This window comes from Rana temporaria, chromosome 4 (genome assembly GCF_905171775.1).
Source record: "Rana temporaria chromosome 4, aRanTem1.1, whole genome shotgun sequence".
NCBI classification, from domain to species: domain Eukaryota; kingdom Metazoa; phylum Chordata; class Amphibia; order Anura; family Ranidae; genus Rana; species Rana temporaria.
In genome coordinates, this window is record NC_053492.1 from 212,106,465 (window position 1) to 212,178,553 (window position 72,089).

The window sequence follows — 72,089 nt, forward strand, 5'->3', positions numbered from 1 at the left end:
GAAAGCATTTAGTGTGACAGTCTAAGCTGATATTAACCCCCTCAGCGGTATTCCCGAGTCTGGCTCGGGGTGGAATTTCAGAACCAAAAGCGGTAACCCCGAGGCAGAACGGGATCGCCTCGCAGTGTCCACAGGCAGGGTTTACTTACCTTGTCCCTGGATCCTGTGATGCCTCCCTGCTGTGTGATCGATCGGTGTCTCCTCGCTCGATTCACAGTGCCGAGTGCCGCCAAGCTCTGTTCCCTGTGACGTTACGACGCACAGGGGCGGAGATCGGCGCCAAATTCAAAAAGTAAATAAACACAATACATACAGTATACTGTAATCTTATAGAATACAGTACTGTATGAAAAAAATTACACACCCACTTTGTCCCTAGTGGTCTGTCCAGTGTCCTACATGCACTTTTATATAATAAAAACTGTTCTTTCTGCCTGGAAACTGGAGATTGTCCATAGCAACAAAAAAGTGTTCCTTTATGTCAAAAGTGGTTGACGTAAAAAACTGTGATAATAAATTAGAATCACTTGCAGAATTGAGCGATAGTGATTTGTGGGGAAATTCGTCATCAAACACTGAAAATAATATTTTTTATTATTATTATATTATTTGTTATAATTATTTATATTTATTTATTATATTATAATTTATGATTTTGTGTTTCAAATTTTATTATACCCGGGATGTCTACTAGACTCTTGTTTGGACAGATTTGAGTGAGTTATTCCTAAGAATTGCAGGCCTAAAATATAAAACGCCAAATCTCAATGCAAAATAATGGTACCGCTTTCAGCACCTAAAATCTGAAAGAATCATACCGCCAGGGAGGTTAAGAACCCTAGAACTTACAATTACATTGCATCAATTTCGTCCACAACCTAACCTCTTTTTAAAAGTTTTACAGGTGATAATGCTCTATTCCTGTCTTCAGTTATGCTTCTGTGTTGTTACTTTTTCCCATGGGTTTCTGATGAGGGCTACAAGTGGTTAGTTCATCGCACTTTAACCAAGTATGGTCCACTGTTTCCATTAGGAAACCCACTCTCAGAAATGTCATGCAGACATCTTTGGATTGCAGGCATACAGGCAGGAGGTGGGTGGAAAGAGAGATGAGCAACACTAAGATAAAACAAAAGATGAAAAAATATTTCTTACAAAAATGGTAACTGTTTTTAATGTACAGTGCTTTAGCAAACTAGTCAGTTAGGGTTTGCATCTAATCTCACAGTTCACATTCAAAAAACTCTAAAACTGTCATATTTGGCATAATGTGTCTATCTTTTCTGTAGTATTTCATTTTATGACTCAATGCACTTTTTTGTACTCCAGAGAGAGCTTCGAAAAATTTGAGGACATGAACTTATTGCTCTCCTTTTTTTCCTAGTCCAAGTCCTTTTTTTGCTGCTGTTTTTTTCCAAGTATGTTCCATGTACTGAAAATGTTTGCTGAAACAATTAAAAAAAAATGGTATTTAAAAATATAACTAGAAACAATGCTATAATGGTTTTGGAATGTCTAAATAGAACTCATTATTTTTTTTAATACAAATTAGCACAGAGGCTAAGCACAACTATGACTCCAGTATGAAACAGTTTCAGTCACCGTATCAACTTCCCTCAACTGTTACTTTAATGGAGCACTTGTTAGCGGAGGTTGTTTCCCTGGTTTCCTCTCTTTAGAGATGCTGTTTTCACCCAAAACCTTACTCATACCAGGAATGATGAAGTGTATTATTTTTTCATTTCAAGATAGTTGAGGCGTTTCATTATCGCCTTTGCTGTGATAATTTTCCACAGACAATATGTTATATTCTCATAGATTGATGGCTGGGATTTTTGTTCTTCCTATTTATTACTGTCTTCCCACTTGTCCACAAACAATAAAAAACTATGCTAGGGAGAGTCGCCCAATGTTTTTCAGGCCACCTTGAAAATGCAAGAAGGAAATCAATAAAACCTTTCTGGTGTTATTGCCCTTTAAAAGGTTCTGCACTCGAATCAAAAAGCCTTGCCACCAATTTTGGTAGTTTTAGTAACACATGAGGCAGATTCAGGTAGCTCTTATCAGTGCTACTTTTAAGCCTAAAATTTCAACATGAATTATCTCCAGTTCATATATAATAAAACCAGAGATAATTTAAGTGGAACTTTACTCATAATAGTTTGATAACAATTATTGTTCTTTAACCTCCCTGGCGGTCTGATTCTTTCTGGTTTTAGGTGCTGAAAGCGGTACAATTATTTTGCATGGAAATTTGGCGTTTTATATTGTAGGCCTGCAATTCTTAGGAATAACTCACTTACATCTGTCCAAACCAGAGTCTAGTAGACATCCTGGGTAATTTCCCCACAAATCGCTATCGCTCAATTCTGCAAGTGATTCTAATTTATTATCGCTGTTTTCTAGCTTATCTAAAACCACTGTAGGACACTGGGCAGACCACTAGGGACAAAGTGGATGTGTATTTATTTTACACAGTACTGTAATCTGCAAGATTACAGTATGCTGTATGTGTACTGTGTATTTACTTTTTTGAATTTGGCGCTGACCGCCGCCCCATGCATCGTAACATCACAGGGAACGGAGCTCGGCGGCACTCGGTACTGTGTGAATCGAGTGAGGAGACAGCTTGATCACACAGCGGGGAGGCATCGCAGGATCCAGGGACAAGGTAATTAAACTCTGCCTGAGGATACTGCGATGCAATCCTGAGTCTGGCTTGGGGATACCGCTATTGGTGTATACCGCTCAGGAGGTTAACAAAAGAACATACATTCCACATTATTATTTAGGCTACCAAAATTAGTTTGTACTGTAAATTGCCTCCAGAATTGTTTTTGTTTCTTCTTGCTGAAGGTCACCATTTTGTTGAAGACCAGAGGGTCTGTATGCTGCATGTAGGGCTTGCCCCCCAAATTCATGTACCTGCTTCCAATATATACATGAATCTGTCACCCACGCTGACATTTTTTGTGTGCAGGCGCAATGGATTTCTAAAAAGTGTCTTAAATTCCCTCTATGAATTCCCCTTATAGTATGCACTGAAAGAGTCTCGCCTTACCCTCATAAGTGCCACACAGAGTGCCTACAAAATAGCTGCTACCCCTCTCATATAGAGGTTCAGTTTGGAAAATAGTCATTCAACCCAAATATAGAAAACAGAATTACAAAAACAAAAAAAACAAAAAACAAGGCCATATACTAACATCAGCTACCTAAATAGAATATTATTTAACATTTAAATGGCAGCTACATGTACACTCCTTTACAAGTGAAATAAATGGTGTATATGAATAATAACATAAAAACGTCAATAATCTTCTGGATTTCTTTTATTTCTGTCCTGCAAAAACTGATTGATTTTTCATTATTTTCCTGTGCCTACATGGCTGTGACAATAATTTTTAAGCCAGGCTTGCAAATTGTATAATCTATCACATCAATCTAAGCTATATTTGCCAAAATGAAGAGAAATACAAATATTCACATAATATTATTGTAGATAGATAGATCGATAGGATGGATACTCTAGATAGGTAGATTTGTTTGTTTATTTGTGTCCATTTTAATGTGATTTTATCCAATACATTTTTACCTGGTCAGAAGCATGTTTTTTTTGTCCTAGGGCACTAATAGAAAGGTCACAATTGCGCTTCTGGAAGAATGGTCAAACATTCCCATAGACACAATCCTAAACCTTGTGGACAGTCTTCCCAGAAGAGTTGAAGCTGTTATAGCTGCAAAGGGTGGGCCAACTCAATATTGAACCCTACAGACTAAGACTGGGATGCCATTAAAAATCATGTGTGTGTAAAGGCAGGCATCCCAATGATTTTGGTAATATAGTATGTATATATATATGTGTATATATATATATATATATATATATATATATATATATATATATATATATATATATATATATATATATATATATATATTATAAATACATATTTATCATGAACTTAAAAAAAGTTAACTCCCAATTAAAGTATCAACCAGATTAGTCAAACTCAATAAAACAGGAAGTTCTTACGTTCTAAATGAGTGGTGTTCCAGTACTCCTAAATCAACCCATCTCTGGCAGTCATCTGCAGATGCTGCTTTCTGAGTAAGAGCAGCAGTTTTTTTGCAGCTGTCTAACATCTCCCCCTCCACTGAGTCAGAACTACAGCTCTCCAGTTAGGAAAGCTGAGTTCCTTCCTGATTGGAATCCAAGCATGTGCTGTGCGTTCTCTATTTAGAGCTTGTTATTCATGCTTTGGAGTAGCAACTCCAACTGTTTTTGTTGACATGAAATCATTTCTATTGAAAAATGGATATGACTTTTCATTATCTTATTTTTTTCAAACATTCCGATAAATTTTAGAAAGAAGTATACATTGTTAGATTTTGTATAGATGGATGGATTATTTACTGTATAGATTTTAGTATTTTATTTCTTGCATTACTTTTAGGAAAGGTCCTGAAAAATTATGTACGTTTTGTTCTTCACATGATTATTCTTGAAGTCTGGAGACTCTTGGGAATACTTATATAATTACTCTCTGCAAAGGTGTTAAAAATATTACAGAATAGCAGGCAAATCACCAGAACTATAACATGAGATGTAAACAACCTGGAATCCTGCCAAACAGATGCATAATCTTGCATGACAGCGTAGGCATTTGAATGAGATCCTGAATGGGAGCTTCAAAGAAACTGCAACTGGAATATTTCCAAGTAGTTAAAATGCTTAGACACGTATCAGTAAGGTCTGTAATGGGTATAGGTTCATTGTTTTGCTAAGAATGATAAAGATCTCGCACAGGAAATGAAAACATTGATGCTCTCGGAGATATAAAGTAAATACACTTCCCTTGCCCATTGAGTGGTGGTTTAATTTGATAATGATAGCATAAATGTGTACTTTTTTCTAAGAAAAAGTAAGAAACAAGCTTTCTTACCAGAAAATGTCAGATGTGAAAGTGCATCAATCCATATTAAACAATCACGTGTCAGCCTATTGAAGTCAGACTAGTAGAAGATGAGTTTGGATTAGTTAATATGGGTTACTACACTTTACAATCTATTCTTAGCCTTAATGAATAGGCTTTAAAATGTTTCTAACACATTTTAGGTTACTCAGTTATAGCCTTTAGTTTGACATAGGTACAAGACACATACATGTACTCAGGGCTTTTTTTCTCAGTGAATAGGTGCAGGAACTCTCCTTTTTTGGAGTTATCCGGTCTTCACCACTACCTACCTCCGAGCACTGTTTCTTGGTCCCACCCCCAACCCACTGCCCCTTTTAATTTGTTAATGATAACAAGAAAAGCAGTCAAATAGATCCCCTGCAGCCAACAACAACAGACCCCCAACCACAATAGATCCCCCGGCAACAATAGACCACCCTCAACCAAATAAACCCCCCTAGCAACAACAGACCCCCAGCAGCAACCAAAGATCTTCCCGCAGACAGTATTGATAGACCATCCAGCAGCCAGCTACAATAGAATTCTCCCTCAACAGTAGATCCCTCCAGGCAACAACTGACTCCCCAACAACATAAGACCCACCCCAGCAACAATAGATGCCCCGTCAGCAAAAATATACCTCCCCAGCAACAATAGACCCTTCCCCTGCAAAAATAGATCCCTTCCAGCAACACTAGATCCCCCAGCAGCAATAGACACTGTAGCCCAACCCAGAACCCCTTGACATCGCATACATCAGTGCTAGAGGTGCCGGAACTGCGTTCCCCCCCGCGTTCCCGCTGAAAAAAAGCCCTGCATGTACTTACATAATCAGTTTGGGGATTGCAATAAATATATTTTTACCAAGTAATTTAAAATATTTGAACTGGAAAAAATGTATAGCAAATAAACTAGCTAAATAATCCTTATTGAGGAGTATCTTTTCTATCTTACATAAGTTCCAATCTTAACAATATCAAGTGGACTCCTATTCTATTTAATTTTATTATCTTTTCCCTTAATTAATAGACCTGTGAATCACGAGGAAGGTTAAAAATTATCCATCCAATTGTTTTTGCTCTTATCCTGTCTAAATATATTGGTATACATAAAATACATAAATACATTGTATTACGTTCTCTATATCAGCATTGTTTGCAGGATTTTATTTAGCCTACAGACTAAAGATAAATATATGCATTCACATATTTTTTTTTCTTGCAGTGTACATTGTCTCTTGTTAAAGTGTAGCTCCCAGAGGAAAAAGACAGTTCAAACTCTTGCAGGAAAAATACAGATTTCACACAAAAGTGAAGATTATGTACAAATCTCTAAAAGCTACCTGTATGAAATAGCACAGGATTAGGTGAGCATTGGAAAAGATTTTGCGAGAAATCCATTGAGATATATTGTTTTTTTTTTTTTCATTCTGCTCTTGTTACAAACATCATAAAGTTACAGCTACTTTTTTTTTCAGAAATATAAAATAATATTTGTTTGTGTCCCCTAAAACAAGTTAGAGGTAAATGCAGATGGGACACTTATTATTCCAAAACTAGTTGGGATATGTAGCTGGGATATTGCTAACAATGTCCTGACAATATAGCTGACAGGGATCATGTTCAAGTTTTTCGTCTGCATGCTGGTGAGTGAACAAAGAAACATGTCAGACAAATAGCAGTAGATTTTTTTTGGCAGTGGCCATTTCTTCTTTCCATTTTGCTACGATGCAAGGCTACATTATGGGGTTGATTTACAAAAGGCAAATCCACTTTGCACTACAAGTGCACTTGAAAGTACAGTTGCTGTAGATCCGAGGGGGACATAAAGGAAAATAAAAAACAGCATTTTAGCTTACACATGATTGGATGATAAAATCAGCAGAGCTTCCCCTCATTTCAGATCTACCCCTCAGATTTACAGCGACTGCACTTCCAAGTGCACTTTCAGTGCAATTTCAAGTGCACTTGCAGTGCAAGGTGGATTTCCGTTTTGTAAATGAACCTGTGGCCAATTTAAGGAAATACAATTTGTATATGTTTCTAAAAAACAGATAATTAACTTTTGAAACAAGCCCTCACTGACCTGTGTGTCTGCAGGTGCTGTGGAGCAATTTATCCACAAAGTTTGAAGAAGCATGACCTATACCATTGCAAATTTTTATCAATACCATAAATAACAAAAAATTGAAAATGGTGGGGCAAAAAACAAACAGACACCATAGCATTAGTTGTGTAAAAAATGTATTCAAAAATGACATATACCATAAACCAGTGTTTCCGAACTCCAGTCCTCAAGGCGACCCAACAGGTCATGTTTTCAGGATTTCCCTCAGATGAAATGGCTGTGGTGATTACTAAGGCAGTAAAAATTATCAAATCACCTGTGCAAAATAATGGAAGGCCTGAAAACATGACCTGTTGGGGCGACTGGAGTTGAAAAACCCTGCCATAAACTGATTACAATTTGTGATACAAAACTAAATCCTTTCTGTAAGCAATGCACAATCCCTGTGTAACTGCTAAGAGCATGCTCTTAAATTTAAATTATAGCTTTATGTGGCCATGTTCTTCAGAAATCTGTATTTTCTGTTTTATCAGTATTTGTCCCTTTTGGCTGATTATTGTCAGTATTTGGCTGCTGTTTAACCACTTAACCCCCTTAGCGGTATCCCCGAGCGTGACTCAGGGTTGTTTTTCTATGCTAGGATCGGTATCCCCGAGTCACGCTCGGGGTAGATGTGCAGAGCGTGCAGCGGCGCGGCTTACCTTTCGCAGCATCCACAGACAAGTTACTTACCTTGTCCCTGGATCCTGTGATGCATCCCCGCTGTGTGAGCGAGCGGGACCTTGCTCGATTCACAGTGTCCCCTTGTGCCGCCGATCTCCGTTCCCTAAACAAACACATTACATACAGTATACTGTAATCTTATAGATTACAGTACTGTATGTAAAAAATACACACCCCATTGTCCCTAGTGGTCTTCCCAGTGCCCTACATGTTCTTTTATATAATAAAAACTGTTCTTTATGACTGCAAACTGTAGATTGTCCATAGCAACCAAAAGTGTCCCTTTATGTCAAAAATGGTTTTAGAGCAGCTAGAAAACAGCGATAATAAATTATAATCACTTGCAGAATTGTGCGATAGCGATTTGTGGGGAAATTCGTCATAAAAAATGACAGCGACAATTCTGCAACTGAGCAAATTTCAGTGATTTTGAGTTGATTACATTATTGAATAATTTTTATTATAATTATATTATTATTTGTTATAATTATTTATAATTATTTATTATATTATAATTTATAATTTTGTTTTTAAAAAAAATTCATACCCGGGATGTCTACTAGACTCTTGTTTGGTCAGATTTAAATGAGTTATTCCTAAGAATTGCAGGCCTACAGTATAAAACGCCAAATTTCCTTGCAAAATAATTGTACCGCTTTTGGTACGTAATTCCAGACAGAATCATACCGCCAGGGAGGTTAAGGACCGCTCACTGTATATATTCGTCATTTTTTTAAAGATGGATATCTCGGTAACGGCAGCAGCTGCTGCCACAACCGAGATATCCATTTTTTCAGTGAGCGGTCCTTTCAATGATAACCGTGGTTCAAACCACACAAGTGAGGTATCACCGCGATCATTAGAGTGAGAGCAATAATTCTAGCTGTAGACCTCCTCTGTAGCTCAAAAGATACAACCTATAACATTTTATAAACATCGCCTATGGAGATTTTTACAGGTAAAAGTTTCCACGAGCGGGCGCAATTTTGAAGCATGACATGTTGGGTATCATTTTACTCGGCATAACATTATCTTTCACAATATATAAAAACATTAGGCTAACTTTACTGATGTCTTATTTTAAATTATAAAAAAAGTGCGCTTGTAAGACCGCTGCGCAAATATGGTGTGACAAAAAGTATTGCAATGACCGCCATTTTATTCTCTAGGGTGTTAGAAAAAAAATATATATCATTTTTGGGGGTTTTAAGTAATTTTCTAGCAAAAAAAATGTTCTAATCTTGTAAACGCCAAATCTGAAAAACAGGCTCGGTCCTTAAGTGGTTAATTATGTAGACCTACAATGGAATTGGTATATTAATACTGTAAAATAGGAAGCCTGGAAGCAAGTCTGTTGCATGATTTAAGTTCTTTATCCTTCCTTTTTTTTTTTACACATAGGGCCAGATTCATATAGACTTACGACGGGCGTATCAGTAGATACGCCGTCGTAAGTCTGAATCCGCGCCATCGCAACTTTAGGCGTATGCTCAAACTGAGATACGCTTAAATGTTGCTAAGATACGGCCGGCATAAGTCTCCTACTCCGTCGTATCTTAACTGCCTATTTACGCTGGCCGCTAGGGGCGTGTACGCTGATTTACGCCTAGAATATGTAAATTAGCAACATACGCCTATTCACGAACGTACGCTTGCTCGTCACAGTAAAGATACGCCGTTTACGTAAGGCGTTTTCAGGCGTAAAGATAAACCACCAAAAACATGGCGCAGCCAATGTTAAGTATGGATGTCGGAACCGCGTCAAATTTTTCACGTTTTACGTCATTTGCGTAAGTCGTCCGTGAATGGTGCTGGCCGTGGGTTACGTTCACGTCAAAAGCATTGACTATTTGCGACGTGATTTGGAGCATGCGCACTGGGATACGTTCACGGACGGCGCATGCGCCGTTTGTTAGAAACGTCATTTACGTGGGGTCACACTTAATGTACATAAAACACGTCCACAGCTTTAACATTTGAATTAGACGGGCTTACGCCGTAACTTCGGCTGCAAAATCTTTCTTAATACCATACTCGCCTCTCAAAGTTACGGCGGCGTAGCGTATATGAGATACGCTACGCCCGCATAAAGGTATCTGAATCTAGCCCACACTGTCCAATGAAAGCTGCAGTCTGACTAGTTCTTATTCATAACACAGACACTTTAATTTCAGACACTTTTGATGAACAGAACCAGCAAACGCTGATATAGATTTTATGTGTCCATGGGATAATATGAGAGTAGAAATCTGGGAGGTACAACGGAAGTAAATCTGTCTGTAATTACAATAATTTTGTTTCCATTGCCAAATTGCCTTACAAAGAGGATAAATATGACCTGTACAGATGATTGCCAACTCAAATTCATTTTTCCATCATTTGTTTGTTTTACAAACTGGCAAAACATTAGTCCAGTTTTTTATGGATCGCTAGGACATGAGGCTATGATAAAAAGACAAAAGACAAAAGAAGATAAAAATGAAGTAGGTGTGAAATGCAATATTGCTCCCAAAGGAAATGTAATATCTAATAAAAATACAATGAGATAAACACAAAGCACAGTTCAGCATACAAGTTAATAATAATCAGTGAATAAAAGCTGATGGCTTAGAAATGGTAACAACAATACTCTATAATACAGTTGCAAGACATTCAAAATCAAACAACAAAATGGAAATAATAAATATGATTGAGAACCAAGATTGTTCTGTATTAGTATTAAAGGTATTAGTATATTAGTATTATACATATAACTTTTTTTTTGTATCAGCTGGTAATAACTTCACCTTTTCATGTAGCTTGTATCTACTTTACCTATGTAATGTATACGGCATCATAATGACTGCTCTTCTCCTCCCTCTGCTTTGTAGCATGAGATTCATTACAGCATTGAGGATTTTTACCAATCCTGTCAGAGAGATGACTAGTGGAAGGTTAATACATTTTTCACTATCTGCACTGAAGGTCAGATAGGACAAAGTGGCTACTTTGAGCTAAGCTGGGTTTAAATGTTATTCATTTTTCTGACCGAGCAATACTATAGTACTCACGCTGACACTTACTGTTTTTCCTTTTTTTTTTTTGGACTACTAGCTATGACAATTCCCTTACGGGAAAATTGCACCATACAATGGATTTTTGTTATATAGCCCCTCTTCACTCATGCGACACCAATGATCCTAAACGGGGTGTCACGTCAGGGAAGAGGACCGAACATGTGTTTTATATCCATTGTATTCTTTGCCTTCTGTTTAATAATCTTGCTATATGTTGGTGAACGTAATACGTTGTTGATACATGTTCCACGACGTACAAGTCTTAACTGTACTATGTAATACGTATTGAAAAATGTAATAAAAACCATTGCATTAAAAATGTTATTCATTTTTCTCAACCAACCTTATGGTCTCTTTATATGGACTATCCATATACTTTATATGCAGACAGTTTAAAACCCAGCCATGATAAATGTAAGCCTGAGTTGCCTTATGAGGAGTTTATGAGTAATTTCCATTAGCAACTGGGAATAGTTGTACATATATGTGCGCGTGCGCTCGTGTGTGTGTGTATATATATATATATATATATATATATATATATATATATATATATATATATATATATATATATATATATATATATAATTTAGGATAAGGAATGTGTAGTGTGTATGAAATATTGTTTCTGTAAGGGTTAACTTGGCTGACAGACTGGTCCTGAGAAAATCTAGTTAACAGTTCACTTTTGATATGCATGAATGCGGGGTGACGAGGTGCTGTGGAGCTGTTCTGTCTGGATACCTAACTTAGTATTCAAACAAGCCAAGAAGAGATCACATCTGAACCTGTAGTCTATGCAGGGCTGCCTTCATTGGCTAGATAAAGGCGTTTGTATTGTCCCATGTTAAGGAAACAATATCCATTTAAGGGGTAATTTCCACAGCTAGTTCCATGTATAGCTAAGTGCCCCATTCAAGGGAAGTTAACGACTTTCAGTTTAATTAATTTATCTTCAAATCTAATTATCACTAAACTCAAGTAGGGAGGGGGCTAGTGAGGTAAATTAAGATATTGGCCATATTTGGAAGAGATACGCCCGGAGGGAGGAGAGAGCTAACAGTAACCAATCATGGTGGCGAGTAGTTTCAGAGATGAGATGACCTGGGCCCAGGAGTCCTTATTGTAGGTAATTATCAGACCATCTCCCAGCACTTACAGTATACTTGCGTTGTCATATGTTTTTCTGTTTGATATTTGTAGTGTGATGTACATACTTTGTATTTGAAACTAATATTTACTCTTTTGCTTAAGACTGTAAATGTGTGCGGTGTATTAGATAGACTAATAACAATTCTCTAATAAATGCTTATTATATTGGAGCTTTCACTTCTGGTCAAAAGAACTCTTATTTAACCCATATCATATCTTTGAGATAGTAAATCTTAAATATAGAGATTTTAAATAGCAACACCTGTTTGTGTTTTGTTTTTTTTCACTAGTAGAGAGTAATGTGTTGCTGCATATGCTAAGAGCAATACAACATTGTGACAGTACTCTTCATACCAAAAGTCTGAAAACATTGACATAGTACCCTCAGAGCTACTTTTATCTATTTAAACTCTTCTTTATTGCAGACAATTAGTCACAGAATGCTTGTATGCAGGGCCGTTTGAAGCAAGAAGCGGGGGATGGGGTGTCGCTGAGTTTTAAGTGTAGAGAAGCGGGGGGGGGGGGCAGCTGCTGCCGAGCACAGAGATGTACTTCTTCTGTCGTTGCTTGCAAGCCTAGGGGCGCTGTGCAAGCATTTTTTTATCAATTTGATAAGTGTATTAAACTGGGTAGTACTTCTTCTGATAAGCGGGGGGTGCTGCTAGTGCCGCCGAATGTCGTGTAGTACTTCTTCTGATAAGCATCCCTCCCCCATGTTCTTTTTACCCCCCCTCCCTACCACATACCGCACGCCAGGAGATTCAGTTTGTTGTTCCTGGTCGGACTAAAAGGAAGTAAGCACTTCCTGTCAGTCCGGCCGGGAACAGGACACTGAATCTCCTGTACCGCACGGACTGCAGGAGGAACTAGGAGGAGGAGCTCGGCCACGCTACAGGCTGCATCACTTATAGGAAGTGGCTGTAGGGTGACCACATTTCCAAACTGCCATTAAGGGACACCCCCCCCCCCCCAAAAAAAATGTTTTTTACATCTTTTTTTGCAGATTTTTGGGGCAGGGGCGTATCACGAAGTGTGGTTTTCAGGTGGTTAAATACCTCCTAGCCTGGTCACAACTCATGAGCGGCTGGTGACAAAATACTTTAGAAAAAAATCCTTGTCTGTGATTCTGAACTGTGCATGCAGCAGTCTGAAGCCAGCCGATTAGTGAACTGCTGGGCTCGGTCTCTACTTGTGTGGTGGGGTGTGTGAATTTAAACCACATCCCACTGCCTAATCTGAGGCTGAGCCCAGCAGTTCACTAAACAGCTGGCTTCAGACTGCGCTTGCACAGTTCAGAATCACAGCCAATTTCCCAAAGTGTTTTACTGACGGCCATTTGTGAGTTGTGGTTGGCCAGGCTGGCAAGGGAGCCAGAAGTACTCGCTGCTTGCTTCCCCATAGAAATCGCAGGTGCGGGTAGCAGGGCCAGAATTTGATGACAGGCCAGGCTACTGCTGAGCAAGACAGGTACTCTTAGGCTCGGTTCACACTGCAGTGATGCAGGAACCCTGCGAATCCAGTATGGGTTCCTGCATTGCATACGACTCACAGGCAGTTCACACTGCCCTTTGCGATCTGCTGGAGGTGTCAATACAATGTTAATGACACCTCCAGTAAATTTTGCATATTGCAGTGCGAACTGTGAATTTGGACAGGAATCGAACGGCATAGGTGTGAACACCCATGTGATCCGATTCTGGTGTGGGCCAAAAAATGGGTCCTGTGTGAGTTTGGTCCGAATGCGATTTCAGCCATACAATCTGTATGGCTGAATTTGCATCGCACAAACATCACATGAGATTTGCACAGCAGTGAGGTGCGAATCACATGTGATGTTTGACATTGCAGCAGTGCGAATCAGACCTAAATGTGCCCCTCTTCTACTGTGGTGTTTGAGGGAGATTCACAGCAACCAGACATGCAGAGAAAGCAGGGACAGGAGGTGTGCAGTCTGTGAGGCTGAAAAGGGGCCATTGCAGTGACCTCTGTTATCAAGCCCAAGTAGAGGAGGGGGAGAGCACGGGGGAGTATCAGAGAGGCACCGTGCAGTGGTTGGAAAAACATCAGAGAGAGACAGTAGCTGGCTGGAGCGGACTTCACCTCCATTATCACGCACAGGGAGAGGAAGGGGGAATGCGTAGGAAGGGTCAGAGGCATCTGTTCTGCGGCTGTCAGGGACAGGCTGGATCCCTGTGACATCAAGTGTACTCACTGGCAGTCCGGCACGGCTCTTCTACTTGCTGTTATGCCCAAAAGAGTGCGGGAGGGAGAGAGAAGTTAGCAGCCAGTGTGCAGCTGCCTGGGAAAACTTCAGATCACATGGAGAGTGAAGACCAGTCCCTGCTAAATGCCACTGGGCGCCAAAGGAGGGGCCCCAGAGAGTTGTGCAGCACTAAGCGCGGGCTTCGCTCCTGGCCTGTCTGATAGTGTGTGACATCACTAGTTACTAGACGCCAAGCAGGGCGGCACTAGCAACCAGTCCAGGAAATGCAGTGGCTGCACTGGCTGACAGGCTGTGTCCTCCATTTCATTCCGGGATCCTGTATTGTCCCGCAATGAAACTGTCCGGGACCAGGAACAGACATAGGCACCCTAAGCGGCTGCACAGCGGCACAGTAAGGGCCCATTCTGCTGGGGCCCCTGGCCAGCTCGGGGCCCCAAGCAGTTGCTTTGCCTGTCTTGTTTCGACGGGCCTGCTCGTATGCCAAGTATCAGGCTAGAGGTTTATGAAATCTGATAATTAAATTGCGTACGCTTAAAGATCATAGACCCGTGTTCCTCAATCCTTTCCTCAGGGACCACTAATAGATCATATTTTCCAGACTTCCAGGCACTTGTACCCTTGTGTTAATTAGTTTAAGAGAAGCACTATAATCATTTTTCTTTTGATTAACATGAAGAGATTTGAACAAAAACATGACCCGTTAGAGGTCCCTAGAGATAGGTATGAAAAACAGTGGCTTGGACAGCAGTGGCTGATGTTACTTACCCTATTAGGTGTGAAAAAAAAAATCTTGCAACTACCACTGTATAAGCATAGGGCCAGATTCTTGTAGAATATGCGGCGGCGTAGCGTAAGCCATTTACACTACTCCGCCGCAAATTACTGGAGCAAGTGCCGTATTCTCCAAGCACTTGCTCCGTAATTTGCGTCGGCGTAGTGTAATTGGCCCGGCGTAAGGCCGCGTAATTCAAAGGGGGCGGCTTGTATTTAAATTAAGCGCAACCCCCGCGCCGATCGAACTGCGCATGCGCCGGGCAGAGAAATAGCCCAGTGCGCATGCTCCAGCTCACGACGGAAAACGTCAATGACGCCGACGTGAGCGTCATTGACGTAAAGTCGTATTCGCGAACGACTTACAAAAACGACGTAAACGTTGGAAAAAGCCGACGCTGACCCGACGCCATACTTAACATGGCATACGACGGACCTACGTAAACTTGCCCCTCATTATAGCAGGGGCAAGTTTACACTTACGGAAATGTCGTAAAATCACTGCGTCGTCCGTGCGTACGTTCCAGAATCTTGCGTAACTAGCTAATTTGCATAGACGACAGGGAAAACAACGATGCGACACCTAGCGGCGGGAAAAAATTTGCATTCAAGATCTGACAGCGTAAGAGCCTTACGCCTGTCAGATCTAATGGGTATCTATGCGTAACTGATTCTAAGAATCAGTCGCATAGATACTCTGGGCCAGATTAGGACTTACGATGGCGCAAATGGCGTTGCGCCGTCGTAACGCCTTTGAGAATCTGGCCCATAGACTTTACATCAGTGAGATGTGAAACACAGAAATTTGATTCAGAATCCACATTTATATGAGGAAGTTTATTTACATGAACCATATACAAGTTAAGCCCTGTACACACGGTCGGTCCAAACCGATGAAAACGGACTAAAGGACCTTTTCATCGGTCCAAACCGATCGTGTGTGGGCCCCATCGGTCAGTTATCCTTCGGTCAAAAATTTTAGAACTTAGGTCAAAACCGATGATTAGTATGCAAAAGCATTGGTTAAAAACACGCACATGCTCAGAATAAAGTCGACGCATGCTTGGAAGCATTAAACTTAATTTTTCTCTGCACGTCATTGTGTTTTACGTCACTGCGTTGGACTCGATCGTTTTTTTAACTCATGGTGTGTAGGCATATCAGACCATCAGTCAGCTTCATCGGACCGTTCTCATCGGATGGACCGACCATGTGTACGCGGCCTTAGCCTTTTAAGTTATCATTAAATAGAACATCTAGTGAGAACATCCATAAACATAAACATGTGCAAAGGTTTGATTATTTGTTATTCTTTTTTCCATAGGGCCCTTTCACACGGGTTGTCAGATCAGGTCCACCTGTCAGTTTTTCAAGCGGACCCGATCGGACACTACATTCACGCCTATGGGGCAGCAGATGTCAGCGGTGACATGTTCGCTGACACCCCCTGCCATCTGATCTGATCCTGTCTACTAAATCTCAACGGATGGTGACCCTATTTTACATCGGACAGGTGGTTTAGCCCGCCCCGATCCCTCTGTACTGGCTGTTTCACAGCAGTGGGAGCCAATCGCTCCGGCTGCTGTGTCTAAGCCAATGTGAAAGGTGATAGCCGGAAGAGCAGCCGCACTTGTGCACATTGTTGGATTGAGATTGGGCTCATGTAGGTATTTGAGGCGGGGCATGCATGAGGGTAAAACACCTTCAGCCTTTAAAAATACGTTAAATGCATTTAATTCTTAATATCATGAAACATGTATTTACCAAAACAGCAAAATACAAAAACTGATTCAACAGTGATGTTGCTGATATGCAAACTCAAAAGTTTACAGCTAAGCACTCTTTTCTATTTCTGCTGATATATGTAGAGAAAGATTGCACATGACTAACAGGTAGGGCCAAGGTGGTTTGACATGCGGGATGTGACCTCTTAGAATCACTTCTCTATGCTGTATGAGAAACAAGGTAGCAAAAGCAAGTAGAGGACTAACTTGATCCCAGAGGACAGATTTGAGCAGAATTTTATTTCACTGGTTATGTACTCATAATCTGCTTTAGGGCTGGTTCACACCATGAATCGCACAGGAATGCTCTGTACGTTCCTGTGCGATTCATATGCGATCTGGGTGCAGTGCAGTTTCAACCCCTTCATTTGAATGAGCTGAAACTGCACCAGACCAAACCAAAACTCACAGCTACCAGATCGAATGGTATTACTATACTATGCAAGCCAGTGCAGCAAACGCACTGCTTTTGGAGTGTCTTTAACCACTTCCCGCTCGCCATAAAGAAAAATGATGGCCTGAAAGTGGTTGTATTATCCTGACTGGATGTCATATGACATCCAGTAGGATAAGCCGCTAGTGCGCGCCTACGGGGGCACACAGCGCCTCGATCGGTGGTGTGGTGCATCAGTATGAAACACTGCATCTCCGATCGAGGTAAAGAGCCTCTGAAGTAGGCTCTTTACCTTGTGATCAGCTTTGTCCAATCACAGCTGATCACAGCTGTTACACCAGTTGATTATATGTCTTTTCTTGTTATTGGCCTGACTTTGTGCCAGTTTGTATCTGTATGACTGTGACAGGGACATTATATTGTAATTTATTCATAGGCTAGGGCTTTTATGTATCCTTGTAAAACATTGCAAAACATGACGGCGGTTTACAGATTATGAGGATAAACCTTTACTGTATAAACATAAGATAATATCTTACACTATAGAATTTAGTGTATAATAAAATGGTCAGAATAATAATAATACATTGATGTCAAACTGACAAAAATTTAAGAAAAAGTGGAGATGTTACTCTGGATTCAATGTTTTTTTATTTTTAAAAGCTGAAGCTAGATAAATTTTTATAGGCAAACGTTCTATAGCAAGCTCTAGTTTACATAAATCTGTCCCACTGTGCTTCCAACTTAGTGAAAAAGAAGAACAATGTCAAACAAGTGCTTTTCATGTCTGCAATCTTTTATCTGAAAATTGCAGCTTGCAGCTTTCTGATTAAACTGATGATCACAGCATCTTTTCAGGGTGGAAGTCAATGGGAAATATTTTTTTTTCCTTTTTGGAGGGATAAAAACCTTTTGCCTGACAAAACTGCTACCATGAAAACGTATTGTGTGATCCAAATAAACAAAAAAAAAACAGATTCAATGAATGGGTCTTTGTAACATATGTGTTATTTTATCTTACAATAATTTTCTCATCAAATTCACATAAATAAAAATTGGGTAGCATGTAATGATTATTTTTCTCAACAGTTATTTAACTATTTACAACTTCATAAATCTGCCCAATCACAATATTATGGTGTGTTAACACACGTCACGCCATGTGTTAATCTACAATGTGCTAAGGCAGCGCATTAATATGCTCCCTAATGCACCAAACCGCAACAACAAAGGTGTGTGTACTATTTCTGGCACCATACTGTAATGCACATCCATTAGCAGGGTGCACTAAGGTGCCATTTTAAAATGACTCACACTATATTTCATCAATGCATGCAACATGTGTTGTAGCATGTTGCAATAACGTGAGTTTTACTGCAAACTTATGTAAATGAGCCCTAAAAACTTTTTTTTATTAAAAAAAGGAACGTAGGGCACTGTGAAAAGGGCACTATGAAAGAAAAATAAATGTGTTATGGTTTAGTAAATTGGCCCTAATGTTTGTAAATGGGCAGCATTGGTAAATGTAGACACCTTACAGTGACTGAAAGTACCATTGTTTATCTAGATAAACACAGGTGGTACCTGGATGATATCATTATTACCGTACTTAAATTGGTAATTTGCACCATTTGCTGAACTTGGCAAAATTGGTGTCAACATAAGTTTCAAGTGTTCATGAAAAATCTATTTCATATACTAATATCACCTGTGATTTTCTTTCTTTCTACAACAATTCATCAATGTTGAAAGTCATTCCTTGCATTTTAATGACATGCTTTACCCAGAGCTCATTGATATTGTTCCTCAGTGGAATATTTTATTGAGATATGGGCACTTTAATATATGTTAATGTATGCACAGTAACATGTTTTATATTCAGCCTCCAATATTTGTTTAAACATAAAACATTTTACGCCTTAGAGTTGTGCTAGCATGCAAAATAATAGACACTTTTAAGCTTGCCCAGCATAAACCCATAACTCATAACTCATTCAAATTATATGGATATTTGGTGAAACAACATGTGCATCATTGTATATAGGTTATACAAAATATTTTGACCATGTATTAATTTGTGAATCTTTAAGCAGAAGTAAAGACGTTATTAGAACATATAGGTTTGCAATCTTCAAAATTGTGGTTGAATGCTTGTATTAAAAAACACTGAATATAAATAAGGTACAGATGTACTTTTTAGCTTCCTTTAGGATAAAAAGTTGGGTTTTAACTATTTGAGTGATGGGCAACAGGTTGGCATAGACCATATTATGCCCAGCCAGCTTATTCTCCTGATGCCTCTATCAACCATGTTTCATTCCATAATCTCTGTCAGTTGGCTACAGCTCTTCTCTCTCCTGGCTCTGAGACTTTTTTTTTTTTACTTTTTTCTAATGCTTTCCACTTATTTTCGATAATGTTCTTGCAATTTTGCTGACTGCTCAGCTGAACCTTTCCTTAGCACTTACTTTTGCTTACATTAAAACTGCTACTTTTCCTATTCATGTCACCAGGTGTATGAGACTATATGACCTGCTCCTCTTTCTCCCATGATGTAATGGTCAGCTCCAGAGTAGTTAATTCACCAAGCTACTAAACAGTGTCACGTGGGGACATGAGGCTTAGGCTGGCCATAGATGAACCTTTTTTTTTTTTGATCAACCAGCCAGCAAGTATATCACTAAAAAAAATTGGGCAAACATTAGAGAGATAAAAAGAGAGGTCTCAGAGGCAAGTTGTGCTATTACTGCACATATCACTGCCAACAGAGTGAAATCATACTTGAAAAGTTAATCAGGGTATATACTGTGAGTTTGAGTCAGTTAAATTAAAAAATAAAAAAAACTTACAGATCCATGCATCAACACAAGCAATTTTTATACAGGGATTTCCCCTGCTGTTCTATTTCATTCCAACAGGAGGGACTTCTTTCCACATCAGAATACACAGATCAGTGCTGCAGCTATTGGCTGCAAACTCTGATTGAATGCTGGTTTTCTTTCATGACTGTACAGCAGAAGCCGGTCATTAGAAGCTATCTTTTATTGAACAGACATTAGTATACATGTACTGAAATTTGTCATGTTCCTGCTGCAATGGTTGATTTTAGCTGCATGTATACCCAGATTAAGAGAAAATGGTAGTATCTATGTCAGAATTACCACAGGAAATAATTGTGTGGAGCGTTCTTATCACAGTCTGAAGAGAACTATGATTTAATTGGTATTACTGAATTTTGGCTTCATTCTACACATGACTGGGCTATTAATATTCCAGGGTTTGCTCTCTTTCAGAGACACAGGGTAAACTAAAAAGAAGAAGTGATCTCAAAGCAAGTGTGGAAGAGGATTTTGCTGATGGAGACTGATGGAGAAGCATTATGGATGGAACAGCATATGTGTGTGCAAACTTCAAAGTTAAAGCACAACTCTACTTTTGTCGAGAAAAAAAAACAATCCCCTCTGGGTAATCTATGTATCTTGCAGGGATTATAACAAACTGTGTTGCCGATTCTTACCTTTTGTTATTCTGAAGAAATCCCTGTGTGTTTCTTTGTGCCTCTGTTCTGAGTGGGTCTAATAGGAGTGGTTTTATAATTAACTGTAAGCTGTGCAGATGCAGAGCACTAATAAGGAAATCAGCTATGTCTGCATCCCTTTAGATGTGTTCCTATTGAAATTATCTCTCCAATTTTTGTTGCAGGGGATGCCTGAAATGTGACTTGTATTTTAGGCAGACTTCTGGGAAAATGGAGCCAATCACACAAGCAGGAAAAGATGTTTCTGGGGAGTGGTCAGTACTAGGGATGAGCCGAACACCCCCCGGTTCAGTTCGCAGCAGAACATGCTAACAGGCAAAAAATTAGTTCGAACATGCGAACACCATTAAAGTCTATGGAACACGAACATGAAAAATCAAAAGTGATAATTTTAAAGGTTAATATGCAAGTTATTGTCATAAAAAGTGTTTGGGTACCTGGGTCTTGCCCCAGGGGACATGCATCAATGCAAAAAAAGTTTTTTAAAAACTGCAGTTTTCGGGAGCAGTGATTTTAATAATGCTTAAAATTAAACAATAAAAGTAAAACATTCCTAAATACTGCATGCAGTAACAATTGTGCAAGTGTTCAATTCACTAAGAATTTGTTAAATACTGCATGTGGTATTTGTTAGATTTAGCGGTGATTACTGCATTAATTTTTTTTTTTTTTTAATCCAACAAAGTTTTATTTAGTTTGCAGAGGTACAAAGTATACAAGGTCCCCTTAACATTGCGGGGACAAAATAGCAACATAGATTAAGACATCCCGTACTCGGTAAGTATTTATATGCAGGAGGTAGGGCCCCCTCCCCCCAAACCTTTTCAAACATCACCATCCCGCAAAGTAGCACCGTCCCCATCTCACCCCACATTAATGCCCAAAAGTCTATCCATCACAAGGTCTACCGGGGCTAGACCTGGCACATCCAACCACTTTGCCCATAATTTCTCAAATTTGTGGGTATTACCCCTGTGTTGATACACCACTTTCTCCATCCTCAGCACCAGCCCAATATTATTAATCCATTCAGCCAGAGTCGGAGGAGCCTCAGCCCTCCAGTGAACCATAATGAGTTTCCTTGCTTGGAACAGAACCCTGTGTATCGCCTCTCTGTCGATTACTGCATTAATTAATACAGTAGTTTACCGCATTGAGCTGGTTGCTAAGAAGCGAATAGGGAAGTCAGCTGCTGCATCCTTAAAAAATGCTGGCTCATCAGCTATCAACGGGCTTCCCCACTCACAGCCGATTGCAAATAAAAAGCTGACAGTCCATACCAGGCCCTTTCGGTCCAGTATAGATTTTAAGAGAAATGCCAAAATCCATACCAGACTGTTATATGAGCATGCAGCCTGGCAGGTCAGGATAGGGAGGGGATGAACAAGCTGCTCCCCTCCTGAACCATACCAGGCCAAATGCCCTCAACATGGGGGAGTGGGGTCCCCCTGCCCCAAAGCACCTTGTCCCTATGTTAATGGGGACAAGGGCCTCTTTCCAACACCCTTGGATTGTGGTTGTGTGGCTGTCGGGGTCTGCAGTTGGGGGCTTAACAAGGGGGCCCCAGATCCTGCCCCAACTATGTGAATGGGTATCAGGGTACATATTACCCTACTCATTCACCAAAAAAGTGTACAAAAGTAATAAACAAGAGAGTTTTTGACAAGTCCTTTATTAAAAAATTGTGTCTTCTTCCTCCGGTGCTTCTTCTCCCTATTTTCTCTCTGGTGGTTTCTTCTTCCTCCGGTGTTTATTTTCCCTGTTCTCTCTCAGGTGGTTTCTTCTTCCTCCGGGCAGGGTCTCTGGGTGATGTCACTGGATGTCCACGCCCCATGGCTATATAAGAAATGGCAGACAGCGGGAGCCGATACAATGGAGACAGCTAATACAATGGAGGCAGCCAACATTGGAGGAAGACCTTGTTTTTATTTTTACTGGGCAGTAGTGGATGAAAAAGTCATCACCAGAGAGAGAGAAGAGGCAGCAGATGGACAGCGGAGGAAAAAGAAACCACGGAGAGAGAGAGAAGAGGGAAAAGAAACACCGGAGGAAGAAGGAACCACCAGAAAAAATAGATGGAGAAGAAACACCGGAGGGAGAAGAAACCCAGGAGGAAAAAGACCACATTTTTAATAAAGGACTTGTGAAAAACTGTCTCTTGTGTTTTGAAACCATACACATCTTTTTTTGGTCAATGTACCCCATACTCATTCACATAGGGGGGCTGGGATCTAGGGGACCCCTTGTTATAGTAGGCTTCCAGATTCCAATAAGCCCCCTGCTCGCAGACCCCGGCAACCACAGTCCAACGTTGTTGGGAAGAGGCCCTTGCCCATCAACATGGGGACAAGATGCTTTGGGGTGGGGGCAGAGCCCCATGTCTTAAAACACCCAGCCCTGATGTTAAGGGCATGGGGCCTGGTATGGTTCAGGGGGGATGCTTGCTCGTCCCCTCCCTTTTCTGACCTGCCAGGCTGCATGCACGGATAAGTGTCTGGTATCGATTTTGGGGGGAACCTACATTGTTTTTTTTAGTATGGAGTTCCCCTTAAAACCATAACAGACCTGAAGGCACTGTTGGGGGGGCCCACGCTGTTTTCTTAAATAATTTTAATTGTTGGCTTTTTTTTGCAATCGGCTGTGAGCGGGGAAGTCCATTGACAGCTGATGAGTCATTGGTTGTTAAGGATGCAGCGGCTGGCTTCCCGGCCCACTGCTTAGCAGCCAGATATTTGTCCCATGACCCCCAGGCTGTTTGATAAATACTGCATGTGATACCACCAGCTAAACCCTGGTGGTAATTGCATGCTTTTTATCGCACTGGTCCATTTGTGAATTGGACTTAAGAGCTTTTTATTTGCTCACCGCATGCGATAATGTATGCAAAATAGTGAAATGATACCCTTATCTCATGCGGTAAAGCTTTGTGAATTGACCCCAAAGAGAGGTCAAATTTATACCTTCTTTAGTTCTGTGTATACAAAGGAAAATGGGGGTGCTCAAGTACATAAGGATAGTATTGACATAGCCCCAAATGAACTACAATGACTCAAAAGTTATATAGTACAGAAACATTTAGACAAATAAAGGTGAACAGGCACATGGACCAGATAGCTTACACCCACATGTCCTCAAAGAGTTGATCTCTGGTACTTCCAAGCCACTGTTTCAAATTTTTTAGAGGCACCTTAATGGCTGACTTTGTACCACTGGATTGGTTAATGTGGTGTCTATAGTTAAAAAAGGATCACAGTATTTACCCAGTAACTACAGACTGTTTATTTTAAAGGGGTTGTAAAGGTTAATTTTTTATTTTTTAAATAGGTTCCTTTAAGCTAGTGCATTGTGGGTTCACTTACCTTTTCCTTCGATTTCCCTTCTAAATGTTTTTTTTCTTTGTTTGAATTTCTCACTTCCTGTTTCTCCTCAGTAAGCTTTCCACCATCATCCGAGCGGTGGAAAGTCATTTAGAACAGCTTACTGAACACCTTACTGAGGAGGAACAGGAAGTGAGAAATTCAGACAAAGAAAACAAAGAAAAAAAAACATTTAGAAGGGAAATGGAAGGAGAAGGTAAGTGAACCAACAATGCACTAGCTTAAAGTAACCTATTTAAAAAATAAAAAATTAACCTTTACAACCCCTTTAACTTGTCTAAGTTGGAAGATACTTGAGAGTTTTATAAAAGTGTACACAGAAAAGCTTTAAAAAACAATAAATAAATAAACACACATTATATATTATATATTTTATAAGCAATAGTCAGCATAGGTTTACAAAAAGACTGATGTTGTTGAACAAAACGGATTTATTTTTATAAGGTAGTAAGCAGAAACGTAGAAATAAATTGTCTGTAGATATTATATACTTCGATTTGGCCAGTGACGGAATTATCAGAGTCGCAGCAGTCACACTTGCCACTGGGCCCTGCAGTTCAGCCACTTCAGGGGGGCCCGTCGCCCGCCTGTCTGCCAGTGTGAGGGGCCTGCCATTATGGCTGTGCTATGGTACCGGGAGGCACACGGTCGAAAGCCTCCTCACGGAGGAACGAAGACAGGCTGAGAGACTCTGGACTGCCCCATCCCGCCCCACCTATCCAGAGAGAAAATGTAGGGAGGTGGGGCGGACACTGAAAAATGAAGTCAGCTGACACCAATCGAGTGAAGGGGAGGGGCTCTCCCCATGAGGAAAGGCATCCCTAGAGGCATGGTGACGAAACTAAATGACGAAATGCAGTGCAATCGGTCCATCCCAACCCCCACCACCTCTGCTTCTTACTGATCCCATCCCTACCCCACCATAACTTCTACAACAGAGGTGATGGGGGGGTAGGGATGATATCAGTAAGAGGCAGAGGTGGTAGTGGTGGGAGAGGAGGGCACCACCGCTGCCACCCCCAAATACACTGCTGCCACACCCTCAGTACCACCGCTGCCAGAAAAGCATGATACAAGGCTAAAAGTCTGTAGTAAAAAAATATTGATTAATGATTCATAGTCTGAATAATTTATAAGTATCAGGAAGTATGTTGCAATGAAGATAAAACCAAGGAACGGGGAGGGTGAGCTTATCAGTGTGCTGCTTATTCTGTTACCATTCTGTCACAGGGGGAACCTGTGAAATTTCAGGTCCCCTTTCCTGTAGGGGAAATGTCTTTTGGCAAGTAGATCGCCTCTTATACAAAATCGCCTTGTATATGTATTTTCTCTATGTTTTCAGACATTTACCTGGAGATCAGCTTTAAATCAATTGCTGAAATTAGCCAGGAAGAACACCATTATGCCCTTGGTTTATATAATTTTTCATTCATTGCAAAAAAAAAAAAAAATCATAGTAACAGATATCCCAAATTATGCTCAAGTAGGGAAAAAAAAGCCAAAATGTCTGTAAAACTTTGATGAAACAATGACTTTTAAAACATACAGAATTACAGATTAAAGGCTAAGGTAACTGGCATTATTTGGGATTCAGGAAACAGGATGGTCCATGGCCACATCCAAGCTTATACAGCATATTGTTACAATATTCTCATACAAATGTATTCATTAGCTGTTTGGTTTAATTGTAAGTACATTTACGTATCAGTGTTAAAGATTACTATGCTACTGTCATTCAAAATTTCAGCTACGTTCCTATACAAATAAGGATATTTTCGCATTGTTGTCTATAGACGATCAAAACTGTAACATACATGTAAGCGTGTATTTATTTATTTTTTTATAGCAATTCATTGATTGAAAGTATATGCACATTTGTTCTGGGTAAAGGGGGCAAAAACACATTTTATTAGTCTGATTTCTGTACTGGTGGAATGTATCTGTATTTGGCCACTAGGTGGTAATAAAGCTGAAATTTAGGCATGAATTTTTACATCGGTCTAGCTCAGACCTGGGCAAACTATGGCCCGCGGACCTTTTAATCCGGCCCCCGGGCAGTGTTGCCACTTGTCAACCATCCGTAGAATTACGGACAGTACGTAAATAAAAGGCACTTTTTCCCTGTTCGTAAAAGTCCGTAATAAGGGAAATGTGCCCGTAAAAAGATCTGAATGTGAGCCGCAGCGCAGGCAGCGTCTAGTCCTCCTACATTATGCATAGCCTCGCCCTCTCTGACCGCCCAGCCCACCACCACCCGCCGCGCAGCCAATTATCAAAGCGCATTTTCGCGCTAACAACACTGCTGCCAGCCTATTCAAAAGAGCAGCGCGGGGAAACTGAGGAACATCGTAGAATGTGTGGACTCTGTGGAGAGCGGCACCGGCGGGATAGCACACAGCAGCAGATGTAGTGGACACACTGCAGACGCACCCCCACTGTGACGGAGTGGACTGAGTGAAGGCAGACGGAGACCGACCAGTGCGCCTGCCGGCCTGCTCTGCCCGCCCGACTGACTGACTGTAGCAGTCGGCCAGCCGCCATGCTGGTGCCCGGACCTGGAGTGGACCCTGGTCTCCACTCTCTTCGTTGGAGTAGGACTCCTCGCGACGCCTGCTGCCTGCCCTCAGTCCCACTGCCCTGGCCTTGTCTGCTGAGTCCTCCTCAGTCCAGCAGCAGAGTGTGAAGTGCTATTCTACCTAGACATCATCAGTATGCTGTGTCCTCCTCCTGTGCCCCTTTCACCTCTCCACAGGTCAGATCTGTGGAGAGGTGAAAGGGGCACAGGAGGAAGACACAGCATACTGATGATGTGAAGAAGTGATATGATTTATTTGCAGCCTCTGTGCCATGTCCCCAGCCTCTGTCCCCCTCCTGTGTCATGTCCCCAGCGTCTGTCCCCTTCCTGTGTCATGTCCCCAGCGTCTGTCCCTCTCCTGTGTCATGTCCCCAGCGTCTGTCCCCCTCCTGTGTCATGTCCCCAGCATCTGTCCCCCTCCTGTGTCATGTCCCCAGCCTCTGTCCCCCTCCTGTGTCATGTCCCCAGCCTCTGTCCCCCTCCTGTGTCATGTCCCCAGCCTCTGTCCCCCTCCTGTGTCATGTCCCCAGCCTCTGTCCCCGTCCTGTGTCATGTCCCCAGCCTCTGTCCCCCTCCTGTGTCATGTCCCCAGCCTCTGTCCCCCTCCTGTGTCATGTCCCCAGCCTCTGTCCCCCTCCTGTGCCATGTCCCCAGCCTCTGTCCCCCTCCTGTGCCATGTCTATAACAAGTACTCGTACCAGTTGTCCAACAATGATATTTACTGCTTTTTATAAAGAAATACAATTGATTTTATGCAGTATTGAGTTTAGCCTTTTGGCCCGGCCCTCCAAAATATTTTTTGTTTCTCATGTGGCCCCATCGAAAAAATAATTGCCCACCCCTGCTCTAGCTTTTAAGTATAGATTTGCCAAACCTGTGAGATCTCTGCAGAAGCTACTACTACAGCGGTCACTTCTACCTTCCAGATACTGTGCAAAGTGGGTACCCTGCCACTTAGTGAACATAGGAGATCACTTTCTCAGAACAGCCACCATTTAGAGGCACTTTCCATTGTCTCAGTGAATGCAAAGCTTTCTCTAATTGGAGGAGGTGGAGAGGTGAGACTGTAACATCAACATTCTTTGGACCATTTGCATAAAACAAATGTAAATGCAGTTTCACAATATGAATTGCTATGAGTGTTTTTTTTAAATACAACCCTTAAAGAAAACATGTCAAGTATATCAGCAAATAGTACCTTTCATAATACCTTAGGAAACTTCTGTGGGTTTTGAGATACTTAATACTTTAATACTGGGTATATACTGTACAAATGTCAATGAATTCTGTCTAAATTTTGGAGATGCCCCACTCCCTGGTGGACCTACAAACTATATGTTTTTTTTTTTTTTTTTTTTTTAACAGTTGTGTTTATTGAATATGTACAATGGTACAAACAGAGGTAAAAACATAGTAAAAAAAAAAGTATATATATAAACAATACAGCAAATATGAATGACCCAAATAGTATTACAGTTTGCATTCTAAGAATGCCCTGTGCTTTACCAAAGATAACCTGCACACTGCAAAGCCTTGGTAACAGGGGGGCAAACAATTTCCAGTGACTTCCCGAATGCACAGAAAAGCAATTGAAAACTATAGAAGATGTTTGCAAGTACAATACATAATATGTATTTTTGTGCAACATATTTCATGTGCTGTAGACTTCCTTGAAGTACATAGTACTACACTCCTTATTGTATTTAAACAATCAAAAGGTTTGCTGTCTGATCTGAAACACTTAAATAAGAGTCAGATTTTTATGAAAAATATGACGTCCTACCTGACTTTTAAATTTCCTTGTTGTGGCTGTCCATCGTATACTGATAGAATGTCAAAATCTTCCTCCAGAGCAAAAATGTGAAATGAAAGTTGTATCCTGTTTCTTTCCCCAGTGATTATTATCCATGTACAGTTTGCATAATTTGGATACCCGTGTGGAAATCCTGGACTTTCGATTGTACCATTAGGACCCTGGACTAAACCACCACAGTTTTGCCCTGTAAAAGAAAAGACATATGTAATTACACACAAATTCTTACATTTATATTCAATTGTAGACATTACACATTTAGTTTAAACTAACTGTGACTGTATGTTAGAGCATGATTCAAACAAAATGTTTAATTTTTTTATTTTTTTTATTTAAGGGGGTGGTGATTAAAGTTTAAACTTGGTGAAAACAAAATAAGCACAGACGTTGTCTTAGTTTAAATATGTCATCTGCCCCCCCCCCCCCTGTAGCAGTAATCTTCCAATGCTGTTGGGGTTAAGGTAATTACTGGATCTGTCATAGACACTCGGCAAAAGAGCAGACTATGCCCACCCTTACCGCCCCTCTCCTCCATTTAGAGAAGCTGTACTATATCTTCCATCAGTGAAAATTGATCTATAAATGGAGGTGGCAGACATTTCATTCATCTGCCCGTCATTTATTTATATGGAAGCTATAGAACAGCTATTGAGAAGTTGGGTGTAAAGTTTGGGCATAGTCAACACTCTTGATCAGTGCATAAAACAGGTCAAACGGCTGTATTAACCCCTGCAAATGGGGCGTGTATCATTTAAATTAGGCGCGTTCCCGTGCCGAACGTACTGCGCATGCTCCGTTTTGAAATTTCCCGCCGTGCTTTGCGCGAAATGACGTTGCACCGACGTCATTTTTTGAACGTCGACGTGAGTTACGTCCTTTCCTATTCACAGACGACTTGCGCAAAAAAAATTGAAATTCGATGCGGGAATGACCGCCATACATTAACATGGCAAGTCTAAAGATAGGCCACGAAATACCAGCTTTAACTATACGCCGGGAAAAGCCGACTAGCGACGACGTGAGAGAATGCGACGGCCGTGCATACCTTGTGAATCGCCGTAAACAGCTAATTAGCATACCCGACGCGGAAAACGACGCAAACTCCACCCAGCGGGCGCCAAAGTATTACACCTACGATCCAAAGGCATACGAAGCCGTACGCCTGTCGGATCGAAGACAGAAGCCGTTGTATCTTGGTTTGAGGATTCAAACTAAAGATACGACGCAGCAAATTTGAAAGTACGCCGGAGTATCAGCAGATACTCCGGCGTACTTCTTCTCTGAATCTGGCCCCCAGGCTTTAGGAAAATAGCCTAAAATGTACTATTTGCTCAGCACTCAGCTACAACTTGCTTATGTGAAACAAATGTTGCAAGGGTTTTTTAGCAGAGTTGAGTCAAAGGTTTCCCTGCAGGTTTAGGATGGAAGATTCTCTGCCACTCAAGATAGACAGATAAATCTGAAGGACTTGAGCACATATCTCAAGATATTTGTGGCACTAATCGAGTGAAGGTAATTTTACAGCTTTTAGTCACATAACCTTCTCTACACACATTGTTTGCTAGCTTATAAAGGAAACCTTACCATTTAAAACCATGTAAGCACATTAAATAATTGAATTGTCTCATGCTATCAGAAAGGGGTATTTTTTAGTCTGTAGGGTTTTTTCACTAACTATACTTTTTCTTTGCTGATTTTTCATGTACACTGTGTTCATTCTGTAGTAAGGATTTTTTAATTCTGTTCACCAGTATCATACTTCAACTAACCCTGCCACACTGAACAACCAAATAGGTCATGCTACCAGTTCCTGGGTTGACTGCAGGTGTTTATGTCACCTCTCTGCCTTTGTCCAATAAGTAGGCAGGTAAGCAAAAAAGTTTTAGTATGCGTTGATGTATACTTTTGTTTTACTACATCTATTATGTTTCAGGCTATCCAGAGAGGTGTGAACCAGGAACTTGGGAAAAAAGTCATTTGGCAGGCAAAGTAGTTGAGAAAATGCATCTCAAATGGGTATTTTACTGTTTGCCTGCAATACTGCTTTATCTTTGGGTGAATCAGTAATTCCCACCACACCTATTCATTCTAATATTTGATTTTTCAGTGCAAGTTTTAAACAAGTAACAGAAATTGATTGGAGAGCTGCACTTAAGACAATCGCCCACATACATTCCAACCTCCTCTGCAATCATTACTGTCTCGCTTACTGATAAGTGGGGTTTATCTTAGAGCCAACTATTGACAATCTTTGTTAGACCATGCAATCACCAGATCAAACTTTTACTATATGGAGGATCCATAAAAGTGGAATTTCTCACAAAACCTTGCATGTTGTGGACATCTATTTGTTCTTCTCCATACTGCTGGTGGAATAACTTGAATATACAGTACATAGTCCACTGTATATTGTTACACGGAAATGATACAGTTTATATCAATAGCCCCCTACAAAGACAATTTACTGATCAAAGATCCTTTATATAATATATATATAATATAAGTAATATAAACAATATATCATTCAAAAGTCTGCAGCTCTCTATGGATCAAATTAAAGGCTAAGTTCACTTTAAAAAAAAAAAAATTGCATTTATTTATTGATTGGGAGCTTGTAAAGCGGGGATAAGCAATTAGCGGACCTCCAGCTGTTGCCAAACTACAAGTCCCATCATGCCTCTGCCTCTGGGTGTCATGCTTGATGCTGTCAGAGTCTCGCTATGCCTCATGGGACTTGTAGTTTGGCAACATCTGGAGGTCCGCTAATTGCTTATCCCTGCTGTAAAGTATCTGCTGATCATGGGTGCAATGGTCAGGCTCTTGCAGACTGTCAGTATACTGTCTGCCTTTTCCTCCGATTCAGTTTAACCTGCCTGGCGGTGTTCCCGAGTCTGACTCGGGGTTAGATTTTCATGCTGCGAGCAGTAACCCCGAGTCAGACTCGGGCTTGCCTCGCTAGATCCACAGGCACTGTTTACTCACCTTGTCCCTGGATCCAGCGATGCCACCGCGCTGTGTGAGCGAGCGGGACCTCGCTCGATTCACACAGCGTCCTCCTGTGCCGCCGATCTCCGTTCCCTGCGACGTTACGACGCACGGGGACGGAGAACGGTGCCAAATTCAAAAAAGTAAACAAAGACATTACATACAGTATACTGTAATCTTATAGATTACAGTACTGTATGTAAAAAAAACACACCCCCCTTTTCCCTAGTGGTCTCCCCAGAGTCCTGCATGTTATTTTATATAATAAAAACTTTTCTTTCTCCCTGCAAACTGTAGATTGTCCATAGCCACCAAAAGTGTCCCTTTATGTCAAAAATAGTTTTAGATCAGCTAAAAAACAGCGATAATAAATTATAATCACTTGCAGAATTGTGCGATAGCGATTTGTGGGGAAATTTGTCATAAAAAAATAATAATAATGACAGCGACAATTCTGCAACTGAGCAAATTTCAGTGATTTTGATTTGATTACATTATTGAATAATTTTTATTATAATTATATTATTATTTGTTATAATTATTTATAATTATTTATTATATTATAATTTATAATTTTGTTTTTAAAAAAATGTCATACCCGGGATGCCTATTAGAATCTTGTTTGGTCAGATTTAAGTGAGTTATTTTTAAAAATTACAGGCCTACAGTATAAAACGCCAAATTTCCTTGCAAATAATGGTACCGCTTTCAGCATGTTTTTTCTGAAAGAATCATACCGCCAGGGAGGTTAATGGACTACAAGAACCCTCACATTTAATTAAGAACTACAGTCATTGTGGCTGATGGTAGTTGTAGTTCAAAGTGGAAATTTAAAATTGTTTTAAAGCGGAGTTCCACCCTAAAAAAAAAACTTTTGATCACCAGCTTCCTTTTAAATGAAAGAAAAACCTAAAAAAAAATGTTTTCATGCATGCAAATGGCTGTTACTAGGCAGATTTCCTAATCTGCCTAGTTCCTGGTCCGCAACGGATCTACCTCCTCTCCTAAGTCGCCTAGCCTCCTGGGAAATAAGTGTCATCATTTGCCAAAAGTCTGTGGGCATTACAGTGCCAAAATATTGTGTTTTTTCCGCCCATTGTCATTGCAACAGTACAAACTAACGGCATTCGACTGCACATGCACGAGATCAAGGTGTGGCCGTTTGGTTCCCTCTCAGCTGCCCATTGAGCTCTGCCTTGCCGGTGGCGTTCCGTGTTCATCCCCGAATGGCCATGGCGAATGGCGAACTGCGCGCGGATGAGGCGTCGGCGTGCGCACGTCGCCATGACGTCATGCGTTTTGCGACGGGGATGACGACAGAGGTCGGGGCTCCCAGGCCTTCCGGAACGCCGAGGGAGCCGCACGAGGGCCGTTTGTGTAGCGGCCTCCACGCCACCATCCTTGTGATCGATGGGGAAGCCTGGAGCCTGTGATTGGTCAGTCCCCCTTGGTTGCCACGCCCATAGGCATATAAAAGTTTGGTTGCCTGACAGTCAAGCCATGATTCCAGGCAGCTTAGTACGGAGGCACTCTATTCATTATCTTTTCCCAATACTAGAAGCTTTTATCTTCCCTGCAATCCTGCAGCTCAGATTTAAATACTCAGCAACAAGTTCTACAAGTCTCCAATTTACCTACCTTTAATTACTTAATCACTTATCAGGTAATAGCACCTCATCACTTATATACTTCTATGTTGGTTTAACTCTCACCTCCTTTTTTTATTGTCAGCACTTATTATGATCGCCTTTTTGTCGATTTCTAAATTAATTTGATTTTTTCAATCATCAGCATCACTTTACTACTCTTACACCGTTTGATGGTATAACATTGTAATTGGTTTTACACATCTTCACACAGTAATGTGCACCTCATCACATAATGAATAGCATTTTTTGTTAATGGAGCACTCACACATTAATTTTGCATTAAGTACCATTTAATTTAATTTTAATTTATTTACATCTCATTACTATCCATTATTGATCATTTTCATTGACTAGTTCACCCCAACGGGTCGTCAATGTGTAGTTCAAATGTATTTATTTTTCTTTGGACTACTTCACAAAATTATTACTAGTTCCTCCTTTATATATGCCTATCAACACTTATAGGTATTTTTCTACATTATAGCATTACATTCTATTATTTAAGACATTTAATCCCCCTCAATCTTACATGGCTAACCTTTGGGTGCTCATTACAGGCATCAGCTCCCCTGGTCCTCGGAGGGCGTCTACAGTGCGATTCCTTGTAACCCCCTTTGGGGCGTGGAGTGTGTCCTACCTTCCTCCCCCCTGGTCTGTGGGTGGTGCTCTTGAGGCTACCTTGGGATGTTTTTAACGGCTGTGCTCAGCTCTGGCTATGATAACACCTATTCCAGTTGTTAATGGTAAATTTATTTTCGGGTCATTTGATGTGATTAATATTTATATGTTTTTTTGATCTCAAACTTATGCAATATGTATTTTTGTAGATTCAATTATCCACCTGAAGAGACCACTAATGGGTCAAAACGCATCGGGGCACGCACACCATGCAGCATATTGTAATGTTGCATATAATTGTCTCCAATTTTGTGGAATTTTTATTGTATCACCAGATCCGGAAAGTGTTTTCTTTGAACTGTTATTGTATCATACAATGTATGTTATTGACAACTATTTATTAAATATTTTTTACTCAATTACATCTTTACATTTTACAATTTTTGCTGTTAAAAGCCCCGTAGGGTAAATTTCCTTTTTCTACAATATTCACTCTTGGGGTTCGCAGCATTCTTGTCTCTTCGCATATGTGTCTTTTCATAGCTAATGCACAAGATCAAGAGGTGCATGCTGGTCATCTAGCATGCACCTCTCTCATAACAACCAGGAAGAAAAATCAACTGGGCTACACATGCCCTTAGCTATTATGGAAACGAGCACAAGAACGCTGAGCAGATATTTGGTACGTTTTTGGACTGATTTATTTACAAATCGGGAGATATTGATATGTTTTAGAGGTCGTTTAAAGTAATTAATTTTGGATTGCAAAAAAAAAAAAAAATATTATGCCTGGAACCCCGCTTTAAGTCATAGTAAGTTATCATGATATTTATTATCTAAATTATTTTGCTCTGTAATATATTTGCTCCTTGGCTGGTAGTAATATGAAATTGGTTCAGTGTTGTAGAGCAGGAACATTTTATGTAGAATCTATTTTTACTTTTAAAGATACATATTTGTTTTACAGCTACCGGTAGTTTAAAATGTGCTTCACCTAAACAAATTATTCTAGTATATTGAACTATGCAAGGAACACAAGATCTACTCATGTGGTCTAGATATGAAAAAACTTCCAACTGGATATTTGGCAAAACATCTCTAATATGCCACCCTGCTCCCTCTTCTGTGCAGGCATTCTCATTCTCAGTGTCTGTACAGTGTTGCTTATAGCCAACCTTATGGTTTTATTTACTATAATATGAAATAATAGAAGAAGTATATCATTGGAAGATGAAGCAGCAGTCAGCTCCAATGTGAAACTATTACCTGGAGATCGCTTTATATTACAGAGTAATTAATACAGCAGGGATGGCTTCAGGCAGTGATGTATAGGAATAGAAAAAACACATATACTACACTTATGTATGAAGCTGAAAACCACATGTACGGTTTAAAACCTGCCTTTAATTATTCAATAATGGTTAATCACAATGAGCACTTTTAATAGTACTACTGAGAAAAGGGCAGGTTCTTGTTTATTTATTTTGTTATTTATTCTCTTCACAAATTTTTCTATAGATTGCTCTTGAATTTTTAAGACGAGATAGCTTTATTAATGCAACTTCTATGCCTTTTTGGTTCACTCTAAAAACATCTCCTGTTCTGTATTCACTGAGCTATGAGAAGATTCCCTTGCAAACTGAAAATTCTCTTTGCAAAATGAACAGCGCATATGTCATTAGTAATCAACCCATTCACTATGCTAAGGGAAATTCCCCTTTCAAAGTGAACAAGCTATTTGCTTTTCTTTAATCACGCTCATAGTGTGCTCCTATCTTCCTCTCTGACTTAACATGAATTGCAAAAGAGCATGTCGTCAGCCCTGTCTACTTTGTTTCTGAAGCATCACAAAGAACACCGATGTCGTCTCCTGTCCCTCCACTCAGCCCATTCCCATAACCCCTACCTGTGCACAGACAGGGAACTTGGCTTACATATTTCTGGAAAAATCAGCAGGGATTTTTGTTTTTGCACTTATCAAACAGATGTAACAAAAAATAAATATTTTAATTGTTCATTTAGCAAGCCAAAAGTGGAACACAGAGGAGAAGCCCAGCGATAGGATTTACATCCACTTTAACAAGTTTAATACAGGGCATTTTCACCCCCTTCCTGCCCAGGCCGATTTTCAGCTTTCAGTGCTGTAACAATTTGAATGACAATTGCACGGTCATGCAACACTGTACCCATATAACATTTTAATATTTGTTCCCCCACAAATAGAGCTTTCTTTTGGTGGTATTTGATCAGCTCTGTGGTTTTTATTTTTTGTGCTATAAGCAAAAAAAGAGCGACAATTTTGAAAAAAAACTATATTTTTTACTTGTTGCTATAATAAATATCCCCAAAAAATAAATAAAAAATAAAATTTTCTTCCTCAGTTTAGGCTGATATGTAATCTTCTACATGTTTTTGGTAAAAAAAAAACACAATGGGCCAGATCCACAAAGAAGTTATGGCGGCATATCTATTGATACGCCGCGTAACTTCTAGGCTGCTCCGGCGTATGTTTGTTTTGTATCCACAAAACAAGATACGCCTGAATGGGGGCTAGATCCGACTGACGTACGTCTTATTACGCCATCGGATCTTAGGTGCATATTTACGCTGGCCGCTAGGTGGCGCTTTCGTTGATTTCCGCGTAGAGTATGCAAATTAGCTAGATACGCCAATTCTCAGAACGTACGTCCGGCCGGCGCATTTTTTTACGTCGTTTACGTAAGGCTTTTTTCGGTGTAGCGTTACCCCTGGGTCTATGAGGCGTACGCAATGTTAAGTATGGACGTCGGGACAGCGTCTAATTTTCCGTCGTTTGCGTAAAACGTTCGCGAATAGGGCTTTGCGTAAATTACGTTCACGTCGAAAGCATTGACTATTTGCAACGTGATTTCGAGCATGCGCACTGGGATACCCCCACGGACGGCGCATGCGCCGTTCAAAAAAAACTTCATTTACGTGGGGTCAAGTAGAGTTAACATAAAATACGCCCACATCTTTGTCATTTGAATTCCGCGCCCTTACGCAGACACATTTACGCTATGCTGCCGTAACTTTAGACACAAGTGCTTTGAGAATACAGCACTTGCCTCTCAAAGTAGCTGCGGCATAGCGTAAATACGATATGCTACGCCTGCTTAAAATTATGCCGATCGACGTGGATCTGGCCCAATGAGCGTATATTGGTTGGTTTGTGCAAAAGTTATAGCGCCTACAAACTAGGGGATACATGTATGGCATTTTTTAGGTTATTTTTTTTTTTTTACTAGTAATGGCGGCAATCTGCAATTTTTACCATTCCAATCATGAATTTTTCTGTTCCTTCAAAATAGAGACCAAATTTACTACAAATTATGTTTCTATCAATCACTATCAGCCTTGTAAACTCTAGTTCACTTTACTTCCAATAAACTATTCTCCTTCAGACCTTTTATTACCTAGGGCTTATTATTTTTAGATGCACTGTTATTCTTCTGTCATCAGTAGTATATATTTAAAAGAATTGCTTAAAACAAACAGTAGTCATTGATTATTTGTTTTATCACTACAGTTATTTGCAGACTTGTTTTGCAGATTTTTAAATATTAGGCACAAATTTTTTTTTTCATTTAATGGCAATGTCTCCAGTCTTGTTTATGTTTTACACTAATGGCCATCATTTATGTAACCTTGATACAGATTTAGATGAAGTGTATAAATATAATGCATGAATACCTTTTAAAGTAAAAATCACCTGCAAAAACATATCTCTCCTTTCAAGGTTAGCTAAAGGTTATTTGGGGAATTGAAAAAAAAAATAGTTGATTTAATAAGTTCTGTGAAGCATAGCACTCCGGTAAACATTGATAAGATTAAATAAATGTTTTGTTGTGAGGAAATAAAAGAATTAGTACTTAAAGCTCATAAATATTCAGTTTTGCCTAAATAATAAAAATATGAATCACAATAATATTTAATGCTAATCTGTAAAACATTTTCCTTTGTATCCTTTTATTATTAATATTAATAGTACATATGAAAACTATTAAAATGAATGCAATTAATTCATGTTTTCAATATGTTTTAGGCCCCTTTCACAAATGTGGACTGTATGTCCGTTTTTCATCCACCCGTTTTCGGATGAAAAATGGACATACATGTATCCCTATGGGATTGCGGATGTCAGCGTATGAACATCCTATCTCATCAGTCTCCGCTATGCTCCGTTTCTGCAGACGGAGGAAAATCCTATTTTTCCATCCAACTGCGGATCGAATGAACATGGACAGACGGTCCATGTTCATCCGATTCCCCCATAGATGAGAGCAGAGATCTGACAGGGCGGTCCCTGCACAGTGTACAGGGTCCGCCCTGTCATCTGCCGGCTTAGCGGGGATCAACTGAGAAAGCGAGAAAGCGAATGTTAAAGGAACAGGTCCTCACGGAATCCGTACGTGTGAAAGGGCCCTTAAGCAACAGGTTCACTTTAAAGATGACTCCTACATACTTTACTTTCCCTTGCTTGCTCCTGAGCCTATTTTTTTGGGCCAGGAAATAAAAACCCTGGTTCTTTTTTGTAAAGAATAACTTTTAATTTTGTGATTGGCGATTGTCACATAGGGGAGAAAGCTTCTAGGCTTGTGTAAGCTCCAATCCACCAGATGGACTAGCTCTTTTCATGCATACTTTATATTCATATACAGTATAAGATCACTATGTATTTTCTTCTTATTAATGGACACCTGTGCTCAGAAAATTATATAGTTTGCCACTGTTGATCTTTGTATAAAATGTGAGTTAACTGGATGATCCTTGCTTTAAAATCTTCTAACACAAAAAAAGTATGCTGTAAAGTCCTAAGAGACCAAAACAGTAATAATCTCCTGCGTTTGGGTGTTTAGTCTAAAAAAAAGGGGGGGTTTGGTGCGACCAACTCTTTGTATTTAGGCATAGTCAGTACTCTAAGTGTTCCCACTTAGAGTACTGACCGGGAGCAACATCCTAACAGACGGCAGACGAGTGCGGTGCTCGTAGGAGATGCGACCGTATTTTATCTACTTACTGTAAGTTTTTCACTTTTATCGGTTATTAAAGTTTTTGTTGTGCTGTGCCGGCTCACACGACACGCCCTCCCTCCTTCTCCTCTCCCCTCTCTGCTCCCCATCTCCACCATGAGCGGCCGCTTCTATGGACCTATGAGGAGCTGAGTGCTGAGCGTTTACCACGAGAGGATCGGGATACGAGCGCGGCGTTCGTGGAGACAGGCATTTCTTCCTTTAATTCAATGTGAGTTGTGTAAGTGTACACCTACATATTGTATCCTAGAGAGTTCCCGTTTTCTGTCCTTGGAGTGACAGGAAGTCTACCCACAATATACATTCACTCTTTCTCTACATGTATGGTCCAACATTGCAATCTGTTAAAGAGGACATCCAACCAACCAGAAGTATCAGCTATTTACCTCACGTGTGAGTATCAACTAGGAGGTAAGCTGGTTACTTCACTCTATGGTGTAGGTTGCATGATTTGAAGATTGGGTTGCACCCTTCCACTGACTGGATTCTGGCATTATTTCATTTGCTGTTTGCATCAGTTATTTCCTCACCTCACTGTGAATATTATTGTTTTGAGTTTCACTTATTCCACCCTATGTGTTTGAGTACACATGAGGTAGATCACTCCTTCACTTACCTATTCCCCTTTTGTGGTTTATCACTTGGTCCAAACAGGATTAGTTTCACCCCTGTGTAAGATATTTTTGCTGCATTTGCACACGTTTATTCCTTTCATTCCATCATTTACCCCCCTCCCTTCACTATCACCATTTCCTCGTCCATAAAATACAATATTGTTTGTCACTAGTGTAATCACAGCGCAGACTCCTCCTACTATTGCATTTATTGTTTGTCCTTCATTGGAAAGACTCTTTTTTGTCTGCTGCAGTCCCCCACTCTTAGTCCATCTCTCTCCCTCCCCTCTGCCACCCCCCCATCCCCACATTTATCCACTACAGCGCAGGAGTTTCACTCAGAACCTTGTTTAAAGTAAACCTCTCACAAAAGAAGTATGGGGGGGCAGTCTTACATACCTTTTTGTGAGCTGGCTGTTAATAAGATCTACTGGCTTTATATATTCTTAGTCAATGACATAAAACAAATATTCAGATCAGAAAAGTCTGAGAAAAAGCCTGTATACTTGTTCCAGGTCAGGGACTTAAAGGATCCCACTTACTAAAGCTTATGTATGCATTCTGGTGCATGGATTGTGGGCAAACAACAAAATCATATAGTGACTGTATTTGTTATGCACCCATAATGCATAGGGATCCATACACAGATTAAAACATTAATTAGTGTATCATGCTGTTGTTTCACTCAAGCATAATGAAAATGATATGATGCATGAATGAAACAGCAAGAAAGCTTTTTTTTTTTTGGTTCTGCTCTATTTCAAGCTTTCTGCCAACAACGGAACTTTATAAAAATGATTCTTAAATGGTAGCACGCCCAAAATTTGGGTTGCATTTATAACTCTTCTTGAATGCCTATCGATGACACATAAAACTGTTACAATAGGGAGCGGATGGAGTTCACACTGCAGCATTCATGTTACTTTACATTGCTTCAAGACAAAAAACACCAGCAGAACTTTGCTGGCGTTGACACTTTGCAACTGCCTTCATTCACTGTGTGTTTTTTTTTTACAAGGCTAAAATGGGAAATAATTACCTTTTGACGCTTTGCAATCGCACCATAAACGCCATAGGTGTGTTCACAGTGCGTTCAAAGTGCGGTTGTGGAGCATTTCAATAGAAGTGAATGAAGGCTGTTGCAAAGCATCAACACCTGCCAAACTCATCAGGCAGCGTTATTTTTGCCTTGCAGCAGTGCTAGCACTGCAATGTGCAAAGAAATGCTAGCACTGCAGTGTGAACACCTCTATATGCTCACTATTGTAACAATTTTGTGTGGCATTGATAGGAGTTCGGGAAGCGTTAAAATGCTAACCCAACCACCTATTTTCAATGCCTGTGTCAAAGAGCCCATAGGCTGCTTTAAAATGTGTGAAAGGGCCCTATGTGTGGCTGATTTCCTACTATACCATAAAGGTTGTTTGTAGTATATCCAGAATAAAAACATTAAGTTGCCAAAATTCTTGCAATATAGGTATATATATATATTTTTTTTATATTTGAGTTCATAACAAACTGTATTTGCGTATGCCTAGGTTCCCTAGCATATTATGTTGAGTAAATGGAGTTATAGGCACAACTATTAATCTGGTAGTCAATAAGTAATATTTTTCTCTTGACATAAAGGTCGACTAATGATAGCAGACTAGATCAGTCATCTTTGATGAGGCATTAATAGCAATGAATCAAATTTTTCACTTGCATCTTTTTCAGCATCATTTAATATTTTCTGTACAGAAATTTGACATTTATGGCAATATAATTTCATAACTTCATAAATTAATATACAGCATAAAAAATAAAACAATAATTCTTGTTTTCTCCTAAAACTGCTTCCAATGGTTCGTATAATTGTATAACTCCATGGCATAAATTAAATAACAAAAATATTACAGCACACATTTTTTTGTGTGCTATTATGTTTTATGCATTATTATTGGCAATTTAAAATAAACAGTATATTGATAATGGTTTAAGAAAAAAAACACTTTTTTGGGGGGAGTTTTTTTGGCCATACTTCTCTTCTGGGTCACAGAGTGCACTTATTTCTGTAAGCCTGAGATCCAGATTCAGCCAATATTGTCGGGATCCACCCAGATGGTTTACTACCATCTGGTTAAGCCTCTCAGCACATTGCTGAGATCCAGAGTCATCTGCTTCTGCCCCCTCCACTGCCCTGTGCTTCAGTGAGCGCTGTTGCAACAACAGTTGGATATAGATAGAAGATTTGACATGACAGTGACAATAACCTGACTCTATTAGTCCAAGATTATTCAACATAGAGAGAAAAAGATTTGACATTATAGAGACTTGAAGATTCGACAAAGCAGCTAAAAACATACGATCGCCGCGAGCGGTCATTTACGGTCAGATGTTCCACCCATAGGCTATAGAAGAATTCTAATGTTTGACTAGTAATTATAATTAATATTTAGAATTATTACTAGTCAAACAACATTTGAATTCTACTATAGCTTGTGGGCGGAGCATTTGACCAGAAATATATGATCACGGCTTCCTACAGTTTAGCTGCTTCGTCAAATATTCTTAGAACATCCGACAGACGCCTTCAATTGACAGATTCAACCCTAATTTGGATTTTCGTAAAAATGTTTTTATTTTTTTATGAAAAAGAGTAAAAACGCATTTTGGGAGTAACTAAATAAATACATTTCTCGGATGACACCGAAAGTCCAAAACATAATATTTCAAATATTGTTAACTAGAACAAAAGCATTCTTGTACTCATAAAATATGTTTTTTTTAATAAAATAACAGTGGACAGTGCCAGTAGTGCAGTGGACAGTGCGTGGGCAGGGCAGAGGTTGATGTCAGTGGGGCAGTGGATGGTGACAGTGGAGGAAGAGGTTGGTGGCAGTGGGACAGAGGTTGGTGGCAGTGGGTGGGGTTAGTAGTTTATTTTTTTTCAAATTTGTTTTTTGATTTTTTTAACAGCCCTGTTGGTGGGGCTTTGATGAAATATCAGGGGTCGAAACAGATCCCTAATCTCTCACTTTTGAGACAGACAAATGGACAGAGGGCAGATTTCCAGTCCATTTCTCTGCAGCCTAAGGCTATAGCGCTAAAAAAAGTGTCTGCAAAGCATCTGTAAAGTGCCTCTCCTGTCACTCCAGTGTGATGGCCCTTTGAGGTGCTTTAGAAGCGGTGTATACACTGCACCTAAAGTGCCCCTGCCCATTGAAATCAATGGGCAGCGCTGCTGAAGCATCCGCAAAGTGCCACTACTAGCAGGACTAAAAGAACGCTGCTAGTGGCCAACAAAGCACAGTTAAAATGATGGTAAAGCGCAACTAAAAATAGCGGCGCTTAACCGCCGACGCACCCATGCCTCAGTGTGAAAGTGTCCTAAAATGCACTAGACAGTGAATGAATAGGTAGTGCTCTGTTCTGAGTGACTTCCTATTCATTCACAAACTAAACTACAGTAAACATGTTTTCATATGCTTCCATTAAGGATTAACACAGTGAGTAAGCAGCACACTTACAGTGTTCATTAAAAAAAAAGGGACCAGGTGCTCCTTTCAGGCACTGTATGTTCTCACTGAGCAGCCAGGCTATGCTGAATTCCTTTCTGGGGTTGGATACCTCGGCTCCTGTCTGCGACCAGCAGCAGACAGTGTTGGCTCACACTGAGCAGCTGGACTCAGCTAAATCTCTGCCTGGAGTCCGGATCCCGTATCTCCCCTCACGAGCTCCGGGCTCACACCAAGCAGCTAGCGGTGTGGGAACCCGGCTCCCTTTGAATGCAGTGACAGTCCAGCCCAATCCAGACTCCCTAATCTCAAGCTAGTGTAAGCACTAGTGAAAGCATGGCAGCCCTCTAAAGTTGGCTCCTGACCACCAATGAAGGGGACATTCTTCCCACTGACCACCAATGAAGGGGACATTCTTCCCACTGATCACCAATGAAGGGGACATTCTTCCCACTGATCACCAATGAAGGGGACATTCTTCTCACTGACCACCAATGTAAGAAGCATTCTTCTCACTGACCACCAATGAAGGGGACATTCTTCCAACTGACCACCAATGAGGGGGACATTCTTCCCACTGACTACCAATGAAGGGGACATTCTTCCCACTGACCACCAATGTAAGGGACATCCTTCCCACTGACACCAATGTAAGGTGCATTCTTCCCACTGACACCAATGTAAGGTGCATTCTTCCCACTGACCACCAATGTAAGGAGCATTCTTCCCACTGACCACCAATGTAAGGAGCATTCTTCCCACTGACCACTAATGTAAGGGACATTCTTCTCACTGACCACCAATGTAAGGAACATTCTTCTCATTCTTCATTATAGAGGACCCAAAATTGACCCCTATCTTCACGATTGGCAATGATGGGATGTACCCAATATCGATGTCTTCCCCGCCTCCGCTTCTCCTCCTCTTCTTCCTCATGCACTGCTACTGCCGCAGCAGCAATGACAACTGCGGTGGCAGGAAAAGGAATTGCCTCACACCATGTATGTTTTCATTGGTTAATGTCAAAGTTGTGGCAAAGTCGAAGTTGTACTGATCCCAAATCACGGAAAAATCGCGGCAGCAAAATCGTGACAAAATTGCGCAAAATCATTATAAAATGGCGGTCGCAAAATCGCACAACTTTGAAGTTGTATAAATGTGAAAGGAGCCTTAGCCAAAATGGTCATCATTTAATAAATTTTAACAGAATCATCTTTTTTTTCATTGCTTTTCTTTTGTTTTTCATTGCTGCCTCATGAACATTTACTTGTGTTCATTCCAACCAATCATGTGTTAGTCAAAATCGTGGTTTTTAACTTTCCCCACACATCATTCTGTATTCAAAGTTTATACAGTACAGGTTCTCCTTCATTACTAACATTTGCTTCACAAAATAAACTTTCCTTTTGCCAAGTGAACAGTCTACTTTTTTAGTAAATTAATCCTTATGTCTCTATCACTCTCTTTCTTGTTAAACTATGCAAACTATGTGAAAATACCCTCCTCATACTGTAACAACTCCCTCCCCTAAATGTAGGCAGTTGGGCACTGCAATGGGGGACATAGATCAATGAAAAAAAAAACTTTCAGTGGATAATAGGCCTTTTAATGCAGCTTAAATGGAAACATTAAAGATTCTCAGTGCCTTTTAAAAACATACTTTACGGATGCTTTAAACCTGCACATAGGAGTCCTGCAAGAGTGATATTTAAAAAAAAAACAACAAAAGTTACTAAAGGCCAGTTCACACCAGACGCAGTTCCGTACAGTTTTGTGTGCATTTTTTTATGCACTAAAAATGTATGCACAGTATTTTCCATGTATTCCAATGGCTCTAGTTGGCTCTAGTTCACACCATGCAGTCAGTTTCCGGTCAGTTTTCGGTGCAGAAACTGACCGGAAACTGACAGCATGGTGTGAACTAGAGCCAACTAGAGCCATTCAAATACATGAAAAACACTGTGCATGCATTTTGTGCAAAAAAAAAAGTACACAGAACTGTGTCTGGTGTGAACTGGCCCTTATTGACAGTTGAGCTCCACAGCCTGCTTTTGTTTGTCAGCAATGGATGTTACTGAGGGGATCCTGGGTGACATAACTGAATCACTGACCACAAAGGGTTATGACCACATATGGGCAATGATGTCAGCCAACATTCCTGGCCAGTTTGTTCAGCAGTCAGTTGGGGGAACTGTCAATTCCTATGTTTGAGGATCATCATGGCATGGGCCGATATGTCGAAAGGGTTGCTGAGGTGTCGTTCATCATGATTGATGATGGATCTACATTGTTGGTTGAGGTTATAGATGTTGGATTATTTATTTTAAATTACTTTTTAAAAGGTTTCTCTGTGTTTGTATTTGCTTTTATTTTGCAAATGAGTGCCATGTACCCTGTATTTATCCATTTAGGGGAGGGAAGGCTAACTGTGTTTTTGAGTTTTCCTAAAAGCTCCCTGCAGACCCAATTGACCAGAGATATGAGGATAAGGCCTTTGCTCCCATACCTGATGTAGTTTAGGAGGGGAGCTGTACCCTTGCTCTCTTTCCTTGCCAATTAGGCTGCATGCCTTGGGGCCCAGAATGGATTTTGGGGGTACCCAACACAATTTTATTTCTGTTTATTTTGCATAACAGACCCTCATCAAAGAGAAGAGTCTTATGTTGATTTTGAGGGGGACCACATGCTATTTTGTTTGTGTTTGTTCTTTTGGTGTAGTATGGTTCAAAAACAGGCATAGTGTGGAGTTACACACAAATAGCTAGATTCAGGTAGGCAGGCGTATCGTTGCGGCGGCGTAGTGTATCGTGTTTACACTATGCCGCCGTAAGTTAGCGAGGCAAGTACATGATTCACAAAGTACTTGCCTGCTAAGTTACGGCGGCGTAGCGTAAATCGGGCGGGCGTAATGGTGCCTAATTCAAATTTAGCTGAGGGGGTGTGTTTTATGGTAATAAGGGGTGACTTTACGTGATTGACGTATTTTACGAACGGCGCATGCGCCGTCCGTGTACATATCCCAGTGTGCATTGCGGCAAAGTACGCCGCACGGTCCTATTGGTTTCGACGTGGACGTAAATTACGTAAATCCCTATTCACGGACGACTTACACAAACTACGTAAAATTTTCGAATTTCGAAGCGGGAATGACGGCCATACTTAACATTACTATTCCAGCTATTTGATGGAATAACTTTAGGCCTAATAATACGTTACGTAAACAGCGTATCTGTACTGCGTCGGCCGGGCGTACGTTCGTGAATAGGCGTATCTAGTTATTTACATATTCTACGCCGACCGCAATGGAAGCGCCACCTAGCGGTCAGCCTAAAAATTACACTTTAGGATACGACGGTGTAAGACACTTAAGCCGCTCGTATCTGAGCCTAATTTAAGCGTATCTGGTTTCCAGAATACGCTTAAATTAGCGCCGGCGCAAATTCAGACTTAGGCCGGCGTATCTACTGATACGCCGGCCTAAGTCTTTCTGAATCCACCTAAAAATTTATACCAAATCCTTATCCAGTCATTCAGTCTGGCTGGCCAGAAACTTGGCAGTAATTGACCCAAAGCCACAGCTCATCCCTAGTTACTGGACATTAAATTGTGCAGTAAAATGATTGCATCACAAGCATATTAGCAATTCTTCTCTAGGTATCAGTGAAATTTCCTAAAATCATTTAATTGATTTTCAAAGATTTTATTATAAGTATTGCATCTTGATTTAAAAATGTCTTCATTTGATTCTATACTCTATATATGAAGCTAATGGCTATGACATTTGAAGGCAATTTGGGTAATCAGATATCAATGCTAATGAAAAGTAAATTGAGCCTGTCTTCCATGCAGCTTAATTATAAATAATTAATATATCTTTGCCTTTGAAGTGTGGTGTTAAAGCATCCTACACAGAAAAAAGTGTAGCTAGAAAAAATCAAAAGGTACATAAAGTTTTGTACACAGATATATGAGAATGACTGATATGTTAACATCCTCGTGACTACTTAAAATATTAATTTAAGGTAATTCCCACCTATTGATATTACATGTCATTTTAACCATAAAACATTTAAATTCATATTCTACCAATTAAAAAAGAAAAAAAAATTGTGTACTGTTTAGTTCAAACAGTTTCACTTTTATTAGTAAAAAACTATGGCCCGGATTCAGATAGGAGTTACGTCGTAACTCTGAGGCCCCGTACACACGACCAGTTTCCTCGGCAGAATTCAGCTTCCGACCGAGTTTCTGGCTGAATTCTGCCGAGGAAACTGGCCGTGTGTACACTTTCGGCCGAGGAAGCCGACGAGGAGCTCGACGAGGAAATAGAGAACATGTTCTCTATTTCCTCGTTGTTCTATGGGAGCTCTCGTCCCGCCGAGCTCCTCGGCGGCTTCAGTGCTGAACTGGCCGAGGAACTCGATGTGTTTGGCACGTCGAGTTCCTCGGCCGTGTGTACGAGGCATGAGTGGCGGGGTCGTATCTATGCGACTGATTCGTAGAATCAGTTACGCATAGATTTCCCTAAGATCCGACCGGCGTAAGTCTCTTACACCGTCGTATCTTAGGCTGCATATTTACGCTGGCCGCTAGGTGGCGCTTCCATAGATTTATGCAAGGAATATGCAAATTAGGTAGATACGCTGATTCAGAAATGTACGTCCACCCGGCGCATTTTTTTACGTCGTTTACGTAAGGCTTTTTCCGGCATAAAGTTACCCCTAATAAAGCAGGGGTAAGTCATGTTAAGTATGGACGTCGGAAACGACTGAACAGCGTCGTATTTTACGTTGTTTGCGTAAGTCGTTCGCGAATAGGGCTGTACATAAGTTACGTTCACGTCGAAAGCATTGACAGTTTGCGGCGTAATTTGGAGCATGCGCACTTGGAAACGTTCACGGAAGGCGCATGCGCCGTTCGTAAAAAACGTCAAATACGTGGGGTCACAATTAATTTGAATAAAACACGCCCACATCATCCACATTTGAATTAGGCCGGCTTACGCCGACACATTTACACTACGCCGCTGTAACTTAGGGCGCAAGTTCTTTCTGAATACGGAACTTGCGCCCTAAGTTACGGCGGCGTAATGTATCTGAGATACCTTACGCCCGCCGATAGATATGCAATTGTATCTGAATCTGGGCCTATCTCTATGCATGAAATAATATATACAGTATTTTGCTTTCACATGATGCACTATATGGCCAACATCGCTTCTTACATGTTTCCGAGCCTCCTGTGATTCCAGCCCCAGGAAGCTACAGATTCTGTCTACATAATTTCCTAATCACAAGTGTGAATGAGGCCTACCAAAATAACGAACATTGGACTAATCTTGGTATACTGATTTAGGACATAATTCTTTCACATCTATTCCTTTATTTGTTATCACATGCACAATTTATTAATAGGATCTCAGTTTGGACTATCTAATCTACAGTGAAACAAATATGTCTCACAATGCTGCTCAGTTTGTATTTGGCTGTAGCCTTTTATAAATTAAAGTATTAAACTGTTTTTTGAATAAAGAAAAATAAATGTTTCATGTCAAACAAAACATTAGTGACAATGTACAATTATTAAGAATTGTAAGTGGTCTAGTATTGTATTGGGATTATCACTGTTGCTAGGCCTAATCCTGCAGGCTATGATTAGGATTCAAGAAGGATTCAGTGAAGATTTTATATGTTTTTTTTAATTTGATGATCTTAGCTGCAGAGCTAAATGACATTACTAGAGATGAAAGCATTGTCCATTACTACCTGTATTTATAATTTAAACTAAACTGAAATAGATTCAGTCACCTTATTTGTCCTGATGACCATTGTCACAGAGACAGAAAGAAGGGAAATGCAACATTTTAGAATTGTGACTAGAACTATAGTGGGGGTAAATCCTTCAATGGCACCACATGTTTCAGACAACTGTCTAAGGGCTTTTAATTTTGAATTAACTGTTTTTAAGGTAATCTAAATCTAAGTTGTCCTGGGCAATTACTCTTTTCATCTTTGTAACACAGAAATGGATCAGTATATGTAGATGTGCCATGAGGCTACATTGGCTCGTATTTGTAAATGTCTTGGAACAGAGAGTTCACTCTTGATAGCAGCCTATCTGTTTGCAGAAAAAAAAGTTTTCTTTAGGCAGTTTTAACTTGACCATGAACTCCCTCACTGGGATTGATTTATTAAAGGAAAATTGTTCATTAAGCAAAGTTATTGTGTATCTTTAAGCATATGTAAACCTTAAAGTGGCTGTAAAGGCATTCTATGCATCAAGATAAAAATCCTTCTGTGAGCAGCAGCCCCTCTTAGCCCCCCTAATACTTACCTGAGCCCCATCTAGATCCAGCTATGTTGTAGGATTGTCTTGGACTCCTCATTGGCTGAGACAGCAGCGCTGTGCCATTGGCTCCCGCTGCTGTCAATCAAAGTCAGTCAGCCAATGAGGAGTGAAAGAGGGACCCGGCCACAGCTTTGTGTCTGAATGGCCACAGGGAGCTGTGGCTCGGCTCAGGTGCCCCCCATAGAAAGCTGCTTGATGTGGGGGCACTCAACAGGAGCACCGAAGAGGGACCCGAAAAAGGAGGATCTGGGCTGCTCTGTGCAAATCCACTGCAACAGAGCAGGTAAGTATGACATTTTTGTTATTTTTAACAAAAAAAATTATCCTTTTAACTTCCCTTACTTGCTTGCTTTGGTCTGGTAAGGATGCTATTTTGGTTTTTGTTCTATCTAATTGATAAGTCCAAAAAATACATGGTTATTCTTTCAGAAATCTTGTAAGCCTCTGTGACTGTCATCATTTAGCACTGTTCTCAATGGGACTACAAAACACTTCAAGCCTGGTTGGTTAAATCATATTTCTAAGGGGGTTATGTAATGGATTAAAATGAATTGTACAAAGCTACAGAAATGTATCACACTGATATGATTATTAAAATATTTTCTAAAAGGGGATATAAAAAAGAACCTCTGGAAAAGTTGAGTTGGATGATAAGTAAAGGTTATAGGAGGGATGGGGATAGAATAGAGATGGATAGGAGGGAACAAGGAGGAAATAGTATGAACTTTGCTATAGTATTGGATTATAATTGGCAATATAGAGAAGTCGAGGGTGTTATTGAGAAGTATTGGCCAATTCTGCAGAAGGATAGTGTGTACTATGATACCTGAAAAACCTTGGTTTGTTTATAGACAAGCTTTAAATTTGAGGAGTAAGCTAAATCACAACATCATTTTTCCCCCAAGAATGAAGGATGTATGTTTGATTGTACTTGATTGTTTCCATATAAAAGGTGCAATACTTTCAAATCCACTCACAGGATCCCAAGAAGAAAAGTTAGAGCTTTAAGTCAAATGTCCCCAATAAGAAACACAGGATCCAGAAGTGTATCTCCTGCAATATCAAACATGTAACATAATTACTTGAATTCCCATGTGAGCTTTAACCTCCCTGGCGGTCTTCCCGAGACTGACACGGGGTTAGATTTTCTTGCTACTATCGGTAACCCCGTGTCAGTCACGGGCTTGCCTCGCTAGATCCACAGGCACTTTTTACTTACCTTGTCCCTGGATCCAGCGATGCCACCGCGCTGTGTGAGCGAGCGGGACCTCGCTCGATTCACATAGTGCTTCCGTGTGACGCCGATCTCCGTTCCCTGCGACGTTACGACGCACGGGGACGGAGAACGGCGCCAAATTCAAAAAAGTAAACAAACACTATACATACAGTATACTGTAATCTTATAGATTACAGTACTGTATGTAAAAAAAACACACCCCCCTTGTCCCTAGTGGTCTGTCCTGTGTCATGCATGTCATTTTATATAATAAAAACGTTTCTTTCTCCCTGCAAACTGTAGATTGTCCATAGCAACCAAAAGTGTCCCTTTATGTCAAAAATAGTTTTAGATCAGCTAAAAAACAGCGATAATAAATTATAATCACTTGCAGAATTGTGCGATAGCGATTTGTGGGGAAATTCGTCATAAAAAAAAAAAAATAATGACAGCAACAATTCTGCAACTGAGCAAATTTCAGTGATTTTAATTTGATTACATTATTGAATAATTTTTATTATAATTATATTATTATTTGTTATAATTATTTATAATTATTTATTATATTATAATTTATAATTTTGTTTTTAAAAAAATGTCATACCCGGGATGCCTATTAGAATCTTGTTTGGTCAGATTTAAGTGAGTTATTTCTAAAAATGACAGACCTACAATATAAAACGCCAAATTTCCTTGCAAATAATGGTACCGCTTTCAGCACCTTTTTTCTGACAGAATCATACCGCCAGGGAGGTTAATATGTGGGATGTACCGAGAGAAAATTAGGGGTAAGGGTAGGGAAACAATTCTCATTTTCAGATCATCAGAGTTCTTTGCCATGAGGTGCCATGTTGAACTTCCAGTGACCAGTAGGAGAGAGTGAGAGCGATAACACCAAATTTACCACACCTGCTCCCTATTCACACATTGTAACACTTATGAGTCACATGACACCGGGGAGGGAAAATGGCTCATTGGGCATTTTCACTTAGGGGAGTACTCATTTTTGTTGCCAGCAGTTTAGACATTAATGGCTGTGTGTGGAGTTATATTGAGGGGACAGCAAATTTACGCTGTTATACAAGCTGTACACTCACGACTTTACATTGTAACAAAGTGTAATTTCTTCAGTGTTGTCACATGAAAAGATATAATAAAATATTTACAAAAATGTGAGGGGTGTACTCACATTTGTGATATGTATATCTTGTAGCATAGTTCGGTATTGCAGTATTTTCAAAATGCAGGGACAGACATTCTAAGTACCAACATTTTAGGTAGCCATTGAGGGCAAATGGAGAGCTAAATAGAAAGGATGAAATAGTTTTTCCATTTGTCTTTGATGTATGGGGAAGATCAAATATAAAATGTCACCCTCTTACCAGCTCCAAAAATGGACTAGGATTGTGGATTATGGGATTTGTCTATAGTCCCTAGTCCATTCTCAGGAGTGAGCAAGATAGGGTGGTGGGTTACATGACTGCAACTAATGTGAACTGCTTGTTCCAAACAAATTAAAATGAGGGTATGTGGAGAGGATTGGGAGCTCACACAGGGCAAAAAAACACAGTAGGAAAGAATTGCATGAGAAATAGATTATGGGGCAATTAAGTTGTAGATGTGTATAAATACATTTTAAAGGATAAGGATGTTGTTTAGTGTCACTTTAAGGGAAAAAATGAGCAATGAACATCCAGCAAATAAAAGAGATCTGGGCAATGCAGTTACATAAATTACAATATCTTGCAATTTCCCTTAAGCCAGATATTGTTCTGGTCATTTCAGCAATTTGTCAGCATTTGTGTCAGCAGCCCCAGGACAAAAACTGTACGTATATGCCATTTATACAAACAATGAAACATCTTGTTTTGTTTGAAAGGGTTACAGAATACAGTAGTGAGTTTTGCTGACCTTGGATTGTGCATCCTTATGTCTTCCCAGGGGGGAAAAGGTTCTTATACCCATTTATGCAATTTAATGTGTTGCAAATATTGCATTTATTTAAATCATGCAATGTCCCAAGAAGCTATTCAAATGAATTATGATTAAACCTGGTGAAATCTAGCTTTAGAAATACTTCCGTTAGATTTCCCAATGGACCTGTAGCAGTAATATGTAGCATTATAGTATATGAAGTAGAAACTTGGGGCTTAGCAGAAAAAGATAAGAAAAGAAATTATCAAGGCTAATAAGACAAACTAGCACAGATTAACTCTGTTCATCATCCTGTAGCAAATAAAGCACATTTAAAAACTGCTTAAAAAAAGACCTGGCAACAATATGCTGAGCTAGTGGCACCAACTGGAGATAGATGACCGTTTAGACATTGATCAGAGTGGGACCTACAGTATGTTTACAAGCTGGACATTATAAAGCTATGTGCACCCCATCCAGACCCGTGATCACATCACCTTACAAAGAAAGGTCTCCCAACACAAATTCTCTTCTGAAGGTCTGAGATATTCTGTGAACAAATATTGAAAGCTGCAAAGTAGGGCTGAAGTCAATGGGAGGCAAATGTACAAAAATAGGTATGGCCCAACATATTAAAGTGGGCTTACCATAATGTATTTCACTTTTGTGCTATTGTTGAGAAATTACCAATAAAAACCAAATAGTAATAATAAAAAATAGTTTAGGCCATTTTCAGTGCCAATAGGTAAGAGATTGTCAAGCACTGCCCTGGAGGACATGTACACAAATAAATCAGTTTGACAAAGAACTTCGCATTTCAGTTATGCAGCAGTTAAATCCCTCAATTGTCAGCTCCTCCCCAGCTTTTTCTGGGTGCTGGGTATTTGGCCTATATGTATACATGTAAAGTGATGCACCAATTGTACAAGTACCTGTAATACTAAAATAGGTATAAAGGGCCATATCCTCAAAAGGGGTAAGCCGTCGTATCCCTGGTTCTAACTTTGGAACTGATCCACAGAATCAGTTTTCCAAAGTTAGGCAGAAGATCCGACATCTGTAAGGGACTTACACTGCCGGATCTTAGGATGCAGTACCGCATCCGCCGCTGGGGGCATTTCGAGTCGAAATGCCGCTTCTGGTATGCAAATTAGCACTTAGGGCGATCCACAAAGCTTTTCAGCTTCGTTTTTTCGCCGTAAGTTTTAGTTTGCAAGTGTAAAATTAGGGCTGCTTTTACATGGTGTAAAGTTAGTAACACCATGTAAAAGCACATTCAAGCGGCAATTTGTAAAATCAAAACCGGCATGGGTTCCCCCCCAGGAGCATACCAGGCCCTTAGGTCTGGTATGGGTTGTAAGGAGACCCCCCTACGCCGAAAAATCGACGTAGGGGGTCCCCCTACAATCCATACCAGACCCGTATCCAAAGCACGCTACCCGGCCGGTCAGGAATGGGAGTGGGGACGAGCGAGCGCCCCCCCTCCTGAGCCGTGCCAGGCCGCATGCCCTTAACATGGGGGGGTTGGGTGCTCTGGGGCAGGGGGACGCACTGCGGGCCCCCCCACCCCAGAGCACCCTGTCCCCATGTTGATGAGGACAGGACCTCTTCCCGACAACCCTTGCCGTTGGTTGTCGGGGTCTGCGGGCGGGGGCTTATCGGAATCTGGGAGTCCCCTTTAATAAGGGGGCCCCCAGATACCGGCCCCCCACCCTAAGTGAATGGATATGGGGTACATCGTACCCCTACCCATTCACCTGGAGGCAAAAAGTTAAAGTTATTAAACACACAACACAAGGGTTTTTAAAATAATTTATTAGTCTGCTGCGGAGGCCCCCCCTGTCTTCTTTATAAGCTCTAATACCAGGGGGGGCTTCTTCTTCCACTCTCCGGGGGTCTTCTCCGCTCTCCGGGGGGGGTTTCTTCTTCCGCTCTCCGGGGGGGGGTCTTCTCCACTCTCCGGGGGTCTTCTCCGCTCTCCGGGGGTCTTCTTCTATCTTCGCCGCTCTCCGCTGTTGACTCGGCGCACCCCGGTTCTTCTGCAGCTGTCCGGTGCCTTCTTCTTCAGCGCTGGCTGCCTGCTATCTTCGTGTGTTAGCTCAATTACTAACAGGCAGCCAGCGCGGTCTTCTGTGACGTCATGTGCTTCTTCTCCCTTCTTCCGATGTTGACACGTCGCCTCTTCTCACTGCAATGATGGAAGTGCGCCTTGCATCCCATTTATATAGGCATCACCGTCCCATCATGCTCCAGTAGGTACCCACGTGGTGGGTGCACGTGGGTAGGCACCCACCACGTGGGTACCTACCGCAGCATGATGGGACGGTGATGCCTATATAAATGGGATGCAAGGCGCGCTTCCATCATTGCAGTGAGAAGAGGCGACGTGTCAACATCGGAAGAAGGGAGAAGAAGCACATGACGTCACAGAAGACCGCGCTGGCTGCCTGTTAGTAATTGAGCTAACACACGAAGATAGCAGGCAGCCAGCGCTGAAGAAGAAGGCACCGGACAGCTGCAGAAGAACCGGGGTGCGCCGAGTCAACAGCGGAGAGCGGCGAAGATAGAAGAAGACCCCCGGAGAGCGGAGAAGACCCCCGGAGAGTGGAGAAGACCCCCCCCCGGAGAGCGGAAGAAGAAACCCCCCCCGGAGAGCGGAGAAGACCCCCGGAGAGTGGAAGAAGAAGCCCCCCCTGGTATTAGAGCTAATAAAGACGACAGGGGGGGCCTCCGGAGCAGACTAATAAATTATTTTAAAAACCCTTGTGTTGTGTGTTTAATAACTTTAACTTTTTGCCTCCAGGTGAATGGGTAGGGGTACGATGTACCCCATATCCATTCACTTAGGGTGGGGGGCCGGTATCTGGGGGCCCCCTTATTAAAGGGGACTCCCAGATTCCGATAAGCCCCCGCCCGCAGACCCCGACAACCAACGGCAAGGGTTGTCGGGAAGAGGTCCTGTCCTCATCAACATGGGGACAGGGTGCTCTGGGGTGTGGGGGCCCGCAGTGCGCCCCCCTGCCCCAGAGCACCCAACCCCCCCATGTTGAGGGCATGCGGCCTGGCACGGCTCAGGAGGGGGGGGCGCTCGCTCGTCCCCACTCCCATTCCTGACCGGCCGGGTAGCGTGCTTTGGATACGGGTCTGGTATGGATTGTAGGGGGACCCCCTACGTCGATTTTTCGGCGTAGGGGGGGTCTCCTTACAACCCATACCAGACCTAAGGGCCTGGTATGCTCCTGGGGGGGGGAACCCATGCCGGTTTTTTCTTTGAAAATTGGCATGGAGTTCTCCCTCTCAGGAATGCATGCCGAGCGACGCTGACAATTTTTCTTTTTTGTTTTTGTTTTCCCGGCGCTTTTTTTTTTTTTCACCCATCGCAACTTTAGTGTCCCGTCGCAATCCACAAAGCCCGGCGTAAATTACGTTCGCGCGCTGCACGTCCGGAAAAGTACGTCACACGCATGCGCAGTACGGCCGGCGCGGGAGCGCGCCTCATTTAAATTTTAAACGCCCCCCGGAGAAGAGGACCGCCTTGCGACGGAGGCACTTAAGTTACACCGCTCAAAATTTCTAGGTAAGTGCTTTGTGGATCGGGCACTTAGGTAGAGATTTTGCGGCGGTGTAACTTAAATGTCAAAAGTTAAGTTACGCAGGGTTTTTGTGGATCAGGCCCTAAGTACCTGTAATAAATAATACTGTCAATAATAAATAGTAACTGCTATGGGTCACATATCAGTCATATGTGAATAATTATTTTTCAACGTAATCACAGAGTAAAGCATAAAATATTAACTTGTATTACCTTTCCCCTCACAAAACACATACACATATAGTAGGTGCCTCCGATTTTGTATATCCAGCGCGATGGGATCACGCTGGATTTTGCCGCTGGAGGCTGTGCTTTTCGCGCTCGCTGCCCCTGAGAAATGTCGCGCATCCATAGGAATCCATTGGGGGCGGCGAGCGAGAGGAGCGACATAGCTCGGCGCTGGCTCCCACAACGGGGATCGCGGGTGGTCAATCTTGCCGCTAGCAGAGGCAAGATTGACACAAAATCAGCGGTACCTACTGTACACTGTTCTGGGTGTAATAAACACCATTTTCAAAGAGGATATTAAAGACTCCTCTTTGATAAAAGTTTACATTTGTTCACTAATCATCTGTACATTACAAAGTTAATTTGACAAACTCTGGTTTTAAAAAAAATATATATCTATATCTATCTCTCTCTATAGATATAGAGATAGATATATATCTCTATATCTATTGGCAGGGCAAACCTGTGCCACAATTTAATATGGCAGTCTAGATTGTTGTAGGAAAAAGGCACATTAATGATTCAGGTGTGTGCCAAGAGCCCCACTTTCCCAAGTTGGTTACTGAGAGGTTCATGTTTGCACTGTGTTGTCCAGGTCAGAACAGACCAAGGCCAAGGAGTGAGACCGTCTATGAGAGGCGGAGCAGCTGGGATGAGTTTGATGGTCAGGAGGACCAAGAGGTACCAATATGGCCAGGAGGCTGAATTCTATGTTTTGGTTGTATTGATGGTGAGAACCCCCCTCCCGTATGTGAAGATATAACTGTATGAACTTTTGACTTTCTCTTAAATAAAGGTGGGCAGGAAAGGCTCTGAAACATATTTCTGACGTGGAGTAAACTCACTGTTTGGCCCTACCAATTAGCTAAAAAACCCCAACATGTCAATATATATATATACATAGTATCTCACAAAAGTGAGTACACGCCTCACATTTTTGTAAATATTTTATTATATATTTCCATGTGACAACACTGAAGAAATTACACTTTGCTACAATGTAATGTAGTGAGTGTACAGCTTTTATAACAGTGTAAATTTGTTGTCCCCTAAAAACAACTCAACACATAGCAATTAATGTCTAAACCCCTGGCAACAGAAGTGTGTACACCCCGAAGTGAAAATGTCCAAACTGGGCACAAAGTGTTAATATTTTGTGTGGTCACCATTATTTTACAGCACTGCCTTAACCCTCTTGGGCATGGAGTTCACCAGAGCTTCACAGGTTGCCAATGGAGTCCTCTTCCACGCCTCCATGATGACATCACAGAGCTGGTGGATGTTTAGAGCCAACCATGAATAATGGACCTAGAATTATTGCTCTCATTCCAGCATGTGTGGCTATATATAACATGTGTAGCGCAACCTGCATTTTCATACATAGTCACCCTGGACATGTGCATTTGCATTTGTAAATGCATATATGTGAGGGTGGAACTAAGCAAAAAAATAAAATAACTGTTTGGATTTAACTTACATTTTTAACACTTTTTACAATATTTTATAAAAACTTTTTTTTCCATCACATGGGGACTGAAAGATCATCTAACAGCCAACAGTCAACTTGTCAGATTTACACACACTTCTGGGCAGCTATAGCTGCCCAGGAGTGTGTGTAAAACCCCTCGCCACCACCAATATACTACATATGTCGGTGGCAGCAAAGGGGTTAAGGGCAACATTAACAGTGCAAAGTTCCTTTAAATAACATGCCTGGAGGTGTCCCTTAACCTACTTGTAATATGGACATATGTGCAATGCATACAACCTACTACAGCAAAACTGACATTTTCAAAGACAAAAATGTCATTTAAATTGCTATCAAATTCCATAATTTATACAAGACCCTTATCCTAAATGACGGTTTGAAGAAGATGTTAATGGAGGATCCCCCACACAAAAAAGGGTCCCCCCTAAAAATACATACCTGGCTCTTATTCTTGAGGGTCTCGTATTGATATCAAGGGGGCTACATGCAAAAAAATGCAAGAATAAAAAGAACGGGGTTCCTAAAAAAAAATCAAATCAGACACTTATCTGATTTTGCAATCAAGGGGGGTGCATATTTACCCCCCCCCTTCCCCCAGACAATACCAGTCCATTTTTAACAAAGGAGATAAAAAAAAGAATCCCTGAATGATTACACGCTGTAATGAAGTTCAGACAACATACAGTACAGGAATCAGGATTTGTTGTCTTGGCTGTGTCAACCATAACACCAATCAATACAAAGTATGCAGGGCAGTATCTGGTGCAGTCCAATGCAGGGCAGTATCTGCTTAGTCAATCACCGCTAACTTCCTAAGAGCTCTGAGGAAGTTAGCAGTGATTGGCTAATGAAACCTGTCAACGTGGCGTCATCACACACGTCACGTCTCCCCCAAGACAGAAGCTGTGGGCATGTGGAGATGATCTGGTAGATGCTGAATCCACACACATCCACCGTTAAGTAGCAGGACCAGTGGCATTCATGAAGTATTCTTAATCAGCCGGCATACAGTACAAACTGTATTTGTATCCCACTACCTGTGGAAGTCCTTTATTGCTCCTTTCCCTGGAATTACATGACAGTTAGCATACCCTAAACTACTTATAAAGGGTTTGTGTGTGCATGGATGTGTGCGCAGCTGCTAGACCTGTTTATAGACAATGTTGTCTAGTTGTTAATTCTTGTTTATGTGAAGGTAATCACTTATTTTGTAATGTTTAATATTTCAAATTAAGCTGTGATTTTTTTACTGCTCAACTGAGGGTTCCACAATGTGACATTCTTAGGCCTCGTACACACGACCGAGAATCTCATCGTAAAAGAAACATCGTTTTCCTCAATGAGTTTCTTGTCAGGCTTGTCGAGAATCTTGTCAAGCTTTCTTTGCATACACACTGTCAAGACAAAATCTTGTCGTTCTCAAACGCGGTGACGTAGCACACGTACGACGGCACTATAAAGGGGAAGTTCGATTCCACTGGCACAACCATTGGGGCTTTTGCTAATCTCATGTTAGTGCGTGTTAAGTAAAAGTTTGGTAAGAGATGATTTGCGCTTTTCAGTCTGTTACAGCGTGACGAAAGTGCTATCTCCATTACGAACGCTACTTTTACAGAAGGTGCGCTCCCGTCTCATACTTTATTGTGAGCATGCGCGGGTTTCTAAGCATACACACAAACGTGTTTCTCGTCGTAAACCAGCCAGACGAGAAACACAACAAGGAAATTGAAACTCTTTTTTTCTCGTCGGGATCCACAACAGTTTTCTCGACGAAAGACATAAACACGACCCTTTTTCCTTGGAAAAAAAGCTTTGCCACCAATTTTCTTGATAGATTTTGTCGAGGAAAACAGTCGTGTGTACAAGGCCTCAGTAGACAATTTGTCTTAGTTTTTTAACTAACAGGCCATTTGCCCAACATGGAGGGGGTAGATTACTGGTCTGCAAAGGGCTTATTGGAATTTGTAAGCCTCTTTAACAACAAAGGGACCTTCAGATACTGGCTTCTATGTGATTGAGTAAGATAAAATGTTATTGACCTTCATATTACCCAAATATGTCCATGTGGCCATATTTGGCCAGTGAAATCATGCTATCCTCACCCCCTTGTTTACATGTCAGGGGATTCATTACCTATAAATGAAGGGGGCTTGGTGATGTAACAGGTTGTTAAAGACTTGGAGATTGCTTGCAGCCTCCACTTCTGTAGCAACCACTGACAGATAGGAAGCTAAAAGTCCAGTGTTCATACATAATGTCGAAACAGCCAAAAGGTCAGTCTAAACTTCCATTTTTGAACCAAACCTTGAGCTCATTCCTACTTCAAAGGACGTTGAACCTGGAAAATGTGAAAAGCTATGTCATAGTAAACCATGTTCTTTAATTTAACACTAACATTGGCACCATTTAGCACCATGGCTCACTCAGGTTATATTTTTTTAGTCCACACAAATCTGTCAATGTCATGAAACCATGAAAAAGCTAGTTGACTGTGCTTGCCCCCAGGCTAAGGTTTCCCAGTTTCCAATCTTAATCCGTGGTCAGATTATTATTCTGGTCTTAAATATTTCATCTTCTTGCCCACTGCCTCAGTGATGCGACCACTTTATTTGGCTCCCACTGCAAGGACCAGCTATGAAGACAGCACCAGCTGGTGATAGCCGGAAGAAGTGATTGGTCTAGTGAAGCTTTAAATCAAGTGGTCAGATCTCCTAGGAGTGATGCCAGTGAAGGAGTATAAAAGCATTCCAACAGGTGTTTTCGCAAAATAAAAACTGCTCGAGGGCTAAAATGTGGGGTGGAGGAAACTATGGGAGGAGGATAACCTTTGTCAGGAGATGGTCCTTAAGTACAGTGGTGTGAAACTGACAAACAGAGAAGATGAAAAACCTTACAGGGGAGAACTACAACACTGATGGAATTAAATAGGATGCAGGTTAGGAAACCACCGAACTAAAACTGTCATGGCAAAACATCATCAGACCATCAAAAACTTTTCCTATCCCTACATTTTTATACACTTCAGTACACACTGAATGAAAGCATGAACAAGTCCAGAGCACAAGTGTAGAGTTGGACATGGGTAAATTGTTACTGAATTACTTTCCCCTGTACACGATTGAGTATATAAAGTGAACATACACTACACTAATGCCCTGTACACACGATCGGTTCATCCGATGAAAACGGACTGATGGATTTCTTCATCAGATATCCGAAGAAGCTGACTTTCATCAGTCATACCTACACACCATCAGTTAAAAAAACGATGGTGTCAGAACGCGTTGACGTAAAACACAACGACGTGCTGAAAAAAATGAAGTTCAATGCTTCCAAGCATGCGTCGACTTGATTCTGAGCATGCGTGGATTTTTAACTGATGGACGTGCCCACAGACGATCGTTTTTTTTCTATCGGTTAGTTAACCATCAGATAATTTTAAAACAAGTTCCTAGTTTTTTAACCGATGGATAAAAATCGATGGGGCCCACACACAATCGGTTAGTCTGATGAAAACGGTTCATCAGGCCGTTTTCATCAGACAAACCGATCGTGTGTACGCGTCTATATTTAAATGTTTTCCCACAACTTTCTCCCATGATTCACAGATGTTTTCAATTGCATCAAAAATATTTATGTATTGTAGAATGTTGTGTGAAAACCTTTATAAATTACCTCCCTCAGTAAATATACAATTGTGAACATTCATGTGAACATGCTCCCAAATTATTGAGAGCAGAGAAAGACAGGTAACCAACATTGCAGACTGTTAGCACTGGATGCTTTGCATTTCTCTCAGTAGAGGATTCGTTCAGTAACAAGACAGTTTACAGATATTTTTGCAGGTCTTTCTGGGAATAACATTTCCAAATTTTAGGTGGATAGCTCCACAAGGGTTCTATTTCATTTGACTGAAGGGACAGTGACCAATTGACCTTTAAGTACATAAAAATAACTGACGATCCTGCCAGAAAGTCAATGAATGCCTAAGGTCTTATAGTGAGATAATACTGCATTTGTTGCACCAAAAGTTCTCCCTTACTGGTCTACAGAACACTATGCTATGGATATGCGAAGAGGGGGTGCTCTATAGTGCAACAGGAGAGTCTCAGCTGACAACATGTATTGCAAAGATGTACTATTATTTTGATCAAACCTTCACTCAAGGCTGGAAGATTTACTTCAAATTCAACAAAAACTATAAAAAAAAAATGCTTAAATCTTTGTCACATGAATTAGAGCTCCTCTTCCGTTTTATGATGGAGTAATTTACAGGCATGCTTATTTTCTTTCTCTAATTCATTATTTAAATGTATTCAGGTGGTTGGTAGGGATGAGGTGAACTGTCCAAAGTTCAGTTGGAGCATTGTTTGGGGTCACATGATTTATCAAGGCTGTTTAAGGTCACATAGAAAAAAAGGGGGGATAAAACTGCGCTAATGGTGTATCAATGAAAGAACAATTTGTGAAAAAAGTAATAAAGCTGTGACACAAAACATGTGATAATCATGTGGACAATGTGGAAATAATATTATAGTCGCGCTAAAATTATAAATTTAAATGTGAACTAAATAATATGAATTTAAAGTTTACCTTACTAAATATACAAAATAAAAGCACCAGAATTAGTGATATATGGTGTTATAAACAGTGATAAAAATATCTCATATCCTCTAAATGCAACCAGAGATGGATATGGATTAAACCTCTATGGTATCATTGCATATGCAGCACAGCATATCAAGGAGAACAATGTCCGCAAACAAAATAAATGTATAAAGTCCAATCCCACAGGAAAAACATGGGAAAAGTAAGTGAAGAGTGTAAGGGATCAAACAGCCATCCGCCACCACCGCAATGGATTCTTCCTTGTGTTCCACAGGTGAAAAAAGGGGGGGGGACCCTTACCAGATCCGTTGGACTTCAGGTAACAAGGTCATAAAAGCTTGGCAGGTATACCTCTGCAGGGTTAATGTTAATAACCTCCTCCGGGGCATCTCATCTCAATCCTCTTTTTTAATTCTTATACTACTCACGGAGTGGTTTATTCAGGAGAGAGTGCCCCTTCTATGCTTTGTTTGACATCTGTGAGGATGGAGATGAGATGCCCCGGAGGAGGCTATTAACCTTAACCCTGTAGAGGTATACCTGCCAAGCTTAGTAAGGTAAACTTTTAATTCATATTATTTAGTTCAGATTTAAATGTATAATTTTAGCGTGTTTAAGGTCACATGGCCTGGGCCAGAGCTTAGCACCCCCAGTGAGCCCTGCACTAAAGGAGAACTAAACCAAACCTTCTGATGTACCACCACCACTGAAAGAATGAGCTATAACAAACACATGTCAATATTTCAAACCTTCTTGCTGTTTTACACCTCTTTGTAGCGACAGACAGTTCAACAGGGTGTTGTATGGCGTGATTTCATGAGTGCATAAGTGGATGTCAGTCCAGAAGAGGCGAACACAGGAGAAATGCTTTTAAACCAGTAGAAACCAGTGTGAATATTGGAGACCAATAGTGTCTGACAACCAGCTGTGGAGTTGAATGAGCGTTTTTGCTGCTTATAATTTGGCAGCCTGCTTATCTGGTGAGTGTACATTTTGCTTACTTGGTGAAGGAAAATTCACAGCATTTCAAATGTTATTTGAAGAACTTTAATAGTGATATGTAAGATGGATATAAGTCTCATTAAATGCTGATGTTTCTGGATAAGTGTTTGTTATTGTTTCACTTGGGACTTTATCACTAAGCTTTTTGCACATATATATATATATATATATATATATATATATATATATATATATATATATATATATATATATATATATATATATATATATATATATATATATATATATATATATATATAATTTTTTAGCACTGCATATATGTATTATATTTTGTTTTGAAATGTATTGTTATATTGCTAGCAGCTAAAATTCATTTTTCCTTTTTTTTCAGCTAAAATACCTTTTTTTTTTTAATTTGTTTATTCTTAATCTTTATCCAAGTAATACATATACCATGGAAATTGTGGGTGCAAAAGGTCTATGGGTTCAACAGCGAGGGGTCCATTTAGAACACATTAATTGGACAAATTGTCACAACAGTTTTTACAGACTGCACAAAATTCCCCTAAACTCTTTACTAATACTATGCTTTTAAATGAGTTATTTCAGAAAAAATAATTATAGATGTATAAATGATTATTATGTCTCCTCTTCTAAAGGATGAACATAATAGCATTACCTCTATCTTACTTTGTGTGATCCAGCTTCAAAAGTAAATGTGTTGAATACTTTCTTTTTAAGAGTTATAATTTGACAGTTTACTTTACTAGGGTTAAATAGAAAGATTTAAAAAAAAACAGGGATAACAAAATCTAAAATTGCAGAAAATAACAATAAATGGCTGAGATGTAGTAACTAAGTGATGTTGAAATGCAATCCTTTAAGAACATTTTCTTTCTATTTTAGTAAATGTGACTATACAGTAAAAACCACTTCAGGAAAAAAAATGTTTCATTTGGATGAAAAGGACTTTTGTTAAAATGTGAAAAATCACAGAAATGAGCAGTGATTTAGGGGGATTTAAAAATTGAGACTGGATTTTTTTTTCATATACTGTAGGTGAGCAGGTAAAAGAATATGCAGTCTTAGTTAAAAGTAAAGTCCTGGGTGTAGTAATATGTCTTGGAAGAATGCGCCATACCACAAAATTCTCTATTAAAATGTAATTAAAACTTTGACTTTTAACATATGATGCTTCATACTGCTGAACGGGAACATAATCATATGTTAGCCTCTCTAGCTGCACATTCTTAAAGCCAAATGTGTATTTGTGAGATAGTTTGGAGATAAGTATATAAGCATTTTCATTATGTAGTCATCTGAAACACCATGCATGCATTGTAGCTCAAGATCAAGCCTCAACTGTATCTTTGCATTTAAAAAAGCCATATATGTTGCAGTCTGTTACTAGAATTAACACAGCAGTTTAGGTTTACTAAACTACCCCTGTAAAAATATTTTATTACCTGCTGATTCAGCCAGTAGAATCTTTATTTTTACACTTCTGCCAACAGGCCAAGCTGTCCAGAAAAGGCTTTCATTTATAGGGGCTGGCACATAACACTGACAAGGGTGTTTTAACAGTCAGCTCTTTTATATGACTTACAAGGGACTCTGAAAAACAAGAACTGTTATAATGGTGCTAATGACAGACTTCAGCATATATGCCATTTTTCCCTTTATGTATCAAGTCATTTTAAATGAAAGTTTATTGGATTAAAAAAAAAAACCTGTTAGGCCAGAGTTAGCATGCAAGAACTCATTCAACCTTAAATTTAAAAGATTTTTTTTTTAATGCATTTGCTTAATCCATTGGTGTTTTGTAGTTCTAATTTTCTGTTTTGTGATGCATGTGTTAACAACATTTACAAATTGCATTTAAAAAAAGATTCTGCTTAGCTGTCATTTACAAGGAAGCTATCCCACAGTCGGGGTCTCCTCCTTTCATTCCCTGATCTCTGGTCACTTTGTAAAATATCATATAGTAAAAAGGGGAGTTTTTAAGTCCATGCCTCTACTGGCTCCATGTGCATTTAAAAAATGTTGCATTTATAAATGAGGTTAGCAAATTGATTACATATTTCTCTATTTGTACTCCAGCAAAAATCATGTTTTACTTAAATTACATTCATGACGAGTATTCAAAGTAAACATGAGTTTACCATATTTACGAACATTCACTTTACATAGTGAATACACAGTTTAAAAAAAGTGTATGTTTGTTTTTCTAAGTGAATATGAATTACCTGTTTAGTAAATTAACCACTTCATTTGCGCTCTAGCCGAATGACGGCTACAGTGTGGACCTACCTTGCCAGAAAGGCATCAATAGACATCCTCCCATACTCAAGCAGTCTGCACGCTCCCTGCAGGGCGTGCACCCTGATCAGTGAGTATATGAAACTCGCTGGATAACAGATCAGAGTAAGGGGTTGATCCCGACTCCTTACCATGTGATTAGCTGTCAAACTGTCACAGTACCACCTATCAATGTCACCAATTAGTGCCTCATCAACAGTGCTGCCCATCAGTGTCACCTACCAGTGCCCATCAGTGCCCACCAGTGCTGCCTCATCAGTGCATATCAATGAAGGAAAAAAATTACCTGTTTGCAAAATTTTATAACAAACTTTAATAATATAAAAGGGGTAATGGTGCTCGCTACTAGAACACTGCTAAAAAACAGAGTAAAAATACACAATATAAAATAAAATTAAAATATAAAATTAGGCTCCAACTAAAATCCAAGAACTGAAGATATTGAGCCACAAGGAGCAGAAAGGATGTTTCACTCCCAATGTCACCCACCAGCAATCCACGGGATGATAAGGGGGGTGGGCACACTAAGTGATAATTAGTATGATGAACAAGTGAACCGATTAATAGTACAATGAGTACCACCAACTCATAGTGCAAAATAGCAAATAATATCACTAGTAAGATCTAAACTAAAAATACACAAGAAATGATTAAAATATTAAAGGACAATACCTAAAAAAATATTACATTTAAAATGTGTGAACCATCAAGTGACAATGATGATCTGCTGACCAAAATAAATAAATAAAGTGCTGTATGTTAAGAATGCAAAAACAAAACATTCATATATAAAAAGTGAAAAGAGTGACAGTACTGAAAGCTGAAAATTGGTCTGGGCAGAAGGGGGGTTTAAGTGCCCAGTAAGCAAGTGGTTAAGGTTAATTCATGTCTCCATAGGCATTCACTTGTTAAGTTCTCAGTCTATTACCAAAAGCAAATCAACTTGCCTTTTCTTGGAGGCTGTCTTAGATCTCAAGCTGAAAGATTTCAATAGCATAGATTAGGCTGCCTTGATTTTTTAAGTATTGCATATCAATTTAAAAAATAATTCCTGTAATCATTAGATTTTTTTTCAGCTCCCAGTTATTATCATCTTGCAATTATTGAAGCAGTGAAAAATATAGCACTAAGGATATAAAGGATGTGCCAGCATAAAAACGACCTTTTAGCATGACCTAAAGTATACAATCATTTAACAATTAGAGATGTAAACGCTACTTTTTTTCTTAACCACTTGCTTACTGGGCACATAAACCCCCTTTGTGCCCAGGCGAAGTTTCAGCTTTCGGCACTGCGTCGCTTTAACTGACATTTGCGCGGTCGTGCGACGTGGTTCCCAAACAAAATTGACGTCCTTTTTTCCCCACAAATAGAGCTTTCTTTTGGTGGTATTTGATCACCTCTGCGGTTTTTTTTTTTTGCGCTATAAACAAAAAAAGAGCGACAATTTAAAAAATATATATATATTTTTTACTTGTTGCTATAATAAATATCCCAATTTAAAAAAAAAAAAAAAATAATTTTCTCAGTTAAGGCCGATACATATTTTTCGACGTATTTTTGTAAAAAAAAACCGCAATAAGCGACTGGTTTGCACAAAAGTTATAGCGCCTACAAAATGGGGAACAGAATTATGATTTTTTTTTTATTTATTTTTTTACTAGTAATGGCGATCTGCGATTTTTATTGGGACTGCGATATTGTGGCGGACGTATCGGACACTTTTGACACAAATTTGGGACCATTCACATTTATACAGCGATCAGTGCTATAAAAATGCATGAATTACTGTATACATGTGACTGGCAGGGATGGGGTTATCACTAGGGGGTGAGGAAGGGGTTAAATGTGTATCCTGGGTGTGTTCTAACTGTGTGGGGGGAGGGGGGTGACTGGGGGAGGTGACCGATGCTGTGTCCCTATGTACAAGGGACACAGATCGGTCTCCTCTCCTCTGACAGCACGTGGAGCTTACACACAGAGCTCCACGTCCCTGCTGTGTTACCGACGATCGCGTGTACCCGAGGGACATCGCGGCCGCCAGGTACACGCATCGGCTCTTCAGCGATGCGCCGGGACAGTGTTTACCCGCTGCGCGCCCCCCAGAGGCGCGCGCAGGTAATGCACTTTAAAAGACGTCCACTTGAGAGCCGCGCTGTTGACGTCTTTTGTCAATAGCACGGGTCTCAAGTGGTTAAAGGTACATCTATCCTTTAAGTATTTTTACATAATGATGTAACCAAATAAAACATTTCAAATGAGGTTAATGAAAAAATAATCAACTAAGGAACATTGCTGTCAGCATTTAAAAAAGCCAGTGGCACTAAATATGTGATGAACTACACAATCTATTGCAGAGCAGATGGGTTTGCAATTAACACATTTAAAAGCATTCAAAAAGTAAAAGTACTGCAAATCATAAACATGTAAATATTTGTATAAATATTTTTGACTTCATTAAACCATTTTTGGTAAGAGATATTTTTGGTTATTTTTATAGAGTGATGCATCTAAACATGTTACATAAAATGCAAGAGACACCTTTAGTAAACACCAGATATAAAAGGTTATTAAAAAAAAAAAAATCCTATTTCCCATTCATGTATGCTGTGCAGTCAAATGACTAAATTGGAGGGATTTGCTAAAGGTGAAGAGCAGCAAAGTGAGCCTAAGAAGGCATCACAAATCTAATCATGTGCATAAGAAGTTTGTTTTAAAATAAGGAGAACATTTATTTAAATAGGCTTCCACTTCACATTACTTAATTTAAGCTTAACCCTTTTGTTGCACGAGCCATTTTTCCACTTTTTGCACACACACCAAGCAACATTATAAACACAACACTTTTGTGTTTGCCCCTATTTATCCTGAGCTGAACTCAAAGGTCTACAACTTTTTCTATGTACACAAAAGGCCCATTTCTCCCAAATAGTGTTCACAAATCTTGTCTAAATCTGTGTTAGTGAGCACTTTGCCGAGATAATCCATCAACCTCACAGGTGTGGCAAATCAAGGTGCTGATTGCACAGGTGTGCTTTAGGCTGGCCACAATAAAAGACCACTCTACATTAAAATGTGCAGTTTTATCACACAGCACAATGCCACAGATGTCGCAAGTTTTGAGGGAGCATGCAATTGGCATGCTGACTGCAGGCATGTCCACCAGAGCAGTTGCCCTTGAATTGAATGTTCATTTCTCAACTTACTATATGCCGTCTCCAAAGGAGTTTCAGAGAATTTGGCAGTACATCCAACTGGCCTCACAACTGCAGACCATGTGTAACCACACAAACCCAGGACATCGACATCCAGCATCTTCACCTCCAAGATCGTCTAAGACCAACCACCTGTATAACTGCTGCCTAACCAAAGAATTTCTGCACAAACTGTCAGACACCGTCTCAGGGAAGCTTATCTGCAAGCTTGTTGTCCTTATCGGTCTCGACCTGACAGCAGTTTGTTGTCGTAACCGACATGAGTGGGCAAATGCACACATTTAATGGCGTCTGGCACTTTGGAGAGGTGTTCTCTTCATGGATTATTCCTATTTTCACTATAATGGGCAGATGGCAGACAGCATGTATGGCGTTGTGTGGGTAAGCGGTTTGCTGATGTCAATGTTGTGGATTGAGTGGCCCACAGTGGTTTATGCTATGGACAATGAACACAGGTGCATTTTATTGATGGAATTATGAATGTGCAGACATACCGTGACAAGATCCTGAGGCCCATTGTTGTGCTATTCATCTACGACCATCACTTCATGTTGCAGCATTAAAATGCACGGCCCCATGTTGCAAGAATCTTAACGCAATTCCTGGAAGCTGAGAACGTCCCAGTTCTTGCATGGCCAGCATACTCACCGGACATGTCACCCATTGAGCATGTTGTAAATTGCCATACAACAACATGTTTCAGTTCCTGCCAATATCCAGCAACTTCACACAGCCATTGAAGAGGAATAGACAAACATAAAACAGGCCACATTCAACAACCTGATCAACTCTATGCGAAGGAGATGCCCTGCACTGCATGAGGCAAATGGTGGTCACACCAGATACTGACTGGTTTTCGGACCCCCCAATACAGTAAAAGTGCACATTTTATAGTGGCTTTTTATTGTGGCCAACCTAAGGCACACCTGTGCAATAATTATGCTGTCTAATCAGCATCTTGATATGCCACACCTGTGAGGTGGATTGATTATCTCGGCAAAGGAGAAGTGCTCACTAACACAGATTTAGACAGATTTGCGAACAATATTTGAGAGAAATAGGTCTTTTGTGTACATAGAAAAAGTTGTAGACCTTTGAGTTCAGCTCAAACAGGGGCAAACACAAAAGTGTTGTGTTTATAATTTTGCTTAGTGTAAATTAAAGCCCCCAAAATATTATGTACTTTCTGGAAGAAGAGGTCATGGAGAATATAATGGTGGTATTTGCAGTTTTTTTTTGACACACAACATTCATGCAAATGTTGATCAATCTCATGTTTGCAGTTTAAGTGCACACAAACATAATATATTGCTTTTTTTGTTGGTAAAATAGGAAAGATGAGGCTGTGTCAAGTAAATACATACTAAAGATGTGAAGCCTTAAAATTGTGTGTGCATGTGAAACAATGACAAACTACAAAACACCAAATTGTCAATTGGTGATCCTTTAAAAGTCTTTGCATTTCATCAGTTTAAACGTAACCATGAATGTACAGCAGTACCTAAAATGTATGGCACAATTGTGGTTTTAATATGTAGGAGCTCTCAATGCATGTATTCATGTTCATATGTTAGTTTGGGGGGCTTTAAAATTTTAGTTTTTTTTATTGGTTTTATTTTGTTTTTATTTATTTTATTTAACTTTCATTTGTTTTAACTTACATGTATTGCCGTCGCATAGAGGGAGGACAAGGGAAGTGGCAAAATTAAGTCAAATATAGGAAATTAATTTTACACTTCAAAACAAGCAAGTACTTATTTGCAAGGAATTGATTTCAAAAGCCTTTTCACACTTGTTACTGAATGCACGCCTAACATGAAGTATTTTGCATGTTAACATGCATTGTATTGAACAGGTTATTATTTACAATGTGATATCAATGCACAGCCATGGAATAAAAACATTCCTGCAGCAATTTTTAATGCAGTGAACTGCAATGTAAGGCATGTGTGTTATTGTGTGACGCAGTGGAGGTATATTGCAGGCTACTCTTTATGTGCATTGGGATGTCATTCTAAATTAATAGCATTGCAGGACAACACACATTGGAATGGATTTAAGAAAAATAAATAGACTGTGCATGTTGGAAGTCCCGTCACATATTTTTCTCAGTGAATGTGGTAAAGTTTCACTTTGCAAAAAAAACCCAATCAGGTGCAAAAAAAACAGCATTTTTGCTTGCTGATTATAGGATGATGGAAATCAGCAGAGCTTCCCCACACTTACTACACTCTGGGGAAAATTAGTGCAACTGCACTTCCAAAGTGCACAGCCAGTTTACTAAATCCACCTCTAAGTATCATGCCTTAATCTGTGTTGGGACAAAATACATTTTACCTTCTGTTACCCAATGCATAGGTATAAATATAGTCTAAAAAAATTAAAAATATATATTTTTTCTTCTGGTTCTTAAAAGGGGAAGCTCCACTTGTTCACACCCTCCCTACCTCCACCTCCACTGCATTTGGCACTTTTGGGGGAGGGAGGGGGGAGAACATACCTGTCAAAACCAGGTACCTGCTCCCACTTCCGGGCAAGATCAGCACAATCTTCACTATTTCCGGCCTCTCCTCCTTCCCCCTTTGCCTTCTGGGAGACACACAGGTCCCAGAAGACAAAAGGATCATTCAGAAATTGCAGCGCAACTCACACATATGTGCAGTAAGAGACAGGCTGTGAAGTCGCAAGGCTTCACTTCCTGTTTCCCTTAGTAAAGATGCCGGCGCCTGTATCCAAAGCCGATAGATGAATTGGCTAGGGGCAGGGCCAGATTAACATAGGGACTATATGAGCTGCAGCTCCAGACCCCTTCCTCAAGATAGACCCATTTGCTAAAAAAAAAAATCGACTTTGAGGATTGTAGCTCGATGACCAGGGGTCACAGAGACCCCATATTTGGGGGGTATGTATCTGAATACCCACCCCACCACTGGTCAATATAGGGGTTCCTATCATTCATGGTTCTGGAGATACGGGGCTGCTTGCACAGCCTATCAGAAGCTACATACTGTACAGAGCGGACAGTTTAAATACAAGCTGACACACTCTGTAGCACACTGATAGGATGAGATCACAGTGCTTATAATAATTATTCGTATATTACTAAGACTGCTTTCACAATATCCCGCCCCAAGCATCAGCGGTAAAATAGTGGTAAAACACTGCTAATTTACTGTCGGATTTGTGACACATTTCGGCCGCTAGTGGGGTGCTTTTAACCCCCGCTAGCAGCCGAGAAAGGGTTAAAACCGCCCACAATACACAGCTACAGTGGCGCATTGCCGGCAGTACGGCGGCACTGCCCATTGATTTCAATGGGCAGGAGTGCATTAGGAGCCGTGAGTTCACGGC

The 72,089-nt window shown here is 40.4% G+C and overlaps 1 long non-coding RNA gene across 1 annotated transcript; it reads left to right on the forward strand.

Annotated features, from left to right (window-relative positions):
* The first annotated feature begins 6,151 nt into the window (after positions 1–6,151).
* LOC120936968 lies at positions 6,152–30,452 on the forward strand. The gene is made up of 3 exons (XR_005748656.1): positions 6,152–6,324; positions 28,515–28,639; positions 30,366–30,452. It is a non-coding gene; the product is annotated as an uncharacterized LOC120936968 (long non-coding RNA).
* Positions 30,453–72,089: the final 41,637 nt, after the last annotated feature.